The 72,089-nt window shown below is 35.7% G+C and overlaps 2 protein-coding genes and 1 long non-coding RNA gene across 4 annotated transcripts in view; 1 reads left to right on the top strand and 2 right to left on the bottom strand.

Annotated features, from left to right (window-relative positions):
- Window positions 1-19,243: 19,243 nt before the first annotated feature.
- LOC110882896 lies at window positions 19,244-21,986 on the bottom strand. 2 transcript variants are annotated; one of them, XR_002560279.2, is made up of 5 exons: window positions 21,723-21,986; window positions 21,214-21,245; window positions 19,882-19,927; window positions 19,593-19,691; window positions 19,244-19,454 (listed from the first exon to the last, which is right to left on the bottom strand). It is a non-coding gene; the product is annotated as an uncharacterized LOC110882896 (long non-coding RNA). The 2 variants fall into 2 exon arrangements; XR_002560278.2 differs by lacking the exon at window positions 21,214-21,245.
- A 13,575-nt stretch (window positions 21,987-35,561) lies between these two features.
- Window positions 35,562-36,917, bottom strand: LOC110882853 (zinc finger MYM-type protein 1-like). Its single transcript, XM_022130764.1, has one exon. It carries the CDS (start codon window positions 36,915-36,917, stop codon window positions 35,562-35,564), a length of 1,356 nt encoding a protein of 451 aa, XP_021986456.1.
- A 31,154-nt stretch (window positions 36,918-68,071) lies between these two features.
- LOC110882850 overlaps window positions 68,072-72,089 on the top strand; it is a 10,410-nt gene continuing 6,392 nt past the window's right edge. The window contains exon 1 of the mRNA XM_022130762.2: window positions 68,072-68,640. Coding sequence (XP_021986454.2) covers window positions 68,072-68,640 — 569 coding nt within the window. The remainder of the gene's footprint in view (window positions 68,641-72,089) is intronic.

Raw genomic sequence — 72,089 nt, 5'->3', positions numbered from 1 at the left:
ATGACCACTTTTCTAGTAGTGTGTTTGGCCTTAAACAAATGTTTGACCTTAAACAGATGATTGCCCATAAACAGATGTTTAGTCTTAAACCAAACACCTGCTTAAGGTTAACATCTGTTTGACTATTGGTGAACATTAGTTTGACTTTTGATGAACATCTGTTTCAGTTTTGGTCAACATCTCATTTACTATTCAACATAAATTTAAATAACACAATCAGTGGTTTGAACATCTGTTTGACATTTGGTCAACAGTTGGATGGAAACCAATGTTAGATTAATGAATGAATAAACACTGAAGTATCATAAAACTGTGAATGAATATCGTGAAAAGTTAGATGTGATACAACAGTTGAGAGGAGACCTTTGCATTTTAGGCTTGTTTCTTATTTTGATTAACTGTTGATAATGTTGAGAGTTTTTATTGACACTGACATTTTAGAATATGTTAAGATGCATGTTGAGATTATTAAAATAAACTATTACATATGAAATATTTATAAACTATTACACGCTAGAGTTGACACTTGTTAGGATTTCGTAGACTCTGGCCTTTCTCCATGTGATTTCATGCTCTCTTTTGTTTTTCAGGTCAGTTAGCATGTTGCAGATTTTCTGATCCTATTTTAGAAGTTGTGTGAGAAACTCTTCTGCATTTTTTCTGGAAATCTGATGGAGGAGAGTGGAGGACTTCATCAAGCAATGCTATGCTTTTCCAGGTTTTCTTGTAATTAGTGTCATTGATTATGTCGACTTTACTGTTTAGTTCTTCTTCTGTTCTTTTTTATTTGAGTGACCACATCGAGAATTGGGTTTTAAGATCGCTGGTGTTTGACCAGTGGTAGAAGCTGAAGTTTGCCATGTAGATATTTGTTGGATTTTCTGATGTGGAACAATCTTTCACAGACAGTGATTTGCAGGACAATTTATTGATGTTTTGAATCAAAAGTAATTATCGGTCTTTTATAGAGTTTAAAAACGCGTCTACATGGTAAATGAAGAGGTTAATTGTAATTATGATAATCTGCTTTTGTTCTTTGAACTTCGAAAATTTGTCCCTTGGGTTTCTTTGTATTTAATTTTAATGTTTTCCCATAAAAGTTGGGGTTTGAAAAGGTTTTTGCATTAAAAGATTGTTGTTTTGAAATGTTTATATAAACTTATGGCCACTTCACATGTTTTTCATCACGATTTCCTACGAAGATATCATACATTCAAGAAAATCGAGTAATATAGTTTATTGAAATGGCGTCATTCACTTCTGTAAAATCAGATGATTTAAAGCAGCGTTTTGTGAAGCATATAGAGGAACAGTTGTATGAAGATAGGGCTACTCTTCAAGAGCTGAAGAAATGTTTTGATGGATTGCAAGTTGGCCTGTTCACGAGAGAGCAGGTTTCCCGAAATCTTATGCGGATGCCTTCAACTTCAGTTCGTGAGCTTTGTGTTGTTCGCGTATATAGAGTGCGGTGATAGAGACGTGGAGTTCATGGTGATGCTGAAGGACATACATCGAGAGGTTCAGCAATCCATGGAGTTGAAGCTGACATTTCTTAATTCTTACGGTTATTGTTAGATTTAAAAGTTTAGTTGTTCAGTATGTTTTGTAATAATTGGACTTTTAATGTCATGAATAAATGAATAAATTTTAATCTTATGATTCTATGTTGCGTTTGTAGGGAAAAAAAGAGAGAGAGAGAGAGAACGTCAATTTTAAATTACCATTTTGCATATTTTGAATTTCAAAAGTTATTGATATAATAAGTAATTATTGATTTGATTTGAAAGCAATTGTCATCATGACATTTCTAATTTTTATTTTAACTTTAATTAAGAGAAAATAACCGTCAATTTGAAATTCCCGTTTTGCATATTTTCAATGTCCAAAGCTCAAGAAAATAAAATAGCATTAATTACTGATTTGATATGCAACGAAATGTCATCAACAGTTTTTTTTTTATTTTTTATTTTAACTTTAATTTATATCACCAAAACAATATTCGAGGAACTCTTATCTCATTGGAATGTAACGATTAGATAAAATTGTAATTTCATTCTAATTCTAGTTTTCATTTGATAATTGATACGTGGTTGTAAACCGGTGCTTGTTATTGTTGTTGTGAAACCCATCATTCCGGTTCCTTTGGTTATTGTTTTGTGGTTGACGGTTGTTCCCATAACCATCGTTTCTTCCATTTCCGTAACCGTATTCATCTTCCCCAACATAATTGGCGTTTTGGTAACCAAATTCCTCATCGTCATACCTTCTAGCATTGTAGACGTTTCCCTTATTCACATAACCCCAATCTTCATCATCATTAGCCCGATCATCGTAATACCCCCCATCATCCGAATTTTCCGTATGAATGCTTACGTGTTCCGGCGATTGATAACCGGGAACACTATACGGTTCACCATCGGGGATTGCATTCCTTAAATCGTCGATGTTGAAAAACGGGTCTTCATTTGCGGGATTGTCGCGATCACGGTTACCTCTACGATCGGAGTTGACACTCCGATCATCAAGGTTGATAGGTAACGATGCTTGTCGGTGAAGGGGTTGTTGTTGAGGTGTTCGTTGGGTGTTGTTGGTATTTTGGTTTCGGAAAGGTGGAGTAGGTGGTCTTGCATTGGTGTTACCACCCGGTTGTTCTTGAGCGGGATAAAAGGTTCCTCGAGATTGGAATTGATTTGGGTTGAGGTTCTGGTTGGGGTTAAAGTCTTGGTTGGAGTTGTGGTTTGCCATTGAATCGGTTTCAATGGTCGGTGTGAGTGGTGGTGTTTGGTTGGTTTGATTAGAAGCAAGAGTTGCTTCTAACCGGCTTGCTAGGTTCCTTCATGCAAGTCTTTCAATCTCCGGTTCGTAGACTAAAGGTGAAGTCCTCCCGGAATTTCGTGTACGCATGCACTACCTGTAACCTGCACAAGTAACACACCCCGCGTAACAAGGAAAAAGACAAGTACAAAAAGAAAGCTAAGCAAATTAAACAGTTAATCACAACAATTCAAACAATATCCAAACACAAAGCGCACGCACTCCCCGGCAACGGCGCCAAAATTTGATCGGAGTGTCGCGCTCCGATCAAAGATAATATTTATAAGCCCAAATTACCCTTAACAATGTGTTAGTGGTAGTAAGGGGTCGATCCATGAAGAGTATGTGGTTTGTGTATGGATTCGAATGAATTATAAACAATTGTCACAATTTATGAAGCTTGCTAAAGTATTTTTGGGTTTTCGTTTAATTGAAAGATGTGAAATTGGATTACTGAAATTGAATTACTTAGTTAACAACTACTACTTAACGATTGCAAGAATTTTGGATACTAGAACAATAATAATAAAAAGGAATCACACCCGGTTTCGGTAATTATTAACCTAGGATTTCTACAAGTTCTAGTTTCAACTCAATTGCATTTGATTAACGGATTTAGTGTACCGTGACTTAGGTGCTACTAACTATCAACGCCCCGAAGAACGGACAAAAAGACACTTTGTAATCAACACAAGTAAATCCTAACAATGACAATGTACAATTACATATCACCGTTTCGCGAAGTCATAACTTTTAACATCGCTCGACAATTCACGAATTCGTAACAAATGTAATACTATTGTCAAGAGTTTCAAAAACCAAATACAAATTGTCACTAAGTTAAAACAAGAACAATTCAAAACCCTAGAATTAACAACTACCTACACCGGGGTGAAACCGAGATGATTAGCCGCTCATGGTTGAAGAAGCTTGATCACCGGATATTTGGAAAGCGGAAGGGTTCATCTTGAAGCTTGATTGGATGGCGAAAAAATGGATGTTGAAGGTTTGGTGAAGAATAATAGTGAGATGGATGATGGATGGAGAATTAGAGTTTAATGGAGGAAATTGGGGATGATTGATGGTGATTCTTGATTATGATTCCGTTGTTTGAAAGATCAAGAGAGTTGAATGGTAGGTGGTAGATGAAAATTAGGCTCCAAGATCAAGTTCAAAACTCAAAATAGAGTGTAACCCCCGAATTCAATGAGTGAGAGCCAATAACATTCGAGCTTGACCCTTAATCCATCAAAATTCGCGTTTTGAAAAACCATCACCCGTCGCCGACGGGCATGACCCCGTCACCGACGGGTCCCCAAAAGTTGATGTGTGTCCGATGGCCTAAATGACTGGTTACGGAGATTTTTGGTCTACGGGGTTTTCTGGGGCCCGTCCGGGACGGGTATACCCCCGTCGCCGACGGCCTCTAGAAACTCCGTTCTTCATTTTTCGCTCCTTGCACTCTCGATTGATCCGTAACGCATCCCAGTGCTCCGGTTTTCGACCCAGTGACCCGTAAAGCTCCCGAAAAGCTCCTTAAACTTCATCAAACCTGCAAAACACATTCTTGATTAAAAGTAGGCTATTCGAAACTAAAACTTACGTAAAAACATTAAGTTAAACAATAACAAGCACCGGTTTACAACCACGTATCAATAATTTCATTCTATAATTAATTAACCACATCAACAATAAAAATGTGAGCAGTGGATGTTTTTTAGGAAAACCAATGATGGTCAATATCAGTGGATGTCAACAATAAAAATGTGAGTAGTGACTATTTTTTAACTAACAGTGGATAGCCAACAGTGATTGAAACACTGATGTTTAGTAAGTCAGTGGTCAACATGAAGATTGAAGAAACATAGGTTGTCTTTCAGCAGTGGATAACATTTAACAATCAGATGTTTGAACCAAAACAGTGGTTGTAACAGACTCAAACAGATATTTGAGGATGTTTGACCTTAAACAGATATTTGACCTTCTATATCAGTTGTTTGGAGTTAAACAAATATTTGACCTTAAACATATGTTTGGACATAAACAGATGTTTGCGCTTAAACAAATGTTTGACCTTAAAAAGAAGTTGGCCCATAAACATCTGTTTGCAAAAAAGACCAATTTCAAGAATACTATACCCAAACAATCAAAATGAGGAGCTTAATAATCATCTAAGTGTACTTCATTTTTATTTAGTAGTATAAAGATCAAACCACTGTTCATACGGATCGGTTAGCATGCTGGGGTGATGTGATAAATACTGTTACATATAAACATCTCAGTGATATGACATCTAACAATCTAACAGAGTATAAAATATTGATGTGATAAATACTGTTACATATAAACACTGTTAACATAAACAAAGGTAGAATATCTGCTGTTGATGCTAAACCACTGTTGTTGTTGGGCAGTGGTTCGTCTTTAAGTTTGTATAAGGGTTTGTCTCGAGTGATAAACTATAGGGAACCACTGCTACACTAAACACTGTTACATAAGAAACACTGATACATAAATACTAAAGTTGAATCCGCTGTAGATGCTGAACCACTGTTGCTACTGAGCAGTGGTTTTCCTTTCGTTGATCAGGCTTTAGGTACATAAGTGCTTGTCTTTAACAGGGCTTTGTCTTCAACAGTGGATAGGCCTCATCAGTCTTTAAGTCCATCAGTCTTTATAAGGAGCAGTGGTTAATTATAACAGTCCTTAGCATGATCAGCTGTTATAACAACACCATAACCCTTTGAGAGGAAGCAAGTGTCCGTCTATTCAATTGAGAGGACTCATTGCATTACATCCCTATTGAAAAACAGAATCTATAAATTTAGGGGAAATGGATTTGAAAGATGATAACCCAACAGTGGAGGATCTCATTCTACAGCTCCGATAAATTCAGGGGTATTCTCAAATAATGGTTCCTAGATGTTTGAAGAACGACAAAGATAGACAAATGTCCACAGTGCTGCTTCTTTGAACATTTGTCGGTCTTCAAACATCTAGGAAGCATTATTTGAAAATAACCCTGAATTTATCAAAGCTGTAGAATGAGATCCTCAACTATTGGGTTATCATCTTTCAACCCCATTTTCCCTAAATCTATCAATTCTTTTTTTCAGACCTCCCAAAGCCACCTATCCAGCTCCAAAGAGATCGAGACAGCTTGAAGCATAACCTGGACTTGCTACAATTCCACCAGTTCAGTATTTAATCCCAATATACCAACTCAATACAAATAATAAATATTTGGTGTGCTACAACTGTATATAACTCAAGAAACAGATTTGAAACCATAAATATGGATTATAGAGATCTATGAATGAAACAAGGGTGAATAAAACAACAAAACAGATTGTGAAAAACAAAAACTACAAACATATCAAAATCAATCTACTGGTAATCACATGGTACACCAATGCAAACATCTGAATAAACAATAACAAATCAAAGACAATTTACCGATACTTACCGAAACCATAACCGGTCAGATTTATGTGTGGCTCTTAACTACATTCTGTAGAATCTGTACATCTAACAAATAATAAAAGAACAAAGAAACAAATAATCAGAGATGAGATACATAAGTGCTTGTCTTTAACAGGGATTTGTCTTCAACAATGGATAGGTCTCATCAATCTTTAAGTCCATTAGTCTTTATAAGGAGCAGTGGTTAGTTATAACAATCCTTAGCATGATCAGCTGTTATAACCACTCCATAACCCTTTGAGAGGAAGCAAGGGTCGGTCTATTTAATTGAGAGGAATAACTGCATTACATCCCTGTTGAAAAATAGAATTGATAAATTTAGGGAAAGTGAGGTTGAAAGATGATAACCCAACAGTGGAGGATCTCATTCTACAGCTTCGATAAATTCAAGGGTATTCTCAAATAATGGTTCCTGAATGCTTCCAAAGAATCAGCACTTTGGACATCTATTGTTCTTCAAACATCTATTATCTATTATCTATTCTATCTATTATATATAATAAATGAAAGTTATTTGGTCCACGTGGCCCAAATAACTATCATTTATTGTATATAATAGATAGAATAGATAATAGATAATACATAACAGATGTTTGAAGACAACAGATGTCCAAAGTGCCGCTTCATTGGAAACATCTAGGAAGAATTATATGAGAATACCGCTCAATTTATCGAAGCTGTAGAATGAGATCTCCACTGTTGGGTTATCATCTTTCAACCTCACTTTCCCTAAATTTATCAATTCTATTTTTCAACAGGGATGTAATGCAATTATTACCTTATTTAAGATACCTTCAACTGCATCTTTTGATAAATCAACATTCATTTCACTCAAATGATAACTTCAACTGCATCTGCAATCATGAACTATCTAAAGAAATGGATGAAATCATCCAAAAATACCCAAAATAAAACTAATTAAACCATCCAATATTCTTGAGTACTCACCATTAATGTGATGACCAATAGAAAATCAAACCCTAAAAGCATACAAATCATAATGAAATATGAAATCAGGTAGTTGTATAACAAATCATACCCACTGTAGATGCTGAACCACTGCTGTTACAAACAGATCATACCTTAGGAACTGGAAATTTAAAAGGATCGGCTTCAAAGGCTTCAACAATTGGAAGATTCAAATCTCAAACAAATGAAACCCTAATTTCAAAAAGAATAATCGGTGAACATATTCACAGATCAATAATCAACAGATGTTGTACTCATATCATGACCATTAAGAAAAAAACCCTTAGTTTCTGAACATATTCAAACATACCAGTTCATGGCGGAAATCTAGCCGCAGGTAAGCGGATCTCAACTTTGATGACCATCGACGACAACAACCTTGGAACCATATGATGAGATTAGCAGTAGAAATTAGGGTTTAATTAGAAACTTTGTATGAAAATAAGAAGAAATCAACACAGATCTATAAACATACAAATTAAACCTCAAATGGAAGAACCTTGCCGACGAAGAAGATGAATCATAGATCTGAAGAAGAGGAATCGCAGATATAAAGAGGAATCGCATCTGGTCTTCTTGAATCGCCAGAGAAGGGAGAAGAGAAAAGTATGGAAGAAGAATTAGAAAATCTAGGTTTTCAGGAGTGAGATAAAGGCATGGAACACTGTTGGGCAGGAAAAAGGGATTGAGGATGCCCTAATCAAGTGACACGTGGCCCAAATCACTTTCATTTATTATACGTAATAGATGAGTAAGTAAAGAGGAGCGGTATAAAAATATTTGTGAATAAGGTTTTCTATTTTAATTGTTAGGGTAATAAATTAAATAATATAAATGCACAAAAATCATTTGTGAACAACATAAACAAATGAAAATGAATGATCGTAAATGAACGAACGTTCACGAAAACAATTGAAAAAACAAGAAATTTGTTCATTTTCGTTCGTATAAATAATCGAATTGAAACAAAATTTCTTGCTCATATCCGTTCATTTATTAAACGAACGAATTTAAACGAACTTCCCGTCAAATAGTTCACGAATTGTTCGCTAAATGTTTGATTCATTTACAACCTAAGGCCATGTGTAGTGGGGAGTTATACAGGGGTTATATTGGGCTAAAGAGGCCCATAGCGCCCGGAACACTGCGCCACGACGTTATGGAGGGTTATGGAACATGGTCGTGATATGCATAGCGATGCCAACATTGGTTTCTCTCTCTCACATATATATATACATACGTATAGATGTACAATTGAAGGGGTATAACGCCACTACACACTCAAGTTATTTAATCCCCCATAACTATCCTTTCTTACACATTTGACACGTGTCGTATAACTCCACATCTATGGAGTTTATGGAGCTTGACCACTACACATGATCTAATTATGGTTTTATACTTAACAAATTCAACTAAAATAAAACGATTAAGAAAGATGTTGGTCTATGTACTAAAAAATTATTTGAAGAAATTAAATCATATAGATTACCAAGCCATGAGTAAAATTTATATCTGATAACTATATCAAAGAGTATACTTACAAAGTTACATGAGTTTCCAGAACAATTACAAAAAATCCTAACCCAACCATACAAAATAATATTCTTGTTGCAACCCTTTTTTTAAATGGCAATGCTTACTCACTCATACATTACACCAAATTATTCCTAATCTACACCTTGCATAGGATTGAACTGTCGGATTTTTAATGCTTCTCTTATGTGGCTCCACGTATATAAGTTATGAGCCTATGACTATGAGTGTTGGATTTAAATAACTCTAAATTTTACTATTTGGTCGATAGCACTCCTAACTTAAGAATTGTATCACATCACTTCTAACTTTCAACTTAGAATTTCTCTTTAGCACTCCCAAACTAGCTTAGCCGTGCGACGGTAGATGCCGCGTCGTTAAACAAAGCCACGTCACTAAACAAGTGCCACGTCAGCAAAAAAAAAAAAAAACTAACTGAGTTACCGTTCAGTTAGTTGGAAGTGTCAGAAGAAAATAAGTTAAAAATTTGGAGTGGCGTGGAACAAATCGTAGTTGATACAAATCGTAGTTGAGAATGCTATCGGATAAATGATGAAAATTCGGATTATTTAAGTCCAATAACCCTATTTCTTTCGCATACTTGATTTCCTTTGAGATGAATATGCAAAATCATAACCCATATCAATGTGACAACTCTAATAAGGAAAATACAATTTTTAACGCGAACAGGGGCGGACCCACCCTATACCGTGGATGGGTGGGCGCATCTTTTGAAAAAAAAAACAGTGTTAGATTTCACCGAAAATTCTGACCGCACCCCTTGAAAATTTTTAACCGCACCCCTTAAAGAAGTATTATAAATTTATAAAAAAAAATTCTGAACACTGATTATAAACTTAATTTATACGTGTATTCTTTATTTCTTTAACACTTTAACCTCTTAACCAATTACCCTAATTACCCATACACTTATAACTTAGAAGCCCAATAAAAAAAATCCATGGTAATTAACCCAACTACCCAAGTCCAAACCCAATCAAATTTGAACTTAATAAAATAACCCAACCCAACCATCCTTTACAATTCCAATCCCACCCCCTAATCCCAGTGACGCAACATACTGGTTGTAACGCCTGCGTCCCTAGACTTTTAGCTATTGTCAATTTTGGTCCCTAAACTATGTGATACTTGACACTTTTAATACTTGTGATGCTTAAATCTAGATTCTTGATTCTTAATACTATGATGCTTGATTCTAGAAACTTGATTCTTGATGTTTAACACTATGTGACTTGATTCTTGAGACTTGATTCTTGATACTTGATTCTTGGAAACTAGACTCTTGATTCTTTGATTCTTGATACTTTGGTGCTTGACTCTTGAGACTCATGCAACTTGAGACTTGGTTGAACGAGAGACTGGAGACCTGTCACTGGCGGAAACTATGAAACTTGGAAACTTTTATGTTAATAATGTAATCTAGTTATGTAACACTATTACACAATAATACACAACGCAACGCTGAACCAACTCGCAAAACGAATCAAAGACGGTGAAACGGAAAGGATGGGATTGACCGAATGGCAATCCGATCGGATGACCATCCGATCGGAGGGTCATTCGATCGAACTGCCATCCGATCCACTACACACCGCCTTTATCTCCTCCTTGCACTATAAATAGGAGCTGTCACATCATTTCGCACGGATGTGACAGCCTCCTTCAAACCAGACGCACGCGCTCCTCTTTTCTTCCATTTCTCGGTGATTTCGGTACGTTTTAAACTAGATTCTTGTACAACTTTGATCACTACACTATTCTCTACGAGATTCTCCTTTGAAATCTCAATTTTCACCGAGAAATCTCTGAGATTTGAGCTCTTGAGGGTGACGTCATCATGGCGGTTTGTACAAACTATTGAGTGATGTCATTCCATTCAAGATCTAGCTCAGATCTAAGGAATTTCATGTGCTTTTACAGCGTATCTTGACAAATCTAGACTTTTTCATGCTAAAACTTATGTTTTTCTTCATCTTGTTCTTAAACTTTTACTTGAAACGGTGGAATCCGGACCCAAACGGAATGTAGACTTGATGATTAGTATAAAGTTGGTTTGGAAATGGATTTTTGCCGGAGAAGATGACCGGAGTACGGATTCCGACATAAGCACCGTCACGAACAAACAACTGATCGGACCGGGGTGATTCTCATTCGAGCAAGACCGGCTGAACATTGATGTGTTTACCGTTGTCTCAAGACGTACCGTGTCGTCACCGTCAAACCTGAAACTTAGAAACTTTATAAGAGTGTGAACGGGACAAGGCCTCCCAATCGAATGGCAATCCGATCGAGCTGTCGTCCGAACGAACGGCCATCCGATCGGGGTGGTATATGTATCTTGACCCTTAAACACTTAGAATCTTTTTGGAATCTGAAACTTCAAGACTTTGAAACTTTGGAAACTTCCATGATCGAATGGCAATCCGATCGAACTGTCGTCCGATCGGATGACCATCCAATCGAACTGACCTAATACGAACACTGGGTAATCTTTTGAAAGCTAATGCTTGGATCGAATGACCATTCGATGCCATCCGTACGGATGACCATCCAATCAGATGGCAATCCATCCTTCACTCACAACAGCCACCTCAATCGAATGGCAATCCGATCGGACTGTCTTCCGATCGAACTACCATCCGATCCAATGACTGATCCGACACTTATCTGTTGTAATCTAATCAGGCTAACCTTAAAGAGCTCCCTTTGATCCAATAGCAGTTAATCTGTTAAGCAATCACTGTGAGTATACTCATCCCTTTTTTGTTTTAAACTTTGGGATGCAACATGTATTCTATTAAACTATGGAACTTGATACTTTTGAATCTAAACTCTATCCTATGTGTATGTGAAACTTGTGATTCTTAATTCTTGATTCGTTGTGTTATGTGGACATTTAATCCAGGGTGTGTAGTTCTGCCTTAACAATAGTTGCGCTATAGGAAGATGCACCTCCCCATTATTCTCGGGGGTATTATTAGGAGGATTCTAGTTTTCCTTGAGTCTTGGGAAAACACCAAAGCATCGGGACACTTGGGCTATCACTTGGACTACGAACACTAGCATGGCTGAAACTATTTTGTTATCATTTACATCATGGATATGAGTCTTTTGAATCTATTATGCTATATACTCAAACTTATATACTCGCCAGTGCATTTTGTACTGACTCTATTTTAATACATGTTGCACGCTGATAGGATGCTGAATCATGGAAATCAAGCTAGGGCTGATGCTTAGAAACCCACCTAGTCTAATCTAGAATTTGAACAATTACTTATGGTTGTATTTGATACTTTTGTTGGTGATGTTTTTTTAGACAAATTTTGCATGAAACTTAATTAATCTATACTGAAACTTTTGTTGTTATGGAATCTCATGAGCAATCTGAACGCTTAGTGCCGCACCCCGATGTTTCCGCCATCGGTTGGGGTGTGACAGATTGGTATCAGAGCCATAACTATAGGGAATTAGGATAAGTAGGAATATTTGCCCTAGTCTATAGTTCTAGGAATCTTGATTCTTATCTGTTGTTTAAGACTTATGCGCTCTACCGTATCTGCTTCCTAGCAGCACACTTTCTTGTTAGACTTACATGCCTTTCCTAAGGCTGCTACAATATACACTTGATACTTTGAAAACACTGTTAATCGGTGTTTGTATTTTGCACGAGATTTGCCATCAAGTCATGAGTGACATCCGAACCTTGATGGGAAATTTCCCTATTATATTCTAGTAGGTCTTATCTGTTGATAAGTACCGACGCTATTAGGGTACGATGTTGTCAAGATAGAGGTGAAAGTCAGACCTTGATAACTAGTCCCACTCTTTGATTTTATGTCTCGCCAAAGTCTCGAAACTTCCAATCAATTAGGAACGTGAAATGACCAAAAGGACGAATATCGTAGGCCTAACATCGATGACGTATTTGTCTGAGTAAGTCAAGACGCGTTGCCTCAATTTGAAAGGGGTTCGAATCACTTTGGTTAGTCACAGTTCCTCTACCCGGAACAATCCTATCTTTTACGTTATCTCAATTTTTATGTTTGATTTTAAACTCAATTCTTCGTTTATTTTGAGACTTTTTATGTTGTTCGCACGTATGTCTGCAATCTAAAACACTAATTCTAATCTCAGAATCAAACTAAATTTATGAAGCTTTGTTCATGATGTTAATCTATGTGGGAATCTTGATCAACTACGATACTATGTGAAACTATTTGATGAACCTATGCATTATTGCAATTGTGAAACACTAAACGGAACATGGCATAGAAATACGAGACAGAAGTGACGTGTCTGAAGCATGGCGGATACGCCGCTGGTACTTCCTATATATAAGTGTTTCTGGCATGTTACCAAACTTTCGTACTACGCGCTAAGTGAAGTTCGTAGTTTTGTGGACTCGGGTTGAAGTTGTTGAATCTACTGGGATAATCCATGTTTTTGAATCTACTTGGTTAATCTATGTGAGATGTGATGGAATCTATTGTTGTGGTTAACAAAGCATTACACCGATGACGAGACGGACGTGGCATGATTGAAGTATGGTGGATACGCCGCTGGTACTTCCTATATATAAGTGCTTCCTTCATGTTGCCGAACTTTCGTAGCACGTGCCATGCGGGATTTCGTTGTTTTGTGATGAGGTTGTTAACTCTAATCTACATGAATTTATTGGGTAATATATTGGAATCTATTGGAATCTATGTGAGTCTATTGGGTTAATCCATTTGAATCTACTGGGTTAATCTACGTGTGTATGATGATGATGATGATGAGTGTGTTGCTATGCTTGGCAATTGCGATACGTAACATGACACCGAGTACGAGGCGGAAGCGATGTGCCCGAAGTGTGGTGGATACGCCGCTAGTACTTCCTATATATAAGCGTTTCTGACATGTTGCCAAACTTCGTACAACGTGCCATGTAAAGGTTGTGGGTTTGCAGTGTTGAATCTATTCGAACCTATGTGAGACTTATGGAAACTTGAATCTCTAATCTATGTGAATCTTGGTTGAATCTTGAGTCTTTAATCTATCGTGTGTGAATATACTGTGAGACTTTGTGAATCTAGACTTATACGATCCTCTTGTTGGATCTTTAGATGTCTTCTCATAAGCTATCCGACACTCTCAAGAGATCCAGGGAGAAGTCTCAGAAGACTTTGTGAATCTAGACTTATACGATCCTCTTGTTGGATCTTTAGATGTCTTCTCATAAGCTATCCGACACTCTCAAGAGATCCAGGGAGAAGTCTCAGAACAAGATGATGCCCTTCATGGCCGACAAGATCGCTCGAGTCGTGCCAAAGATCGTCTCTGAGATCCAAGGATCAAACACTCGTCCATCCTCTGTGGACTCGAAAGCCGAGAAGCTAAAGCCCACTAAGTTCAACTACAAACATTTCATCTCTTGTAACCCTAAGCCTTTCACGGGCAGTGATGGGGTGACCACAATGCTCGAGTGGTTTGACAGCATCAAGGTTACCTTCAATAACAGCGAGTGCCTAGATCATCTAAAGACTAGGAGTGCAACGGGAATGTTTCAAGGCAGAGCGTTGGAGTGGTGGTCAAATGAGAGAAACATCCGTTCAAATGAAGAAGCCTATGCTCTTCCATGGGCCGAGGTGCGTGAACTAATGATGCTTGAGTTCTGCCCTCCCCATGAACAACTGAAGCTTGAAGAAGAATTCTGGCACTTGAAGCAGATTGGTGATGATAATCTGGGTTATACTACTCGTTTCAAGCAGCTCAGCTTAATCGTTCCTCACTTGGTTTCTACTCATAAGCGCATGATAACCAAGTACATCAATGGCCTACCTCCTGCTATGCGTGATTCTATTGAAGCAGCTCAGCTCGATACTATTGAGGAAGTCTACTGTCTTGCAGCTAGTCTCAACAATGACTGATCTTTGCGCAATCTCGTTAGTTTGTCCGACACTTATCTGTTGTAATCTAATCAGGCTAAACCTAAAGAGCTCCCTTTGATCCAATAGCAGTTAATCTGTTAAGCAATAACTGTGAGTATACTCGATCCCTTTTTGTTTTAAACTTTAGGATGCAACATGTATTCTATTAAACTATGGAACTTGATACTTTTGAATCTAAACTCTATCCTATGTGTATGTGAAACTTGTGATTCTTGATTCTTGATTCTTTGTGCTATGTGGACGTTTAATCCAGAGTGTGTAGTTCCGCCTTAACAATAGTAGCGCTATAGAAAGATGCACCTCCCCATTATTCTCGGGGTTGTTGTTAGGAGGATTCTAGTTTTCCTTGAGTCTTGGGAAAACACCAAAGCATCGGGACACTTGGGCTATCACTTGGACTGTGAACACTAGCATGGCTGAAACTATTTTGTTATCATTTACATCATGGATATGAGTCTTTTGAATCTATTATGCTATATACTCAAACTTGTATACTCGCCAGTGCATTTTGTACTGACTCTATTTTAATACATGTTGCAGGCTGATAGGATGCTGAATCATGGAAATCAAGCTAGGGCTGATGCTTAGAAACCCACCTAGTCTAATCTAGAATTTGAACAATGACTTATGGTTGTATTTGATACTTTTGTTGGTGATGTTGTTTTAGACAAATTTTGCATGAAACTTAATTAATCTATACTGAAACTTTTGTTGTTATGGAATCTCATGAGCAATCTGAACGCTTAGTGCCGCACCCCGATGTTTCCGCCATCGGTTGGGGTGTGACACTGGTAGTCGTCGAGCAGGCTTTTTGTTTTCGGAAAACCAAAATTCCAGCCACCTTCAAGCATCTTATCGCCAGAATCTGTTAAAAATCAGGTATGCTTTGTTTATCTATAGTTTTTTATGTGTTGATTAGGAGAAAAGAGATGTAAAAGGGTTTGATTTTTTTTTTTTTGTATTTTAAAGTGTTTTTTTTGTTGTTTCTAGACTTCTAGTGGTATGATTTTGATGTTTTATTTAAAGTTTTGTTATCTTAAATGATTAGTTACAAGTAATCAACATTTAAAATTAGGGCTTCAATCTTGCTGCTTGATTGTTTGAAAATTATGGTCCATGGTTGATGATTGTTTAAGCATTTAAGTGTTTAGTGTTGTTTTATATGTGATAGGAACCATGAATAGGGATGTTATTACGCGATTTCTGAAGAGGAAAAGGGTTGAATCATCTTTCAAAACTACTGAATTCGTTGATGTGGATACTCTTCCTTCGAACCCTCATGATCGCAAGCCAATTGTGTCACATAACGTGAATCAACGAGACAAGATCAGAAGCGTATACCTACTAAGAGAACCATGTCAACCTAAGGGTATCGAATCCCCACAATTTGACATGTTTTTATTATTATTATTATTATTATTATTATTATTATTATTATTATTTTATTATTATTATATGAATATAAACTGTTCATCAACAGTAAATCTAAATTAATTTAATTATATTTATTATAACTAATTATATAACTGTTCATCAACAGTAAATCTAAATTAATTTAATTATATTTATTATAACTAATTATATATTATGTTATATTATATTATATTTTGATTTATATTAAAAATAAATAGTGATTTATTTTTATTATTGTAAATTATACGTGTACCGATAAAAATATAAAAAAACATATATTTTTGTATTTGAGTATTGATACGTGACTAACGAACCGATTTTAGTCGAACAACCTTTGTACCAACATCGATAGTATCGGAATCGGTATTCTTTTTATGGTTTTGGATTGATATTAATATATATCATTTTGTGCATATCACAACTTTATTTTTTTTTTTTTAGTTTTCTCTTTTAGCTACTATAGGGATTTCCGATACCAAAACGAACCGAACCCCTACCAACTGATTATATATAGAAAGTTATCATGAACAGTGATATAGGGTTTTTAAGTAGTTATTTATTTTTTATTCTAAATTTGAGCGTATATTTATTTTTTATTTTATTTTTTTATATTTTTAGTAATCCCTTTTAATGAAATTTTATTCATTATTTAATTTGACTTTTTTAAATAAGTTGTGTTTGTTAACTTATTTTAAAAATCTAACTCCGCGACTATGTTTATTTGAGAAATATTTTTTTATTTCTAATTTTACACATATTTTGTTTTATTATTACATTTAAGATACAATATTTTATAAATTAATGTCATTAACCTTCTTTCATTATTCTAATATCCATTAATATACTGTTGCGACATGCTTTTGATAAAGCTTTGTTCAAAATTGATCGAGTCAATTATAATTGATTCTTTTGATTATCATCGTGACAAATTGAATCAAAACTATCTCAACACCTTTGGTGGCCGTATAGAGTACCTTTTATATCTTAAGCTATAATGAGTATTGGTGACGAACAAAATTGATTCCGTCCGAACAATATTGGTACCACGTTAATTTTAAATGAACATCAATACCAATAATTATACTTTTAAAACCTTTATCGATATTTATTTTTACATTTTTTGATCGATGTAAAACATGTGTCTATATGTTTTTGGGCATATCATGACTTTATTGTTTGAGGTTTATCTTTCGGTTGCTATACAAAGTTTCGATTATGATACCGGTACTTTATTGAATCGAACCGCTACCAACTAACTTCCTGCCGCAACGCGCGGGGGGAAGTTCACTATTATCTATATTAATTAGAATTAGAAGTATTTATGAAAAGTAGGCAGAGAACATTTTAATCTATTTTATTAGTATTTTTTTTGAAAGGTTCTATTTTATTAGTATTAGTTTGTTGTTATTATATTTATTATTAGTGTATATTCTTATAACTAATTATTATAATAATTATTTTTTATCCTATACTATATATTGTATGCTTTTAACCATTTAACTTTTTAATAATTTGATTTTTCTCGAATACTTGTATTCTTTTGCTTAAAAAAAACTAAGGGGCCGTTTGTTTACTTCTTAATGAGGTTCTTAATGGTTCAGACCTCTTACTGATTTAGCACTTAATGGTTCAGACTGTGTGTTTCACGAGCAGATATCTGAATGGTTCAGACATTTGCCTCTGAATGGTTAAGATTTATACAGAGTTTGAATGGTTAAGACCTCTAATCTGAATTAGTCAGACATTTGCCTCTGAATGGTTAAGCATTATACATGCTCTTAATGGTTCAGACCTCTTACTGGTTCAGCACTTAATGGCGGACCTCTTACTGGTTCAGCACTTAACCATTTAGATGTTCCCAAACAGCCCCTAAACGAAGTCGTGCTTGATTTTTTTCTTGACATTTCTATATAAATTTTATCTATATTAATTAAAAGTTCTCATGAACAGTAGGCAAAGAACATTTTAATCTATTTTATTAGTATTTTTTTTCAAAGGTTCTATTTTATTACTATTAGTTTATCGTTATTATATTTATTATTAGTATATTCTTATAACTAATTATTATAATAATTATTTTTTATCCTATACTATATATATTGTATGCTTTTAACCATTTAACTTTTTAATAATTTGATTTTTCTCAGATACTTGCATTCTTTTGCTTACAAAAAACTAAACGAAGTTGTGCTTGATTTTTTTCTTGACATTTCTATATAAATTTTAGAGTAAATTACGTTTTTGGCTCCCGTGGTTATATCACTTTTACTATATTAGCCCAAAATAAGAATTTTTAACATATGTGCCCCCATGGTCTCTATAACTAACCATTTTGGCCCCTAAGTCTAGAGATCATGGGGGCCAAAATGGTTAGTTATAGAGACCATGGGGGCCAAAATGGTTAGACTTAGGGGCCAAAATGGTTAGTTATAGAGACTATGAGGGCAGGTATGTTAAAAATACTTATTTTGGGCTAATATAGTAAAAGTGATATAACCACAGGGGCTAAAAACGTAATTTACTCTAAATTTTATTAAAAATGCGACTGTGATTGAAATATAATCTTTTTGGTATTGTGGGCTATATCAAGTGCCGATGTCATATCAGTTCCATGACGAACAAAACTGACACCGACCTAACCACGTCAATACCATTATCAGTATTATCGGAACCGGCACTACTAGAAAAAACACCTTTCTTGACATGCATTGCGTGTCATAAAAGGGTCTTTATGACACGCAAATGCGAGTCGTTGATTGAGAAGTCATAAAATTAATATGACATGCATTTGGGTGTCATGTTTTTATGACACACATTTAATGACACGCATTCATGACACACATTTAATGACACGCATTCATGACACTTTTTAATGACACACATTCATGACACTCATTTTATGACAGTTTTTAACGACACGCGTTCATGACAAGCATTTATGACATTCATTTACGCGTGTCATGCTTTTAACTGTTTAAATTTTTTTATAAAATTACTAATTTGTCCCGGATACATGCATAATAACAAAACAATAAATCTTTTTCATAAAACAAACACACACACACACATATATATATATAACAAAACTATCCATTACTTAATCATTTGTCAAGTACACTACAAATATTTTAACGTTAACAGAGAAAAAAGAATTGTTTGTCAACATATCTTGAACACCTAAAATACGATTTGTCACTTAAAAATAGAAGTAACCGCATAAGTCGACCAATCTTCACGTATGCCATACATATCCGCAGCCGAGTATTCCTCTACTCCTTTCCCAACCTGAGACAACAATTAAATAAAATAAATCTTAAAAATCAGAATTTAATCCTAATACATGAATCTAAGCATTCGTTTGGATATATAACTATATAAGTACATATTTCTCTAATATACAGACTAAAATATGTATAAACTTACATTATCATTATCAAGTAATTCAACTCCTTGGTAAGTTATCTCTTTCATGAACTTCATCACATAGTAGCCGCATTCAGTACCTCATGGCTAACGTGGACACTACACAATTAAAATATCAAGAAATTAAATTTCACATCTAAACTTAGAACAACAAAACCTAAAATTGTAGATGAATTGCTTATAACAAGGTTCTTTATCCCACTAAAAGAAAACAAACTACAACAAGAGTTTTTATTTAACCATCATAACTTTAATAGCAAACGATTAAGAGAGTAATAAAAAAAATTACCTAATGAAACATTGGAGGCAGAAGAAACATTGACGATACTAGAGACCTAAAACATATAAATGAAAACAAATGTTAATACATAGACTAGTAATAGTAAAAGAAAAAATAGTAGCTCAAAAAAGATACTTTGATACAGTAATATACAAAATGATTACAATTAAGAATGTGCTAGAAGTAGAAGGTCCATCCCCATAGTTTACAAGCACAACTGATAGTCCTTATATATCTAAAATATCACAACGGTATCCTCATCTGCTACAATATGTTAATGTACATTAAAGATTTTTTTTCTAAAAGTGATGTTCACATTACAAAATGTTCTAGTATTAGTAACCAAAAAAATTAATAGCAAGATATTAGTTGTTTTAGATCTGCTTTGTAGGGCCCATTCATCCATAGCTAGGGGTGTTAAACGGGCCATGTTCGTGGGTTGGCGGGTTCAACCCGACCGAAAACCGAAAATTTACACGAACCCGAACCCGACCCGAACCCGAAAATCGTATCATACATATGAACCCAAACACGACCCGAAGTTTTGTGGGTTGACCCGAACACGACCCGTTCAACCCGATTTTTTTTTTTAAATTGATATATTAAAATTAAAATTTACTTAAAAAACACTAATGTATATAACACAATTTTATTAAATTATAAAATCTTACGCTAATTTCTCTTTTTAAGTTATTATGGCATAAAATACACACCCCATTTAATTTATCACATAAAATACGTTGTAAAAAATTAAAATATAATATAAATGTGTTAAAGGGGTCAACCCGCCAACCTGATCGGGTTGACCCGAACATGACCCGTTAACCTAAGCGGGTTCACGTGTTCAACCTGCAACTGACCCAAACCCATCTAGACTTAAACCTAAACCCGCGAATTTCGTTTTAGCTTCGTGTCGTGTTTTCGGGTCGTGGCCGAAATTCACACCCCTATCCATAGCATGTTTATAGCATACCGACATGACAGTGTCAGTAAACTATATGTCCATGTCAGAACACGGATGGCTTAAAATCCTATTTGAACACAATTAAAAAAAAAAAATTCGATAAAGTGGATCCGGTGAACTCATCATTTGTAGACATAAAAATTAATAAAAAACATAACCTAAAACTCTAGTCAGAAGAATGTGTATCAGGCATAAATTTTTTGGCCATGTAGCCACCACAATGTGTTTGGCCAACAGGTGAAGTTGGTGTAATCTTGAAGCAGTAAACACTTTTCAATGGTAAAAAAGATAACTAATTCAGTAGCTTTTAGTAAACCACTTGGTTTTAGCAATGAAATTGTCCCAATCCCTAAGACCACTTGTATTATAAAGTTTACCTTAGACCCATATATATCACTTGTGTTTGGTTCTGCAGTTAGAAAAAAAAAACACAAAAACAAACAGTTAATTAAGAAGTTGAAAACAGCCTCAACTTTCAATTCAGTTTGTTAATAATACCTCCGAGAAGACTTTGGATAGAAATAGATGACCATTTGTCCTAAAAGTTCTTTCAATTAAAATATCTACGGATAACAAAGCCCTAAAACACCAGATTTTAGGCGATGTTTAGTCATCTTTTTTTTTTATTTTTTGAAAGTCAGAAATTACCTTTCACCACCATTAACCAAATTAAAAAGCCATAAGATCATTTGAACAGAAAAATCTAAAAAAAATTCCCAAATAATTGGCATGAAGAAACTCTAAACTGACACCCAATTTAGAACCCCAAAATCAATCATTAATAATCGATTCATAGAATGTAACTAATATCAATCAAAGTATATAGTAAATAACTGCAATCTTAAAGCAAATGACAAGTCAACACATAAATTAGAAAGACATAAACCTTTTGACGACCTTCAGAGTATTGACGGTCTTAGGGATTGGGACAATTTGTTTTGATGCAATAGTGGGTGGAACAACCGCGGCATTTTTGTTGTTGCTGCTACGATTGTTCATCATCGCCGTATCAAAAACTGCAACCAAAAGAAGTACAGGATCGATTGGAATAGACTTGAATCAAAATTGGGAAGCGCGAGAATAAAGTTCGTTTATGGCGGGTCACTTTGGTGAAGCGGGGAACTGAAAATTTTGGGTTAAGTCAATTTGGGGAACGACCGAATTGAAAATTTTGGGTGTATTTGATTTCATGGTAGATAAAAACCAATAAAAATAAATGTTACTGATTTCCTATTAAATTTTAAAAAGTAAATATAATATAATTTAATATAACAAATAGGGTTGTAAACTAGTCGAGTTAGGGTGGGCTTGGGTTTGACTCATTTAAAAGCCAAGTTGAGCCGAGCCGTCTTGTTTATCTTAACGAGCCGAAATGTTATCACCGGGCTCGACTCGTCAAAAGCTAAGCTAGCTTGTGCCTCGTCGAGTTTTTTGAATAACCCTAATAACAAGTATGTGAATATAACATGAGTAAAATGCACAAAACGTCCTTTATGTTTCCTTAAACATGCAGGTTTCAGCCGTTATGTTTAAAACTTACTAAAAATAACATTTACTTTTATTTTTGTTACGGGTTCAATCATTTACAACTAACCAAGTTATTATCTCAGTTAGATTCCCTCACGTGCCTAACATGTTAGGGTATGTTTGTCATTTTAATTCCTCGGTTTAATTCCTTCCACCTCTTTCTTCTTCGCCATTTAGAACGCACTGCTTGTATTCTCAATCAAATAATCAACAGCGAAGGGGAATACAATTACAAAAAATGACCTGGACTTTTCAATTTGAATTCACATACAGAACTGACGTGGGGCTATTAACCTGCAAATCTGGCTTGTATGGTGTTTAGTCGGCGACACGTGGGTTGGATCTTTCGTCCATGTGAATGTTGATGGTTCAGAAAGAACAGGGATTTGCTCCATGTGAATGCCCCAGAAATTTAGGAGATCCAATTATATTTTGACCAAATCTCCGGCTAGAACAGAGGTGGTTTTACGTGGGTTTTAGGCGATTTTGCGTTTACACCATATCTCCATTCAATTTTTTGAGCCCACCTTATATTAGACTCGTTCACCACCGTTCAATTTGCGTGGGTTTTAGGCACAATTAATGACGGTCATCAAACGATAGTGGGGAGATAATTATGGATGTGGGTTTCAGATCTGGGTACAATGGTGTTGGATGTGTAGGTAAATCGATGGTGGTGGTTGTAATCGGAAAATCGATAGTGGTTGATCAGAAGGGTTTTGAACGGAGGTTTTTATTTCGAATGAAGTTTGGTTTTTTGTGGGTTTTATAAGGGGAGAGAAAATGACGAATATACCCTCACATGTTAGGCATTTGAGGGAATTAAACTAATAAAATTAACTTGGTTAGTCGTAAAGGATTGAACCCATAACAAAAATACATGTAAAGGTTGGTTTTAGCAAGTTTTAAACATGAAGAATGGGACCTGCAAGTTTGAGAGAATACAAAGGATGTTTTGTGCAATTTACTCATATAACATTAAGAAAATAAACAAATGCTCGCACTTTTCAATGGTAAACACAAAGTGCCATTAAAAATCTAAATTAGTGGCACAAAACCTAAATGTCACCAAATGTGTGTTTTAAGCAAATATGGCATACGCAAAGTGCCATTAAAAGCCCAAATCAGTGGCACAAAAGCTAAATGTCATTAAAAGTGTGTGTCACTAAATGGCTTTCTGTTTGTAGTGAAATGAATGGATTGTTTTTGGACAGTCCACACTAAAATCGCCCAAAATCTAAGACCATGAGTAATGGGCATTACATGGGCGTGAAGTGGCTTGATAATGCCCCCAACACCACCCCCGTGGGCTTTATATGAGCATGAAGAGAAAGGGGCGTTTTCTAGTATAATGCCCAATGAGGATAACAAAATTGCAAAGTAATGATGGATATGGGCATTAGGGGGGGGGGGGGGTTAACCATTACACATTTTTAAAGGGCATTTTAATGTTGATATGGCGGAAAATGCCCCTTATGGGGGCCATTAACCATTACGTATGACCTAATGGGTCTCTCAAAACATGTATATTTTAGGCGGTGGGCAATTGTTTTAGGCAGGTTATGATCTAGAAAAATTGTGAAACATTATTTTGGGCGGCATAATGGTATAGACCACCCAAATTTATTTTATTAGCCGCTCAGAATTTTTATTTTGTAGTAGTGATAGGGTACCTTCCAAAATCAACACCAAATGGCATGGCCATCCCAAAACCACTATGACGAGCCTAACTGTAATGAGCTTGAACCTATAAAAAACAAGCTCGTTAAGTAAACTAGTCCGAGCTCAACCCAACTCATGAGCCTAAACGAGACATTGTTAATATAATTTTTAATTAATATATTAGATATATATCACTTTTCATAAGTTCGTACAATTTTTTCTCTTTAACAATTTTCAAGGTTTTCACATGATTTGCTACTGGAAATTAACCATGATGTCTATATTACATAAACAATAACTGCTATAGGAAATTAACCCTTATGTTTATATAATGTTTTTTTATGACGCTAAAAAGACGACACGCAAAAACAGTTTCATAAATTTATTAAATTTTGTACAACCATGACATTTTTTTCTTGACACGCATTTAAATGTCATAAAATAAGCGTGTGTCATATTCGCGTGTCAAGATAGGTCTTGTTTTTTTATGACGCTAAAAGGATGACACACGAAAAAGTGTGTCATAAATATATTGAATTTTGTAAAACCATGACATTTTTTTTCTTGACAGACACTTTCGAATGTCATAAAATGAGTGTGTGTCATTGTTTGCGTGTCAAGATGAATCTTGTTTTTTTTATGACGCTAAAAACATGACACACAAAAAAAATGTCATAGATTTATTAAATTTTGTAAACCATGACATTTTTTTCTTGACATACGCTTTTGAATGTCATAAAATATGCGCGTGTCATTGTTCGCGTGTCAAGAGAAGTGTATTTTCTAGTAGTGCGGTATCGGTATATACTTACAATAATATACGCTTTCAACCCATAACGATACCGTAATGAATCAAACCAAACTGACCGAATTCCCGCCGTATTGCGCGGGCAAATTCAGCTAGTTATTATTATTAATTATAAACTGATGATCAACTTCAACATTTTTTTAATATTATAGTTTTTTAAGTTTTCTTTATTTTATTATTAGACTCCTTTAATTTATTATTTTATTGTTTTCTTATCTTATTATTTTAAGTTTTTTCATATAATGTTATAGTTTTTTTAAGTTTTCATTATTTTATTATTTTAAGTTTTCTCATATAACATTTAAGATAATGTCTTAGTACATTGATGCCCTGGCGATCTCGACGGTATAAATGATTTTTGATCAATGTAAAACACATATCGATATTATTTTGGTCGTATGGTGACTTTATTTTTTGGGTTTTATCTTTCGCTTGATATACCGAGTGACGATACTGTACCGATGTCGTAATGAATTGAACCCATACCGAATGAATACCCGCCGCAACGTGCGGGGGAATTTAATTTAACTATTATACATATTATACATATTAAAACAAAGAGGACATGAACAGTGATTTTTATTTTTTTAATATTGTTTTTTTTCTAGGTTTTTATTATTACATTGATTTATTTGTTTAATTGATTTAAGTATATATTTTTATATAACTTTTAGATACGATAAAAGTACCCGTTATCAAACAAGAAATCATAAAAATGAATTTATACTGGTACTGATGTTGTTCAGTTCGGTATGGTAGCGATACAATATTAATTCATCGAAAGCAAAACCACACGATATTAATTCATCGAAAGCAAAACCACTAAAAATAAATATTGATACAGATACACATGTTATTCAATCGGTTTTAATTGAATTTGGTACGATAGCGACACAATATCCGTTTAAAAAATATATATCGTAATGTTGAAATATAAAGAGGGGAACAATTGTTTTTGATTTCTTTCAATATTGTTTTTTATAAGGTTTTATTATTTTATTAGTTTGTTATTTTTATTGATTTAAGTATATTTTGTTATCTCATATAACTTTTAAGATACTTTTAAGATACGATCAAAGTACCCTTTATCAAACAGGAAACAATAAAACGGAATGTATACCAATACCGATGATGTTCGGTACAATATAGTAGCGATATAGTATCAATTTATTGAAAACAAAAAAACTAAAAAAATATTGGTATCGATACAAATGTTTTCAATTGGTTTCGATTGGGCTTGGTACGATAGTGGCATAATATCCGTTTTCAAAAAAATATCGTAATGTTGAAATAAAATAAATATAAAATGCAAGCGAACTGAACCGATATCAACTGAACAACATATATAGGTACCATATCAATATGTATTTTTTTTTCGATCAATGTAGTGCTTTCGCTTTCAATTACTATATCGAGTGCAGATACTGTAACCAACCGAAATGATACCGACTTAATCCCCGCCGCGAAGCGCGGGAGACCATCACTGTTATTATTAATAGAAGGTGACCATGAACAGTACCTTAAGTTAATATTATTTTTTCTAAGTTTTTATTATTTTATTGTTTTCTTATTACTTTAATTGATTGTAAATATATATTTTTTCTCATAAAAATGAATACATACCGGTACGATGTTGTTCGAATCAGTTTGATACGGTTTATAGCGATATGTTATGAGTTTATCGAAAGTAGAAAATTTTATTGTTTTCTTATTACATTAATTGATTGTAAACGTATATTTTTTTTCTCATAAAAATGATACATACCGGTACGAGGTTGTTCGGTTCACTTCGATACGGTATGGTAGCGATATGTTATCAGTTTATAGAAAGCAGAAACAATAAAGATCAATACGGGTACCGATACAGATGTTGTTCACTTGGTTTGGAACGATAGCGGCACGATATCTGTTTTCGAAAAAAATATATAACATAATGTTGAAATAAAATAAACAAAGAATGCAAACGAACTGAACCGATATCAACCGAACAAACTCGGTACCGGTATCAATATTTGTTTATGATCGATGTAATTTTTTTTCTTAATGTTTTCTCTTTCGATTACTATAACGAGCGTTGGTACCACAACGAACCGAGCTGATACCGACTGAATTCCCGTCGCGAAGCGCGAAGGAAACTCACTAGTTGTATATATTAAACCAAACTCACCATGAACAGTAGTTGTTTTGTTGGTGAATTTAGTAAGTTTAGAAAATGACTTTTTTAATAGATCAATATGTATTAGTATTTATAAAACTGACTTTCTTTTTATTTGAAAACAAAGTTATATTTAGAATCAAATATTTTGTGTTGTGTAAGTTTGAAAACGAAGTTATTTTTTTGTATTTTAAGTTATAGCCAATGACATTATCGTTGTGGTGTCATAACGAACCCAATCCTTCTCCAAACCGGTAACGACGAAGCTTATGTCATGTAACTTAGGGGAAACGACCAAACTTCCGCCGCGAAGCGCGAAGAATAAAAAACTAGTTATTATTATTGCTCAGTTATATAAATTTTTTTTCTGGCAATATAAAAAGTCTTGTAACAGCTACCATTACTTAAAACGTACGTTCGAACTAAAAAAGTCCAATAATTTCTTTGAGAAAGCATTTCTTCATCTTTTGTTATATGAACTTTCCAATTTACCTTAAATTCATCCATCCGAAAATCACAAACATTAAAAATACAAAGGATGTAAAATATAAGAGGCAAATTTGTCACTCGTTAAAATATAAGTGGATTAACGAATTTAGTAAACTTGTATATATACACATATCGGACCACTAAGTTAACCATGCTCAAAACTCGAAACCAGCCGCCAAAGCATATGTGGGTGCCCAAAATTTATTCGTCAGTTTAATAGCTAATGGGGGTCCAATAAACGAGGTGGTGAGGCCCAAGACAATGGTGAATAGGTCCAAGTTTTGGTTGCTGTTCAGTATACTGTGGATCTGATCTGTGATCCATCACCATTCAGCCTAGAGGCATAAGCTGGACTATAAAACAGTTTTCATGATTAGAGGTGTACAAAACCCGGTTAGGGCCCAAACCGGTTCGGTTTATAAACTGGCCTGATTTTTTTTTAAGTTTGGTCTTAAACCAGTTTGGCACAAACCGGTTCAGGTAAGAACTGGCTTTGGGTTGAAAACCCCAACCCACCCAAATCAATTTGGACGGCTTAAAAACCGGTTTAGCGTTTAAAACGGTTTTTTGGCGGCCTCAAACCAATTCGGGTTGAAACCGATTCTCAACACAAAAATCTCAAACATGTACTACACCTCCTGGTCAGGTGGATCCAAACAGTTTTTTACCAGGTCGTTTTTGGTGTCGTCGGGCCCAAACCTGTTTTTTTGTTTTTTTTTTTCCGAACGGCTTATTTTTTTTCGAACGGCACCTGTTTTTTTGTACACCTTTAATCATGACCCAAAATTATTTTAGCCGAGACCATCGTCTTCACTATCATCGGTGTCAATTGTCAAATCACCGGGAGCGCTTTGTGGCATGATGGTTGGTGCCTGTTATTATCAACCAATTTAACTCTTCCTCAAATAGAATGTTATTGTAATTAGAAGTCAAAAAAATGTAGCGTCGGGATTCACTACAAATAGAAAGAGAACAAAATGGGAATTCTTATAGTATTTGCATTCATGCAACCACATTCTCAACACCACTTCCTCCTCATGTGGTTTGGCTTTTTTGGGGTGAACTCGTGGTTTTGGTCGAGTGTGAGAGAGATAGGGATTGGTGATTTTAATGTGAAAGAGAGGGTGAGTGTGTATAGAAAGTGGGTTTTGTTGGTATATTAATTAATGAAGGGGATGAACAGTACCATTTCACCATATGAAATGGCTTAGGTGATGTGGCTGACACGTGGCGAAAAATAGCATGTAGTTTGCCATATCACTACACATGGTCTTAGAAGTCGAAAAATGTAGTGGCGACATTCAATACGGATAGAAAGTTTATAGAATTTTCATTTTTGCAAAAAAGTTGCTGATTATCATATCTAAGAAGCTTTATCTATGATAGGCTATCAATCAACAACTTTAGAGCAAAAGCAATGAACACACAATCCACTAGATATCACATGTGAGAACAATTATGACTAGATACAAACCAATTATAAAGCAATATAAAACGTCTACGGGGTTACAATATAACAAAAGCCAAAAGGGTCATACGTCATAGATTGCATACAAAGAGCAATCATATATTTTTTTTTCATTTATCTAAGTGAGAAGTTTCCAAAGGGACATAGATCATAGATTCATAGATTCCCACACTTGACTATGTAGTTCACTCTCATTTACAACCATGCTGATAATAATTCAGACATCACATTCATTATGGTTAATAATGATATGTGATTTGGCTAAGGTGTCATCAAACACCCCTTTGTGAGACTCATCATTCTTTATGAGGTTTACCCCACCATTATAAACAAAATATAACATTAGTGACTTTGATACCATTTGTAATATATGACCTCTCATATAACCAATTTTGTCAACCCTTCTAGGAGATCACTCATTATAGATTGCGCCCACGTTTAACTATGGAATTCTCCTATATCTGATGTAGCTGTCGTTGGCTAATAAAAAACAAGTATTTTTTAGACTTAAATACCTATACTGGTATGGGTAAGTAAGGTCGTCTCCACAGGGAATATGTGGTTAGTGCTTAGCTGGATTATCTAATTAATTAACTAAGAAAAGCGCTATCAGATTAAGAAGAAATAACCTCCACCCAAAAACCCGATTGCAAGTTTAACACAAAAATCTGTTTACTGTTTCAAAACACCACAAAGACATGGCCTTGTAATTAATGACTTTGATTAATTATTAGGGACAATTTTTAAATAAATTATAACAACCTAACAATCCGTTTGATTATATCAATTACCCACCAATTTATCAACCCGCTAACGATGCAAGGAAATCGCCCATACACTTGATAAACGACAAACGATTCAAATATAATAACGTTTCACAAAATCAACATAAGGGATTAAAGTTACAAATTAATAAGAATCAGAAACAAAGTTTAATCATGTAAAACGTAGCAATCGATCATCCAAGGGAAGTCACAAAAGGTTTAGAAAAAAGTAACCTCCTCCAAGTTTTAGATTCTAGGTTTACACCAACTCAGTTTACTCAGTTGATTGGCCACCACATAGACATGGTGTTGAAAAGTCGGTTAATTTAAGTGGTAATAAAAAATATGTCTTTGTCATTAGATTTTTTACAGTTCAATTACCATATTTACTAGTGTGGGTCAACCTACTCTATGTCACCCAACAAGCTACTAGGTTTTCCCATCAACCGAAAAAGTTGTAAAGCAAGAACTCAAAACACATGCAAATAGTTTGAATAAACCCATAGATCAATTGTTTATAAAACGTTGTCAATGTCAAAAATAAATCCAAAAGTGAATAAAACTGAGAAAATTACTAAACCCTACGAATCGTTCGCGTGAAGAAAGCCACAACCATAAGGAGCCTAGCTGATCATGCTTGTGCGATAATTCCTACTCCTTTCGACCCAACCCTCTTTTATTCTAAAATTTGAACCGACGTCTCTTTTCATTGTGTTGGGTTGTTAGCTGCTACTTATTTTCCTCTTGGGCTTTGTGACCCACTATGTTGTTTTAATTTTCTTGGTGGCTCGTGGGTGCCTTTTCAGTTGAAGTCCAAGCCCCTGTTTACAAGTAAAAAGAATATTTTCTATGAATACATAATGCACATTAATACATTTAGTGAATTTAAGATTAAATGGTCATTCTTTCATTTTATACACTTCAATGTCCAACATGTATATGTTAGCTTTAATCTCTTTTTGACCATTAATATATTTTTTATCTCGTATTGTATTGTTTAAGCACATTTTTCTTTATAGTCTATAGAATACAAATACTAGTAAAAATAGTATATTTAATATTAATACCAATGCATTTTACTAAATAATTAATATTTAGTGCAGTGTACCTAAAATGCATCGATCAATATCCACAACCAATGCGACTAAAAAGGGTCAGTTACGTTTGAGTCGGAGCATTCGTGGCATGGTGTCTTTCATTTGGACATAATTAAACAATATGAGATGGTGCCAATTAAATTTAAAGGTGTTCTGTTTGACATCATTTTATACTTGTAGCGATTTAGGACATTAACCTTTTTATAAGCATTTTTCTTAGCATCACTTTCTCCTCTAGCAATAACGTGGGGCGGGGCATCTTCTATAAACATTTATTTGTCACCATTTTTCATCAATGTAGCATAATATGTTTTTTTTTTTAAATTGCTTACCTAGTATAAGCTGATTATAAAAAATTTATTCAACCATGTGTACCATAAAGCTATAATAATAATAGGAATAGGAGTAGTAGCAGTAGCAGCAGTAGCAGCAGTAGCAGTAGTAGTATTTTATTAATTTCGTGAAAATAACGTTAAAAGCTGAGGATGGTTAATCATGCATCATGTGGTGGCGTTGATAGCTGAAAAACAAAAGGGTACATGCACTAATCGGTCTTTGTCCTGATTGCTGAGTGTTATGTGCCTTATGTCCAAGACTTGATGCAAAACTACTACTGAGCCGGGGTTTCACTGGAAGCAGCTTCTCTATTCCTACAGGGTAGAGGTAAGGTTGTCTACATCTTACCCTTCTCTGATCTTACCTTTGTTTTGCTATTGGTGGGATTTACTAAGTATGATGATGATAAATTAACTATTCAAGTCAAAGTGAAAGCTAAAATGGCTCGATGAGTACGTGGAATTTTATTAAAAGGTGGTCACACTATCTTTTTTTTTTTTTTGTTTTTGTTTTTTTGAATGGCCCGGTGGTCACACTATCATTAGTCACTCTCAAATGCACAAGCTCTCGACTCATTCAAGGATGAAAGTGTAAACGGTCTTACTAGTAAACTGAATCAGTCAAACGTTTGAAAATTGACACAAGGGAAAGAGTACATAAAATTGCATATAGGACTTGAACCAAGAACGTATACCTTACTACTATTTCCCATCATATACTTTTGTCTCATTAAAAATCATTCTCTTTTGTTTGTTTTATCTTAACATAATACTAGTTTTTTACCCGTTCCGCGTTGCGGCGGCACCGCCGTACGTGACGTGATAAATTTATAGATTATAATCAACGCGACTCGTTTTCGAACTAAATTTATGTTGAAGCGTAGAGTAATCCAAATTCATACCATTGAATAAAAATGTATTATATCTGACACGACTTGTTTCCAAACAAAATTTACGTTGAAACGTAGACCAACTCAAAATGCACAAAAAATATACACGTGTGTTGGCACCGTACGCGACGTGATAACTCTAGGCTATAATCGACCCTACTCGTTTCCGAACTAAACTTACGTCGAAACGTATAGTAACTCATTTATATCGTCGAATGAAAACGTATTATATTTCGACCGATTTGTTTCCAAACAAAATTTACGACAAAACAAAGTGCAACTCAAAACGTATATAAAAGTAAAACTTTATATTGTTGACTCGCCTTATTTCCAAACAAAATTACATTAAAGTGCATTCAACAAAAACCTTTTTCGAGTACATCAGGTTATGAAATAGTGTTGAATAAGGATGAAAAAAAAGATAAATAAACAAAAACTTATCATCATCACCAGAAACACACATGTCTCTAGAAAAAAAACAAAAAAATAGTTGAAAACCCAATTTAGCTTCAACAGCAAGACAAAAGAATATGAGATTAGACTATCCACTATCACAACCCAACCCAACCCAACCCAATCTTTTATTAAAATATTAATTTCTCTCTCTTCCACCTACACAACCCAACCCAATCCAATTTTTCACTCACTATCACAATCCAACCTAAACTAGTATTTTATTATATAAAGAAATAGAAGTTAAATAATAAAAAAGGAAAAAGAATTAAATATTATAAAGAAATAGAAGTTAAATAATATAAAAAAGAATAAAGAATTAATATTATGTTGGTTGTTGGTTGCAACCATTGGTTACCATACCAACCTGGTTGTCAATAAATTTCAATTATTTAATTAAACAAATTTCTTACAATTTTGTCTTATTTGCCAAATGGTAATCGTTTGTGCAATTTGGTCACCATAGTGGGTAGTCTTAGGGTTGGTGGCACTATAGCCAACAACCTTTATCTTTAATATATATTTAATTAATTTCATATACGAATAGTCGGTAAACTTTTACTCGGTAAATAGAAAACATAACCAAGCTAAGAGTATCTATCGGTTTTTCAGATTTTTAATGCTAAATTCGTCATCTAGTTTGTTTCAATGTTTTAAAATCCGGTTTTTATACCGTACCGGATTTGGCTCATAAACAGTTTAACCGGGTGTATTGGGCGGTTCAATCGGGTGTACCGGACGATTTAACCAATTCTATCGAACAATTCAACTGATACAACCGATCGATTTGAACTGGTTTTTAAAACATTGGTTTGTTTTGTTTACAGACTCAGTTTCAACTTAACCTTTTAGATGGACTAAAGTGAATTAGAGGATCCAGGTCCTTTTTCTAAAAAAAGAAAGTATTTGTTTGCTTAAAATTTTAATGTGTGAAATATGATGTCAATTTTTTTTTTTTTTTTTGTATGCGATTTCTAAAGACACACAATCATATAGAGTGGGTAATTTTAGAGAGAGTTAAATGTCATTTTACTCCTTGTCCTTGTGATTTGGGTCATTTTTCTAATTGAGTTAAAAGGCTTTGTTTTTCTCCTGTGAGTCTAAAAATGTTTCAATGGCTTACCATTTTAGTCCACTAGGTTAAATTCATTCATTTTTTCTGTTAACAAGAAGGGCAATTCGGTCATTTTATATAGCCGAATTGGCCTTATAGTAAACAATATTACATATAAAATGACCGAATTGCCCTTCTCGTTAATAGAAAAAATAGATGAAGTTAACTCAGTGGACTAAAATGGCAACGGTGAAACCTTTTTGGACTCACATGCAAAAAAATAAAACCTTAAACTAAACTGGCAAATGACCCAAACCACAAACACTAAAATAGTATTTAACTCTTTTAGAAAAAAAGAAAAGAAAAGTTTTTCAAGTATGTTGATTGTTTATTCGTTTTATCAAACTTGACAATTAAATGAAGTTAAACCCTAAATCACCTATTATAACATCCAATTTATGAAAGTGAAAACAAAAACTAAAATATATATCAATTCCAACCAAAAAAAAAAAAAATCGGGAGATTAAATAGAGAGCTGTAATCAGAAAAGAAAAATAAATAGATGTGAATCAAATGTAACCAAGCTTTACATAATTTTGGGTGCCCTAAACTTGTATATTTTTTACACTCAAAGCCACAATTGCTATTTATTATCAGAATTGATACAAGCTAAATATAATACATAAACTAATTTAAATAATCATATCACTTAGTAAAAAATTAATATAAAGTTAAACATTTGAGCTGTCTTAGAGCATTCACATCCAATCCATCAAATTATACATACATTCCACTAAAAAACAATTCCTATATCAATATATTTCCACTAAAAACAAATACTTTTTCTCTCTCCTTTCAATTAAATAATATTATCATTACATTTTTCCCTAACTTCCACTCACAACCACTTTCAAAATATATTAAAAAATTATAACGGGTGAACAGTGTCCCCCCAAATATACAGATAAACAGTAACATTTTCTCTCTCCTCTACTCACAACCACTTTTTATACCCTTTATAATATAAAAACCCCTCCTCACATAATTTGATGATTAGGATGTGAATGCTCTTAGATATTCTCTCTATTTTCAACCGTATTGAAAAAGAAGGTCGGGGTTTGGATTTTATTATTTGGATCTTATTAAAATTATTGCATTAAAATATTGTTTATGGTAGCATCCGCAGTTTATGTAAAGCATCTGCTAGACAAAATTTCCTCAAATACATCAAAAGGTGGGCATGCTTTTCCATGAAATTAAACTTGGTTAACTAAGTGCTTAAAGATATTTTATTTGGTGTTTATATTTAAAAAACTAAACGTAATGTCTTTTTAGACCTATTCCAACTAAGTTTTAACTTTACTTGTTTCTTTTCGTAATAAAACACTACTTAAAGTGATTGTTAACGAGGATACTAAAAGTTATTTTGATAAATAAATAATGTTATAATAAATACTTAAACACAAGTGTATAAGCTTATCAAAGAACAAAATATATTTTATTTGAAAGACTACAGTAGTAATCAGAGCCGTTTCTATGTTTTTCAAGGCCCTAATCGAACTATGAAGTGGTGGCCCTTTTGCAAAATTATCATTTTCAACATATTTAGTAACAAAAACCCTCCTCCTTTATCCGGGCTTGGGACCGGCAATTATAAACTAAAAAGTTTATAACTGGCGTAGTTAAATTATTTTTTTTTTTTGAAAGTCATATGTTTTCTATAATTATAGTACATGTTTAAATAAAATCTATTTTTCTAGCTTTAATCGAGGCAAATTGTTTGATGAAATTATCGTAATCAAGTTCTTTTAAAAAATCTTTTTCGATTGACATAATAGCTAAACCGTTTAATCTTTCTTGTGACATTCTAGATCTTAAGTAATTTTTTATTAGTTTTAATTTGGAAAAGCTACGTTGTGCGGTAGCAACGGTTATAGGAATGGTTAACACAATTCTATAGGCGATATATGCATTTGGAAAAGAAAAAAAGTTTTTGATATAAGTTAATATATTAGTAAGTGTGTCAGATTCTATGTATAATTTCTCTTAGCATTTTTAGTTCGTCAAAAAAATCTAAACCATCAATATCAATATGATTATCATAGTTCCAAAACTTTTTCAAATAAATGCACTTCTCTTTTAAAACTTTTTGATTTAAAGATTTTAACTTTTTTATACTAAACAAAAAACCAAAAATTTGTTCGAACTCTTTAAACTGAGCAAATCTACTTTCGAGTGAAACACTAGCTTGATCTACTATGTATAAAAAGTAAGCCGTTCTAAAACAATCAATAGGAGTTTTCAAAGTCTCATTATCAACATTTTCATCAAATCTTCTATTTCTACGAATAACACGTTTTTCACGAAAACTAGGTTCAATGTCCATCTTTAAAGCAAGTTCTTTAGCCTCAATCATAGCATTTTCAAATCCTTCATCCCTAAACTTTTTAAAATAAATAATAAGTCCATCTAATTGTTTTATAGCAATATCAATACACATATCTTTTGATTGTAAGTTTTTACTAACTACATTAATAGCATGTAAAACCTCATACCAAATAACCATCGCTAATAAAAATTCAAATTTTTCCAACTCATTTTCAACTAAAGATTTAGCCTCACTTTTAACATTAGCCTCGGTACTATCACGATACAAATCCATTAATGCATCTCTTAGTTTTGGAGTTTGAAACCTAATTGCTTTAACACTTTCTAATCGACTTTCCCAACGTGTTTGTGATAATGATTTAAGAGTTAAATAAGGTATATTATCTTGTAAAATTTTCCATCTTTTAGTGGATGATGCAAAAATAGAATAAATACGTTGTATGGTTCCAAAAAAATCTTGAATTTTGTCACAAGCGCTAGCCATATCAGAAATAACTAAATTTAAACTATGACAACCACATGGAGCATAAAAGGCTCTAGGATTAACTTCTAACAATCGTTTTTGTACTCCCTTATGTTTTCCTTTCATATTCGAACCATTATCATAACCTTGACCTCTAATGTCATCCACATAAAATCCTATTCTATTAAGTTCCTCAATAATAGAATTAAAAAGACCTTTACCGGTTGTATCATTCACTATTAAAAATTCTAAAAAGTATTCTTTAACTTCTATTGAAGTTGGCGAAATATCTAAACATCGTAAGATAATGGACATTTGTTCTTTGTGGCTTATATCGGGTGTGCAATCAAGAATAATTGAAAAATATTTAGCTTCTTTAACCTTTTTAATAATTTTTGTTTTGACCTCATTTGATAATAAATGTATTAGTTCATTTTGCATTCTGGGTCCAAGATAATGATTATGAATTTCCTTATTTTGTATGCGTCTAACATGTTCTTGCATTATCGGGTCAAATCCTGCAATCATCTCAATACCGGCTAAAAATAAACCATTGTTTTCTTCATATAATTGTTCCACGAAATGCTAAATTATGTGTACCAAGACTCTTTACAAGGGCAATAATTCTTTTTAGCACATTTCTCCAATGTTCTTTTTCTTTATTTATTTGATTTTGATTTTGTTTATCGATTGTCTTATTTTTCACCAATCTTATCTCTAATTCCATCCATGTTCTCATATTGTTAATATGTACGTTACATTTTTCATGTTCTTTTAATTTACTACTAATATTTTTCCAATCGTTATTACCTTCTTTAGCTAAGCTACTAGTACATTAATTTACGTTAAACAATTTACAACAAAAACAAAACGCTCTATCTAAATCTATAGAATAAATCAACCATTTTCTTTCTAGCGTTTCACCATTTGGTAATGTTCGCATATAGTGAGATGTATTAAAACTTCTTGAGTTTTCATCTTGTGGAAAATCGTAATCATGAATTTTAATCGGACCTTTTTCTACGAGTATATCTCTTAGATCAATACTAATATTATTCCATTGACTTGGATCAACAAAAATTTTAGGTATTTCATCGGTTGTAAATTCATCATTCGTAGGTTTTTCGTCGTTTGTAGGTCCATTATTTGTAGGTGTATCACTATCGTTTGTAGGTTCATTATTTGTAGGTGTATCAATATTGTTTGTAGGTTCATTATTTGTAAGTGTATCACTATCGTTTGTAGGTTCATTATTTGTAGGTGTATCAGTATCGTTTGTAGGATTACTTGTTGTAGGTGTACAAAATTTTAGAAGTGCTCCCTTTTGGTGATTCGATTAAAGCTTCTTGTTTACGTCTTTTTAGCCTTTTTGAATGACCGGATTCAAAAGATCGAATTCGATTTGACATTGCTAAAATATAAATCTATTTAAGAGATGGATAATAAGCCCTAATTCCCTAAACAACAACTTTATTCAGAAAAATAGCAAACTATGAAAAATAGCAAACTATGAAAAAAATCAGATATCTAACATGTGCGGCTGTGCCACTGACTTCCGAGTTCCGAGAATCTGAGTGTTGAGACTCGATGCCACTGCCCACTGAGTTCCGAGAACAGATAAACCACGGGACCACGTCTGCCACAAATCAAGAAGACAAGAACTATCGACGATTCAAATCAAGAAGACAAGGAACTTATCTCAATACAAATCGAAAACTGATCGAGATTGAACGGTTCAAATCAAGAAGACAAGGAAGTTATATCAATGATTCAATTCAAATCGAGAAGTGAGAAGGTATATCAAATTAAATCAAGAACTGATATTAATACCTGTAACCAATGGCAATCGAGGGGATTGAGGCGACGATTGAGGGGAAGACAGCGGGATTTCCATTTTCCAACCTGCAAAGCGGCCGTTCATTATTTCTTCTCTGAGAGACCGAGATACGCGACGATTCTGTTTGTTAAATTTGTGGGAGATCGAGACAAGGATTTTTTTTTTTAGGCCTTTTATTCACTAGCCTTTATTTCTTTGGGCTTCTAATTATTGTTTAGTATAAATAACGAAAATGGGCCTAGTATACAAAGAACCATCCAAAAATTTGGAGGCCTTTCATTTTGGGTGGCCCTAGGCCTAAGCCTAGGGTTGGAAGCCCATTGGGCCGGCTCTGACAGTAATTTCTTTAGAAAATCTAGTCAGGAGACAGAAAGCTAATACACAACCAGAATATAATTAGGGTTCTTGAAAAAGCTCGTGGCTCGGAGCTTGTTCAGATTTAATTGGAAAAATCTCGCTGGATATGGCTTGGTTTGAAACTGAGCCGAGCCGGCTCGACTTGGTTAAAAAATGAGCCTAACTCGGCTTGGCTCGTAACAAGCTGGATTGGCTCGGTTTAGCTCGCTTGCTAGCTCGGTTCGGCTTAGCTCAAATTATTTTAGTTTTAATATATTTTATTTTTATATACATCTATACTATATCACAAAAAACTGATTATTATTTACATGTATTTAAAAGTGTAATTTGATATCTATAACATATTTGAAGGTTGATTATCATGCTAACAAACTTATATTGTATTTTGTTGAAATTTAGAATATGTTTATGTTATTGAACTTGATTTTGACTTCTAATGTATTAGGTTAAGCTTATTTTGGATATGTACTTTTAAACTATTAAATAATATTTTAGACTACTAAATTTTGAAATCTATGCATTAATCTTTCTTGTTTATGTTATTGAACTTGATTTTGTCTTCTAATGTATTAGGTTAAGCTTATTTTGGATACGTTCTTTTAAACTATTAATTATTAAATAATATTTTAGACTACTAAATTTTAAAATCTATGTGTTAATCTTTCTTTTCAAAATTGAGCCAAACTAGGCCGAGTACGAGCTTAGATTTCAAGCTCGGTTTTGAATCCGAGCCAAGCCATCTCGATTTATAATCAAGCTAAGCCGAGATAGCCCTGACTCGGCTCGGTTCGGCTTGTGAAAAACCCTAAATACAACATTACATACTTGTAATATAAAGGGTGTACACCAGCTAAACCATTCTAGCGACAGTCGTTTTAATCACTTCAGTAAATCAGTTAGCTTTACAATAGGGTGTCACACCCCAACCGATGGCGGAATCATCGGGGCATGGCACTGAGCGAAACAGATTGTCCAGGAGTTTCCATAACAACTATCATTACCATTCAATTTATGTAACACGTCCCATACCGTGCCTCAAATGGCAAAAAAAAATTATTACAAATAACATCTAGCCAAATATTCTGTTCCGACAACTCAGATTTAAAATAAAAATATAAATATTGTTTAATTGCTTCTAGAGACTCGATCTGCAAGATCTACAGACAACTATGCTCTAGACGCTTATTCCTAGCTTGCCTTCCTAGTAGATAAGCATCCTAATTTCCTGTCACATACGTTAAAATAAAGTCAATACATAAAATGTAAAGGTGAGCATACAAGTTTGATATAGCATATAGAGTTCGAAATAGTTTACGCATAACCAGCACGTACACAGAGGAAAACGATGCATGTTAATTATCGACATGGATCTATCGATACCAATGACTGCGGGTTGACTGTCTGAGACAGTTCACAATACATGATTACCACCGTAATCCATGCAAGTAATTGTCCTTAACAACCCCCGTGTGAACGGGTGCTGAGTCCAAACTATAGTACTACGTCGTTAAGGCAGGTAGACAGCATTCCACGTGTAAACATAACAACAAGCATTAATTTAGTCACGTAATACATGCGAATCGGTTAGCGTTCAAATAATTGAGTAGTGTGATCGATTGTGATTTAGATAAGTAACGTATGTAACACCCAAAAGTGCTAAAGCCAAAAGGGTTTGAGTATACTCACAGCGGTTGATTGATGGATTGAAGGGAGCGCTTGAGAGTAGGGTTAGCCTGAATAGTTCGATAGCATAACGATGAGTAACATGTAAAATGGAAACAAGTGATGATGGGTCGAACAGCCTGGTCGATCGAACGGTAGGTTCGATCGAACAGGTTGTTCGTTCGGTTGGACAGTCCGTTCGGACAGCCTGTTCGATCGGCCAGTAGGCTCGATCGGTTGGACTGTTCGAGTGGATTGTTTCTTCCTTTGAGTAGGATGTGTTTGTGTATGATGGCGTTGTAGTATTTGAGAACATTGAAGTGTTCTTACCTTTCAGGTCGATCGATCGAACGGTCTGTTCGATCGGCTAGCTTAACCGATCGGTTAGACACTTTAGTAGTAGTTCTCAGCAGGATGTCACCTGATCGAACAGTATGTCGATTGGGTGGCACTCCAATACGTCGAACGAGTTGCAAAATCGATTAAGGGTTGAAGCATAGTATCTCATGATCCGATGAGTAATGTTATCGAACCGCTCGTTCGATCGAACATCACCTCGTTCAATGCTATACATCATGAATTTGTCAAAGTGTGGGGCCATGTGCTAGCCGATCGGCTGGCCTGGTCGATCAGCTGACATGTCCGATCGGTTGGGCTGTTCGTTCGAACAGCCTGTTCGATCGGTCAACATCCTGACCTGGTCGGCCTGTTCGTATAACACTTGGCTGTTTTGATTGTTTGACGTTATATCGAGGTATTTTGACAACGGGATGAACCATGGGACCTTCGTTCTTACTTGTTTCCCCTGCTCGGACAGGAATAACCCTAGTCCAGCCGGTGAACGGTTCGGAACGGCAGTTTAACGTTTAACCCGGAATCGGTGAACCTCGTAGATAGAATCCGAATCTTGAACCACTTGACCATTAGAATGATTGGTGAGTTGGCTCAAGCTCCGTTTCTACCGGTTTGAAGGCATTGAGTGTAAAAGAGTTGAAAGAAAGTTGGAAAATCCATCTTCCAATCCTTCACACTATGTAAATATATTCAGATCTGTGGTAGATCTTAGTGTTTTTATGTGGAAATCGGCTAGATCCCAGTGATTCTTGGTGGATTGAGGCCAAAACATGAGGTTCTTGAAGAACACCATGATGACATCATCCTAGAATGCTTAGATCTTGATGATTTCACGGATAGAAATCAAGATTTGAAAGATAGAAAGGTGTAGGAGTGTGTAGTGATCAAGAAAGTACAAGATTTAGGATGAAAACTTACTGAAATCGGAAGAAATCTAAGAAAAGAAGGGGAGCATGAGCTGGTCGGTCAGAGGGTTTCCAAAAGTGGAAAGAATGACAATGACAGGCCTATTTATAGGCTTCCCAAAGAGGAAAGGGCTGGCCGATCGGCCAGGCATCCCGATCGGACAGCCTGCTCGATCGGACAGTCTGTCCGATCGGCTGGGCTGTTCGATCAGCTAGGAGCCTGATCGATCCACAGCCTGTTTCGAGTGTTCGGCGCAACGATTTCTGATATTTCGATTTCGATCGAAGACAATACGAGCACGATAGAGTTTCCTATTCAATTTACTTTTAGTCCCAACCACTATATATACATACAAGCATCTACATTCCATATTCGATTTCGATTTCGATTGAGTTCGATTGAGTTTCGAGTTTCGATTCGATTGATCACCACACATAACATAAAGTAAGCACGCACAGGTAAGACATAAGGCACACACACACACGTAATGTAACGCCAAATTCGCATAATTCAAGTTTCGAGTTCGATTGATGATTCGATTAGCTTGAGTATTGATTGATTAACTTTATCGCATTGTTACTTCCTACTATTCACAGTCGTAAATCGTTTTGCGTCGATTAAACACTCGATTACTTCGATTTTCTCTGATTGACAACACTTACTCCACATAATACAAAACATAAAATGGACTATTTACAGTCAAAGAAGTCAAACTTGACTTGGACTTTGACTTTGACTTTGACTTTGACATTCGAAAACAAGGGGTGTTACAGCCTCCCCTTGTTTAGGGAATTTCGTCCCGAAATTAGGATCGAAGCTGCACAGCACCGTGAACGTTTTACCAATTTCTCGCTTCAGATCTTCATTTAAACAACTGCGGGTACTTAGCCTTCATGTCGCTTTCGAGTTCCCAAGTGAACTCTGCGCCTCGTTTGCCTTCCCATCGGACTTTCACGATAGGGATGCGCGAGCGTCTGAGTAGCTTGGTTTGGCGATCCATGATTTCGACAGGCTTTTCCACGAAATGCAGCGTTTCATTGACTTGAAGGTTGTCGAGAGGTACAATCAGATCATGATCAGCTAGGCATTTTCGGAGGTTTGACACATTGTAACACCCCGAAAACGGGTTTGGTAATCAAACTTCGTTAATAGTAAAAACGGGTAAAATACCGTTAGTGGTGAAATTAACCCGGTGAATATTAGGATTTAAATAAACAAACCTAATATAAAAAAAAGATAAATACTTTGAGAAAACAAAGTATTTAAAAAAATGCCCGAGTTAACGGGACTTAAAATATAACGGGTTATAGCTTCCCGAACCCATTAAGTTAACTAGGAATAATTAACCTAGTTAATGAGGTGTAAATAAGTTATAAAACATGGAGTTCTAGTCCCTAATAAATAAAATTAAACATGAGGGACCAAAACCTTTAAAAAGGAAACAAGTTTTATATAATTAAAAAAACACACCACACACACAAGATGTGTGTGTGGATCGATCATCAGAGGCGACCAAAAAGGAGTAAACCCTAGTTCATCTCAATTTCACCAAATTGGAGGGCAAAAGTAGCTCAAATCGAATGCATGATCACGTATAAACGATCATCAAGTCAAGGGGATCGTAAGGTATGTTAAATTTTGTAATTTGGTGATGTCTTAGAATTTCTTATGAACACTCATGATCAAAATTCGTGAATGAAAATGGAGTGTGTGAGTGATATGTGTTGAATTTATGCTTGGAAACAAACCCTAGATGAAAAAACTTGATGAATTAGTGTTGAAAACTAGGGATTTGATTTTTCCCTTGTATGTGCTAAGTGGGTTTTATGACTATGGGATGAACACTAGAATTATAGTGTTAAAATAGATGAACATTAGGTAAGTAGTGCAAGTTCTAGTTGTAACTTATAAACACTAGACATAAAGGCTTGAAATTGATGCTTGAAACTTGGTTGGAAGTTAATCAAGAACTAGACAAGTATATGATGAAATTAGGCCTAATCCTTGTAAATTCATGATCACCATTGAAGGTGATAAGTGGGTTTTGCATGAACATGTTAAACACTAGAAATTGATAGTAGTTCTAGTGTAATTTGAATTTTCGTAACTGAATTCTGATGTTGTAGATGCGAACAATTGATGTGAACATGTTAATTGATGTTAAAGCAATAACCATGAACTTGATAAAAGAAGAATACAAATTATGCACATTAGGTGTTTGTTAAAATGCCTAAATGAGAACTAAAGTGTTGAAATTAGAGTGAAAACGCGTATCTGAATGATATGGCAATTACGCGTAATATGAAGTGATAAAGGTTCTAAATATTATGTTGATTTAGACTTAATGTTGTAAACCTTGTGATTTAAAGTAGTTAACTTTGATAAACTAAGTTAACTAAGCATGAAGTCGAACAATAGCTTCGACATAGAAAATAAGTGAGGTGGAATAGTCGTGATTGTTAATGACTAATTTAACTGCCTTGTAAATGATTGACAATAGTTTGACGCGTAACAAGCTAGGTGAAAGCTTGAAGGAGGGAACGGGTCAAACGGAGCAAGTACGGAAAGAAAAGCGTGGCGTGGATGCGAGGTAAGTGTAATTTACACACTTATGTAGAATACTCGTTTATTCTATACGTTATAAACGTGATAACGATAATATTGGAAATATGGATTTTTGTTAAGATTACCTTGTAGTGTAATCTAATAATGAGGGAAAAAGGGCAAAAATGGAATTTGGTCAAGTGTCGACTAGTGTAAATCAAGGTTAAAAGGATACCCATGGCATAAGCCGAAATGGGTTGAATTTGTAAGAAAAGAGTTTAAAAGAAAAAAGGGTATGGTAATAAAATCCGGGATGGGATGGATGTATGAATTGGAAATCAAAAACGATGTTTTTGATTAAATAGATAACGTTGGGCATATAGTCCAAACGGGTCGAATGGTGGTGATAACACCATTTGACAATATCGACTAATGTGGTTATCAAGTCTTATGTTAATAGGACCGATTAGCAAATCGGATAATTGCGTCACCATTGATTGTGTGATAATGAAAACGAGGTATAAATCGGGTCTACTTGTTGATCCGAGCCAGGTACGCATAAATAAACTTTTAGTTAAGCATATAATTTATGGTCAAATATTTAACGAAAGTCCTTCGTCGTAAAGTGAGGGACTAAAGTGGACCAAAACACACTTGAAGGGTACATTGGGTAAACGACCCATAGGGGTTGTTTAGGAACTTGCATCAAGATTATGGAATCATTAGATATGAATAAAAGTTACAGGAATACATATTCAAGGGTCAAATGCATAAAATGGTCATTTGCGTAAAATGACCAACCGATGGGTAAATTTTGGGATAATAGGTTAGTTATGCTAAATCCACCGTAAAAATAGTTGTGGTGGAAGATCCTTTGATAAATATTGCGAAAATAAGATGCTAGAGATAAACGAGTATGAATTATGTGGAAAAGTGCTCAAATACCGTTAACGGGTCAAAATAAGCTTTTAAGTACAAACGGGTTTAAGAATATACATAAACTCGTGAATTGAACCTAATATGATAGACAACATTGAAATTATAAGATTCATGTGAATTTGGGATCAAACAAACATGTTTGTTTGATAAACGCATGAACGGGTCAATACTTTGTAAAAAGGTATTAAGTCGAAGACTTAAAGGTCTGAATTTTTGTTATGCCGGATGTTGGATTTCAACTTCATAAGATGGAGAATTGAATTACGGACGCGTAGGAAAAAGAATCAGGTAAAACGGATTAAAAACGAGAGAGTTATGTTCGTTTCCGTGAAATCGGGTTATGTTGCGAATATGCAGCAACATAATAAGAACTTGCTGTCAAAAAGGGGGCTAGGTGGGGCGTCTAGCCCCTAGGTAGGGCGTCTAGCCCCCCCTGAATCCAAAAAATGTTAAATTTTGTTTGTTGACCCATGTAACTTGTTTGAACTTATTATTTAACTATCAAAACTAACTTTTAAATTGGTTTTGATCATAGGTGATCGCCAAGAGTGCCCGGATGAAGATCAAGCTCGATGAAGAACCGAACACACGAGATTAAAGCTTCCGCACGGTGTAACGTCGTAACTTTTAAACGACGAACTTATTTATATTATGTTGAATACTTTTAAGTTGTAAAAGTTTTAAATTACTCGTATTTTCTAAGGATACTAAATCGTAATCACATGTTTATTTTCGTTATTTATACGAAAACCTTTAATATAATAATAAGGGTGTTACAAGTTGGTAATCAGAGCCCAAGGTTGAAGGGTAAAGTGTTCGGTTCGAGGCTTGATCGCAAATCCGGTAAGTACATGTATATTAATGGTTTAGCGTATTAAGGTGTTGTAAACAACACATAGGGTTATCGTGTAATACACGTTACCCCAATCAAATGATTGAAGTAGTTGACGAAATTTCGCGCGTTGACGCGTATAGTAGAAAAAGCCTGGTATTATAATACGGGCAATTATTGAAGGTGACACTACTAACTTTTGTTAATGTTTTAATTTAAGGACACTCGCGTCTGAAGATGACGAGAGTTGAACGAATTGCGGATATGATAGAGGAACGGTCCGAAGTATGACAAGAGGAGCATGCTCACCAAGGACTAAATCGCGTAACGACCGCGAACAAGGTTAATGGTAAGAGAATCCCGTTAGGGCAAGCATTACGAGGTGCACATTTTAAATTTAATTGCACAAATAGTAATATGCAACAAAAACGTAGAGATTGAAAGTTGCACACGTAGATTAAAAAACTTGGAAAAACCCGAATAAAAAATCTATTCGGGATATTGTTTCCAAGAGAAACATATAGAGGCATTACTTACATGGGTGTAATGTGAAAATTATAAAAGGGTCATGTATACCAGGTATTGATCGCTTACTCTGGCCAAGTAAGTGGTGAGCACGTGGTACCATGAACTTTTTATGATGGACATGCTTATATCCGATGTAGTAAGGAAGGGGTGAATGGGACAAATTAAAAAGTACCCAAATGAAACAAATGAACAAAATAGTTGACAATAATGTAAACGCACAGCTGGGTGACGGAAAGGTATTACATTAGAATAATGAAACCGAGAGAAGGGACAAAGATTAATGTAAATAGAAATATAAATGAACGACCTAAGGAAATTTCGTGAAAATAAGTCATCATGGATGAAAGAGCCATGGTGGACCAAAAAGGGGCAAGTAAAACCGTAGTATAGGTGACCCGCCGGGTCATAAAAACGAAGGTATTGCCCACATGAAAGGATAATCAAGGTTGTTAATTTGGGTTGTAGCAAGGAAAGGATGATGATGATAATCGTCACTCATAATCTATAAGGGCGTCAAGGACGGTCATATAAAGAATAAAAGACACGGTTGAATAAAAGCGATGGATTTCGCTAAGACAACCAAATAAATCGAAGCGAAGTCTTAATGCACAACGGGAGGGTTGCAATAATAACGACTTTGGTAAAACACCCGGTTGATGGGTAAGAATTTAACACATGCGTAGACCGAGAAACGGGAACTCGGATGGAAGGTTAAAAGACTCGGGTTTTGAGTCATAAATAAAAGACGATAAGATAATGTAATTAGAACTTTTGAATAAATTATGTTCAACTATTTTTAAGTTGAATGGGTCGAATATAATATCATGCCTGACGGCATGAGTAAACGCAAGCGGGATAATGGTAACATTAAAAGCAAAAGAGTAATGAGCCCGGTAATGGGACATAACCAAATAAGAATATATGCAAATCAAATAACAGTAAGCATAAGAAGAACTGACGCATAAATGACGTGAGAAGTCATAAAATCGGGAAAAAAAATTGTCCGAAAGAAAACAATTGTAGCCACGAAACTACAATTAAGGTTAACGGAACCTAAGCTTGAAACCAAATGATTCTTCAAACAAAAACAGGGTGCCTTGACACCAAACATGTATTTTAAGAATGACATGAGTAAGAAATGATCTACGGGATCAACCTAACCTTTGGGGATTATAAATAATGGAAAGGTCTTCGAGACTAAAACGACTCACGAGTCATGACTAGAAAGAGATAGATTATAAGGACCTCGCCTTAAAGAGGTGAAGGTCTAATAAAATAGCCCATAGACTAAGTGATAAAACCTACGGGTTAATTAGACAAAGCGAGGGAATAAATGGAGGATCCTCGCATAAAACAAAGACTGAAAAAGAATAAATTTTGGACTGTCAATATCCCGGTATGGATAATTGACAAAGGTTAAAGAGAAGACGCTAAACTAAAACTTCAGTTTTGGTAAGAAATAACATTTTTACAAATATGAATACTGATAGACATATACATAGTAAGCATGAAAGATATAAGTCTTGACACTGATAGGTGCAAGACGATATATTTGAAAAGTGATATTTTTGAAAATAAAAGTTGATATAAAATTTGGCATGATGTGACATGATCACGGTCAAGAAATGCAATATGAAGTAGAATCACACTATAACCAAGCGAGCGGTAAAAAGTAACCGGACTAATAAGTCTAGTTAGTGAGACCGGTTAAGGTCATTTAAATAAATTTGGTTTGCTTGTAAGTGGTGGATTCGGTATAACTAAACCGAATAAATAAATTTGAAAACAAAAAGAAATCGTTGCTAAAAGTGAAAGATTTCACTAAAGACCTTTAAACGGTCAAAGTAACGGATTCATAAAGAATTCGATAGTATATAAAAGCGATGGATATCGCTAAGTTAACTAAACTAGAGGAAATAACGAGATTACGTTATTTCAAGTTGCACTATGTCGTATGAGATACGTAGATAATTAGTAACCAAAAAGATGTTACCATACTTTTCTGGTAATACTAACAATTGGTTAAAAGTATAAGTAATGTTTAAAAGATTTCTCGGATCAAATACATTGAGTTTAAACTCAATGAATTATGTAAGAAAAGGTTTCGGGGACGAAACCTCTTTAAGGGGGATAGACTTGTAACACCCCGAAAACGGGTTTGGTAATCAAACCTCGTTAATAGTAAAAACGGGTAAAATACCGTTAGTGGTAAAATTAACCCGATGAATATTAGGATTTAATAAACAAACCTAATATAAAAAAAAGATAAATACTTTGAGAAAACAAAGTATTTAAAAAAATGCCCGAGTTAACGGGACTTAAAATATAACGGGTTATAGCTTCCCGAACCCATTAAGTTAACTAGGAATAATTAACCTAGTTAATGAGGTGTAAATAAGTTATAAAACATGGAGTTCTAGTCCCTAATAATTAAAATTAAACTTGAGGGACCAAAAAAGTTAAAAAGGAAACAAGTTTTATATAATTAAAAAAAACACACCAGACACACAAGATGTGTGTGTGGATCGATCATCAGGGGCGACCAAAAAGGAGTAAACCCTAGTTCATCTCAATTTCACCAAATTGGAGGGCAAAAGTAGCTCAAATCGAATGCATGATCACGTATAAACGATCACCAAGTCAAGGGGATCGTAAGGTATGTTAAATTTTGTAATTTGGTGATGTCTTAGAATTTCTTATGAACACTCATGATCAAAATTCGTGAATGAAAATGGAGTGTGTGAGTGATATGTGTTGAATTTAGGCTTGGAAACAAACCCTAGATGAAAAAACTTGATGAATTAGTGTTGAAAACTAGGGATTTGATGATTTCCCTTGTATGTGCTAAGTGGGTTTTATGACTATGGGATGAACACTAGAATTATAGTGTTAAAATAGATGAACATTAGGTAAGTAGTGCAAGTTCTAGTTGTAACTTATAAACACTAGACATAAAGGCTTGAAATTGATGCTTGAAACTTGGTTGGAAGTTAATCAAGAACTAGACAAGTATATGATGAAATTAGGCCTAATCCTTGTAAATTCATGATCACCATTGAAGGTGATAAGTGGGTTTTGCATGAACATGTTAAACACTAGAAATTGATAGTAGTTCTAGTGTAATTTGAATTTTCGTAACTGAATTATGATGTTGTAGATGCGAACAATTGATGTGAACATGTTAATTGATGTTAAAGCAATAACCATGAACTTGATAAAAGAAGAATACAAATTATGCACATTAGGTGTTTGTTAAAATGCCTAAATGAGAACTAAAGTGTTGAAATTAGAGTGAAAACGCGTATCTGAATGATATGGCAATTACGCGTAATATGAAGTGATAAAGGTTCTAAATATTATGTTGATTTAGACTTAATGTTGTAAACCTTGTGATTTAAAGTAGTTAACTTTGATAAACTAAGTTAACTAAGCATGAAGTCGAACAATAGCTTCGACATAGAAAATAAGTGAGGTGGAATAGTCGTGATTGTTAATGACTAATTTAACCGCCTTGTAAATGATTGACAATAGTTTGACGCGTAACAAGCTAGGTGAAAGCTTGAAGGAGGGAACGGGTCAAACGGAGCAAGTACGGAAAGAAAAGCGTGGCGTGGATGCGAGGTAAGTGTAATTTACACACTTATATAGAATACTCGTTTATTCTATACGTTATAAATGTGATAACGATAATATTGGAAATATGGATTTTCGTTAAGATTACCTTGTAGTGTAATCTAATAATGAGGGAAAAAGGGCAAAAATGGAATTTGGTCAAGTGTCGACTAATGTAAATCAAGGTTAAAAGGATACCCATGGCATAAGCCGAAATGGGTTGAATTTGTAAGAAAAGAGTTTAAAAGAAAAAGGGTATGGTAATAAAATCTGGGATGGGATGGATGTATGAATTGGAAATCAAAAACAATGTTTTTGATTAAATAGATAACGTTGGGCATATAGTCCAAACGGGTCGAATGGTGGTGATAACACCATTTGACAATATCGACTAATGTGGTTATCAAGTCTTATGTTAACAGGACCGATTAGCAAATCGGATAATTGCGTCACCATTGATTGTGTGATAATGAAAACGAGGTATAAATCGGGTCTACTTGTTGATCCGAGCCAGGTACGCATAAATAAGCTTTTAGTTAAACATATAATTTATGGTCAAATATTTAACGAAAGTCCTTCGCGTAAAGTGAGGGACTAAAGTGGACCAAAACACCCTTGAAGGGTATATTGGGTAAACGACCCATAGGGGTTGTTTAGGAACTTGCATCAAGATTATGGAATCATTAGATATGAATAAAAGTTACAGGAATACACAATCAAGGGTCAAATGCATAAAATGGTCATTTGCGTAAAATGACCAACCGATGGGTAAATTTTGGGATAATAGGTTAGTTATGCTTAATCCACCGTAAAAATAGTTGTGGTGGAAGATCCTTTGATAAATATTGTGAAAATAAGATGCTAGAGATAAACGAGTATGAATTATGCGGAAAAGTGCTCAAATACACTTAACGGGTCAAAATAAGCTTTTAAGTACAAACGGGTTTAAGAATATACATAAACTCGTGAATTGAACCTAATATGATAGACAACATTGAAATTATAAGATTCATGTGAATTTGGGATCAAACAAACATGTTTATTTGATAAACGCATGAACGGGTCAAAACTTTGTAAAAAGGTATTAAGTCCAAGACTTAAAGGTCTGGAATTTTGTTATGCTGGATGTTGGATTTCAACTTCATAAGATGGAGAATTGAATTACGGACGCGTAGGAAAAAGAATCAGGTAAAACGGATTAAAAACGAGAGAGTTATGTTCGTTTCCGTGAAATCGGGTTATGCTGGGAATATGCAGCAACATAATAATAACTTGTTGTAAAAAAGGGGGCTAGGTGGGGCGTCTAGCCCCTAGGTGGGGCGTCTAGCCCCCCCTGAATCCAAAAAATGTTAAATTTTGTTTGTTGACCCATGTAACTTGTGTGAACTTATTATTTAACTATCAAAACTAACTTTTAAGTTGGTTTTGATCATAGGTGATCGCCAAGAGTGCCCGGATGGAGATCAAGCTCGATGAAGAACCGAACACACGAGATTAAAGCTTCCGCACGGCGTAACGTCGTAACTTTTAAACGACAAACTTATTTATATTATGTTGAAAACTTTTAAGTTGTAAAAGTTTTAAATTACTCGTATTTTCTAAGGATACTAAATCGTAATCACATGTTTATTTTCGTTATTTATACGAAAACCTTTAATATAATAATAAGGGTGTTACACACATGGAAAGTCGGGTGGACGTTACTAAGTTCCTCCGGTAGTTCGAGTCTGTAGGCGACTTTTCCGATCCTTTCCAGAATCTTAAAAGGTCCAACATATCGAGGCGCTAGTTTCCCTTTCTTGCCGAATCTGACCACACCCTTCCAAGGTGATACCTTTAGGAGTACGTAGTCGCCAACGTCAAATTCAAGGGGCTTGCGTCTTCTATCGGCGTAGCTTTTCTGTCTATCCCTGGCTTTCGACAAGTTGTCTCGAATCTGGAGGATTTTGTCAGTCGTTTCTTGTAGTAGCTCAGGACCGGTTAGTTGCGAGTGACCGATCTCGTGCCATACAATAGGCGATCGACATATTCTTCCATATAAAGCCTCGAATGGTGCCATTTGTATGCTGGCATGATAGCTGTTGTTGTACGAGAATTCGACTAACGGTAGGTATTTGTTCCAGCTACCACCGAAGTCTATGACACACGCACGGAGCATGTCTTCTAGAGTACGGATCGTTCTTTCAGTCTGTCCGTCGGTTTGAGGATGGAATGCGGTACTTAGGTTAAGCGACGTACCAAGAGCTGCTTGAAACGTTTCCCACAATCGCGAAGTAAACCGAGCATCACTGTCTGAAATGATGTCACGAGGCGTACCATGATTACAAATGATCTCGTCGGTGTAGATTCGGGCTAGTCGTTCTACCTTGTAGTCTTCCCGTATTGGCAAAAAGTGGGCTGATTTGGTCAGACGATCAACTAGAACCCAAATGCTGCCGTGACCTGATGGCGTGGGTGGACGTTTGGTTATGAAGTCCATAGCTATACTCTCCCACTTCCATGTTGGGATCGGAGGTTGTTCGAGTAAGCCAGAAGGTCGTTGATGTTCAGCCTTAACTCTCGCACAAGTCAGGCAACTTCCAAGATAAAGGGCGATATCTCTTTTCATTCCCGGCCACCAGTACTTGTATCGAAGGTCCTGGTACATTTTGTCGGCACCGGGATGAATTGAATATCGGGATTTGTGGGCTTCGTCCATTATAATCTTTCGCAAATCGGTCCGCTTAGGGATCCAAATTCGATCCAGATAATAGAAAATCCCATTTGCCTTGCTTACAAACTGAGCTCCATCGTGATAGATCCTCTCTTTCTTCAAAGTGCGTTCATTAAAACAAGCATGCTGGGCTTCGCGGATGAGGGTTTCGAGATTATGATGGGCTTGGGTATTGCGAATACTGAGCAAATAACTCCGTCTGCTGAGCGCGTCGGCAACAACATTTGCCTTGCCTGGGTGATAACGAATCGCACAGTCGTAATCGTTAAGGGGTTCTACCCATCGGCGTTGACGCATGTTAAGTTCTTTCTGATTGAAGATGTGTTGTAAACTCCTGTGATCGGTGAAGATCATACAATTGGTACCACACAGGTAGTGTCGCCAAATATTCAATGCAAAAACAACTGCGCCTAGCTCGAGATCATGGGTTGTATAGTTCTTCTCGTGGATTTTGAGCTGACGAGATGCGTAAGCTATAACCTTCATAAATCGTCGGTAATAGCCCGCTAGTCCGAGAAAAGAACGAACTTCAGACGGGTTCTTAGGCGTAATCCAACTCTTAACTCCTTCAATCTTCGCGGGATCGACATGAATACCTTGACTATTAATGATGTGACCCAGAAACTGAACCTCCTCCAGCCAAAATTCACACTTGGAGAACTTGGCATAGAATTGATTCCCGTGGAGTAGCTCGAGAACCAAACGTAGATGTTGCACGTGTTCGGCTTTCGATTTGGAATAGATCAAGATATCGTCGATGAACACGATGACGAAACGGTCTAGAAATGGCTTACACACGCGATTCATCAGATCCATGAAAACCGCGGGTGCGTTAGTTAAACCAAAAGGCATAACAACGAATTCATGATGGCCGTATCGATCTTCGAGAAACACTTGGCACCTTGCAGCTAATCAAATAAGTCATCGATTCGAGGCAAAGGGTAACGGTTCTTGATGGTTAACTTATTCAACTCCCGATAGTCGATACACATCCTGAACGACCCATCCTTCTTTTTAACGAAAAGGACTGGTGCGCCCCAAGGAGAGGTGCTCGGGCGAATAAAGCCTTTTTCAAGCAATTCCTGGAGTTGGTTCGAGAGTTCCCGCATTTCGGATGGCGCGAGTCGATAAGGGGCTTTGGCTACAGGGTTAGCTCCAGGAATAAGGTCGATACGAAAGTCGATATCACGACTTGGCGGTAGTCCAGGATGATCATCAGGGAACACCTGAGGAAATTCACGGACCACTGGAACGTCCTTGACTTCGGCCTTCATTTTCTTTTCCTTCTCCGCTACTACAATGTTAGCCAAGAAAGCTCTGTATTCCTTGCGGAGATACTTGCTAGCTTGAATGCATGACATGAGTTTGAGACCTTTCGAAGCTGTTTCACCGTACACACATAATAGATCACCATTCGCGAGCGAGAATCGAATCATCTTATCAAAACACACAACTTCGGCATGGTTTTCGCGAAGAAAGTCCATGCCTACTATGACATTGAAACTTCCGAGTTGCATCGGAATAAGGTCGATTAGGAAGATGTGATTGTTGAGCTCGAGAGTATAATCACGGAGAACAGAATTAACGGTGACCGTTCTTCCAGTAGCGACTTCCACTTCGAATGACGAGGGGAGATAAGAACGCTTACGACTAAGGAGCTTCTCGAATTCAAACGACACAAAGCAGTTATCGGCTCCAGTATCAAACAAACATGATGCATAAATACCATTCACAAGGAACGTACCATTAACCACGTTGTTGTCAGCCTGGGCTTGACGAGCATTGATGTTGAAGGTTCTGGCACGGGCTGCTTGTTGCTGCTGCTGAGGCTGCTGCTGCTGCGGTTGGGGCTCTTGTTTCACAACCCTGTTCGGGCACATGTTGGCAAAGTGGTTAGGATCACCACATGCAAAGCAGACTCGAGCATTGATCGTGGGTGCTTGAGCTACGGGTTGGCCTTGAGGGGCTGGGAGTAGAGCTTGATGAGCGGCGACTTGAACTGGGGCTTGACGAGGACCATAGCGACAGTTCGCAGTGAAATGACCGTAGAGGTTGCAGTGAGCGCAGAAACGACAGGCGATTCCCACCGGATGATGATATGAGCATGTCGGGCAAAGCGGGTGGGGACCTGTGTAAGCACGCTTTGCTGGCGGTGCATTGGTCACTGGAGCTGGTCGATGATAAGACTGCTGCTGAGCCTGTACGGCTTGCAGAGGGGCAGCAGTTGTTGTGACAGCACAGTTCTTGTTGTTGGAGCTGCTGTTGGTGCAGTTGTAGCTTGATGCAGAGACTTGGATGGCTTATCCCAGAAACCAGACTTTACCCCGCTTGTCATTGATTTCGGCGACAAGCAAGTAAGTCTCCTCGATTGAGGATGTCTTGGCGGCGTGAACAAAGTCGGCAACACAATCAGGTAGAGTTCGAATATACTTCTTGATGGCCATGTCTAGCGTCTTGACTTGATCGGGACAGATAATGCTAAGCTGCTTGAAGCGAGCAGTTAAAGCAGCGTTGTCTCCGTCCTTCTGCTTGATGTTCCAACACTCGTCCTCCAGCTTTTGGCGTTCATGGGGAGGGCAGAATTCGTCCATCATGATAGCCTTTAGCTCTTCCCAAGTCAGCTCATAAGCTGCATCATTTCCGCGTTTGTTTCGTTCGGCCGTCCACCAGTCTAGAGCTCGGGACTGGAAGACACCGGTCGCATTGAGGGTACGGATATTTTCAGGACAGCCGCTTTGGCGCAGAGTGACTTCAACCGAATCAAACCATTGAAACATGGCGGTAGGGCCATCTTCTCCAGTAAACTCTTTTGGTCCGCATGCCTTGAACTGTTTGAAACAGAAAACGGTCTTGTTAACATCTTTAGGAGCATCGATTCGTGACTCCTCAGACGATTTGCTGACGTTTTCATACACCTCGCTTACAGCTTTTGCCACTTGCTTGGCGATGATAGAAGTGAGATGCTTGTCTCTCTTTTCTTGGCGAGTAAGTGGGGTTCGGTGTCCAGATGACGACATGGTCTGCAGCAGACATCGTCGTAGGTCTCAGACACAACAAATCGGATCTCACCTCACACGTCTACTACTACTACTACTTACTAAAGCTCAGGAACACGATAAAGCGTAAATCACATAAACACGTAGGCACATAACCACAGATTCACGTAGTCACAGAAGCACATAAGCACGTAGAGCACAGAATCACAGAAGCACATAAACACCTACGCATTTAATCACAGATGCAGTCAGAATACAGAAACCTATCCTTCCAAGTTCGCGTGTCATTCGTATAGTATATTGAGCAGTATCATATAATCGTATAGCGTGTCGGGTAGTATAGTATGATCGTATAGCATAATATTGCCTAAAATTGCAGCGACTTGTTAGCGTACTGAGATAGAAGGGCAATGCGAGTCGTGTGTGTTGATCGAAGTGATAGCAAAAATCGAATAAATACCAAAATTAAACACATAAACAGATAATCACACATAAAGCACATAAAATCGACGAATTATCAGAGTCAGCAATTGCGGGCTCAGAATCGAAGCACATAAAATCGAGAAATAGATTGTCTGTGGCTACTAGACATCGACTACCCAAAGCGATTCGACTATTCACAATGGACTTGTCGTCACATTTTGACTTTCAGGTTCGTGTTGTTGCCTCGATTCTTGGGCATTCAGCATGTGTTCCCTAGGTCGTATTTGTGAGTTCAGGTCGTTGGAGTCCGTCGAGGCTTTGGTGAGATAAATAAAATTCCGGAACAAGTTGTCAAGGTTAGGGTTTCACCCCTAGCTTAGCAACTTCTTCCTTGTTTTAGTAAAATTGAGAAGATTATTCATCAAAATATGGATTTCACTCCTGATTTGGTATAATTCTCCTCGTTTGTTGTCGAAAATGATGAGGAAATCATTGATAAATGGATAAAATCAGCATTGACCAAACGATCTAGTCGAGAGTTTGCGGCTTTCACACCTAATCTTGACTAAATCGCTTGACTCCATTTGAAAATTCGAGTTTAGTGATAGCGAAGAATATTAGAATATTGCACATAAGCTTGGTCTGTTGGTTCCTAACTATAGTCTAGGTTTCTAAGACAGTGACCCAGACTAGGTCGTGTCTAGCCTAATTCCCTATAGTTATGGCTCTGATACCAATCTGTCACACCCCAACCGATGGCGGAATCATCGGGGCATGGCACTGAGCGAAACAGATTGTCCAGGAGTTTCCATAACAACTATCATTACCATTCAATTTATGTAACACGTCCCATACCGTGCCTCAAATGGCAAAACAAATTATTACAAATAACATCTAGCCAAATATTCTGTTCCGACAACTCAGATTTAAAATAAAAATATAAATATTGTTTAATTGCTTCTAGAGACTCGATCTGCAAGATCTACAGACAACTATGCTCTAGACGCTTATTCCTAGCTTGCCTTCCTAGTAGATAAGCATCCTAATTTCCTGTCACATACGTTAAAATAAAGTCAATACATAAAATGTAAAGGTGAGCATACAAGTTTGATATAGCATATAGAGTTCGAAATAGTTTACGCATAACCAGCACGTACACAGAGGAAAACGATGCATGTTAATTATCGACATGGATCTATCGATACCAATGACTGCGGGTTGACTGTCTGAGACAGTTCACAATACATGATTACCACCGTAATCCATGCAAGTAATTGTCCTTAACAACCCCCGTGTGAACGGGTGCTGAGTCCAAACTATAGTACTACGTCGTTAAGGCAGGTAGACAGCATTCCACGTATAAACATAACAACAAGCATTCATTTAGTCACGTAATACATGCGAATCGGTTAGCGTTCAAATAATTGAGTAGTGTGATCGATTGTGATTTAGATAAGTAACGTATGTAACACCCAAAAGTGCTAAAGCCAAAAAGGGTTCGAGTATACTCACAGCGGTTGATTGATGGATTTAAGGGAGCGCTTGAGAGTAGGGTTAGCTTGAATAGTTCGATAGCATAACGATGAGTAACATGTAAAATGGAAACAAGTGATGATGGGTCGAACAGCCTGGTCGATCGAACGGTAGGTTCGATCGAACGGGTTGTTCGTTCGGTTGGACAGTCCGTTCGGACAGCCTGTTCGATCGGCCGGTAGGCTCGATCGGTTGGACTGTTCGAGTGGATTGTTTCTTCCTTTGAGTAGGATGTGTTTGTGTATGATGACTTGTTCTTTTGAAGTTTTCGTTGTAGTATTTGAGAACATTGAAGTGTTCTTACCTTTCAGGTCGATCGATCGAACGGTCTGTTCGATCGGCCGGCTTAAGCGATCGGTTAGACACTTCAGTAGTAGTTCTCAGCAGGATGTCACCTGATCGAATAGTATGTCGATCGGGTGGCACTCCAATACATCGAACGATTTGCAAAATCGATTAAGGGTTGAAGCATAGTATCTCATGATCCGACGAGTAATGTTATCGAACCGCTCATTCGATCGAACATCACCTCGTTCAATACTATACATCATGAATTTGTCAAAGTGTGGGGCCATGTGCTAGCTAGGGGTGTTCAAAAAAATCCGAATCTGAAACCGAATCCGAAGTATCCGAAAACCCGTATCCGAAATATCAGAATTTTCGGATATCCGAATTTTCGGATATCCGAAAATCGGATAATCCGAAAATTCAGATTCGGATTCGGATAGTGATTTTGAGAATTTTCGGATAATCGGATTATCCGAAAATATCCGAAAATTTAATTTTTATTTTTTTCGGATATCCGAATATCCGAAAATATCTGAAGTATCCGAAAAATATCCGAAGTATCCGAAAAATATCCGAAATATCCGAAAAAACATCCGAAAAATATCCGAAATTTATATTCGGATATCCGAAACTATCCGAAAAATCTGGTTCCAAATATTAAAGAATAATAAAAAAATAAAAATTAAATAAAAAATTGGATATTCGGATATCCGATTAGATATCCGAACCCGAATCCGAAATTTCGGATATCCGAAATTTCGGATTCGGGTTCGGATGTCAATATTTCACTATCCGAAATTTCGAATATCCGATTTTCGGATATCCGAAAACCGGATTATCCGATCTTGAACACCCCTAGTGCTAGCCGATCGGCTGGTCTGGTCGATCGACTGACATGTCCGATCGGTTGGGCTGTTCGTTCGAACAGCCTGTTCGATCGGTCAGCATCCTGACCTGGTCGACCTGTTCGTCTAACACTTGGCTGTTTTGATTGTTTGACGTTATATCGAGGTATTTTAACAACGGGATGAACCATGGGACCTTCGTTCTTACTTGTTTCCCCTGCTCGGACAGGAATCACCTTAGTCCGGCCGGTGAACGGTTCGGAACGGCAGTTTAACGTTTAACCCGGAATCGGTGAACCTCGTAGATAGAATCCGAATCTTGAACCACTTGACCATTAGAATGATTGGTGAGTTGGCTCAAGCTCCGTTTCTCCCGGTTTGAAGGCATTGAGTGTAAAAGAGTTGAAAGAAAGTTGGAAAATCCATCTTCCAATCCTTCACACTATGTAAATATATTCAGATCTGTGGTAGATCTTAGTGTTTTTATGTGGAAATCGGCTAGATCCAAGTGATTCTTGGTGGATTGAGGCCAAAACATGAGGTTCTTGAAGAACACCATGATGACATCATCCTAGAATGCTTAGATCTTGATGATTTCACGGTTAGAAATCAAGATTTGAAAGATAGAAAGGTGTAGGAGTGTGTATTGATCAAGAAAGTACAAGATTTAGGATGAAAACTTACCGAAATCGGAAGAAATCTGAGAAAATAAGGGGAGCACGGGCTGGTCGGTCAGAGGGTTTCCAAAAGTGGAAAGAATGACAATGACAGGCCTATTTATAGGCTTCCCAAAGAGGAAAGGGCTGGCCGATCGGCCAGGCATCCTGATCGGACAGCCTGCTCGATCGGACAGTCTGTCCGATCGGCTAGGAGCCTGATCGATCCACAGCCTGTTTCGAGTGTTCGGCGCAACGATTTCTGATATTTCGATTTCGATTGCAGACAATACGAGCACGATAGAGTTTCCTATTCAATTTACTTTTAGTCCCAACCACTATATCTACATAAAAGCATCTACATTCCATATTCGATTTCGATTTCGATTGAATTCGATTGAATTTCGAGTTTCGATTCGATTGATCACCACACATAACATAAAGTAAGCACGCACAGGTAACACATAAGGCAAAAACACACGTAATGTAACACCAAATTCGCATAATTCGAGTTTCGAGTTCGATTGATGATTCGATTAATTTGAGTATTGATTGATTAACTTTATCGCATTGTTACTTCCTACTATTCACAGTCGTAAATCGTTTTGCGTCGATTAAACACTCGATTACTTCGATTTTCTCTGATTGACAACACTTACTCCACATAATACAAAACATAAAATAGACTATTTACAGTCAAAGAAGTCAAACTTGACTTGGACTTTGACTTTGACTTTGACATTCGAAAACACGGGGTGTTACATAGGGACCCTCATTTCTCTTAGAAAAAGAACAGGGCCGGTCCTAGAATTTTGGGGGCCCAAAGCAAATTAAAAATTTGAGGCCTTTTTTTAATTTTTTTAGGCTCGTAATTTCAGTTTGTATCTGACATGAAATATTATTAGTAAGAAACTTATAAAGCACTTAACTATTATATAAATTAGATTATTTCCATAATCAAACAATGTTGGGATCTAATACATAAATCAAATCTAAGTTCATCAAAAGAGTTTAACCTAACAAATAACAACTTACATTATTTGTGAAAAAAATTAAAACATGCTACTTATTTTAAGTATACTATTGTTTTTAGTTAGGAACGATTTTTTTTTTTTTAAAAAATAAAAGTTTACATGGACGTATCATGTTAAAAATTGTGTCAACAAAATATTTTAGCTTATTAAATTAAGAGAGGTGATTAAAAGATCCATTTATAACCTTTTATTAAAAGAGTAGTAAGGTGATTAATAATTTTGAAAGTGGGTATTAGACTATTAGGTGGAATTCGAACCCAGCCCTCTACAAAAATCAAATCTTGTTCTTACCATCAGACTACACCAAGGGCGGACCTAAGCCCAACCGAAGGTGGGCGGGCGCACCCCCGGGGAAAAAAATTAGTGCTAAATTCCGTCAAAAATCTCGTCCGCACCCCTTGGAATTTTTCGTCCGCACCCCTTGAATTTTTCGACCGCACCCTTAAAATTTTTCGTCCGCACCCCTTAGGTAAAAAGTGTTATCAATTTATATTTTAAATTTTTTTAGCAAACTCTTATGTTTAAAAAAAAATACTACCTAAATTATTTAACTTTTAATACCTAACTAACTAAACCCAAATACCCATACGGCCATACCTTTACCCGCTTATAATTCCTAACTAGCTAGCCCACTAAATCTTAGCCCATTAACCAAACCCAACAATATTTCAAACTATAATAAAATAACTAAAGCCCAAATCCTTTAGATGATATTTTGGATAGATTTCAAAAAATGAAAACCCGTAGGGCGTCGACGTTTTAATTATGTTTGTAACAAGGTTTGACATGATTTTGATGATTATATAAATTTAGTTTGATGTTCGTTTATTTTACATGATCCGACCCGACCCGATACGAACCGATTTTTTTACTTATATACCTAGGGGCCTAAAATTTTTAAAAATGTTTCGCACCCCCATAGAAAAATTTCTGGGTCCGCCACTGGACTACACTTATATTAATGTTAACAATTATCAGTTTAAATATAACATTCTTTTTTATACATATAGATTATTATTTTTTTTAATTTTGGAGGCCCTAAACCGTTGCCTAACCTAATTTCACTAAGGGACCGGCCCTAAAAACGAATACGTTACGGGTTTTCAAAATACTCATAACAAAAGATAAAAATGATTTAAAGAACCGAACTATATGATTTTAGTTCATAACTAAAAAAAGTTTACAAACCCTAGGAATAGAAACCTTGGAAATTTCAAAAAAGAGTTACGGTGAGACATATGAAAGAAGACGGTGGCTCTGTTAACTTATGTTGTGTCCCGCCGAAAGGCATCCATTTACTTTGGTCGTTCCTCAAAAATGTTTGATTCCCTCCTCTCACTCACACTCCACTCACACGCACCACCACTTAACGTTGCGTTTCACGCGCCAAAACTTTATATTACACAAATTAAATAATAACATTTAGGGCTATTTGGTAGCCTCTTAATACCCATTCAGATGCTACCTCTTAATGGTTTAAACCTTTGAATGAATAAGAGGTAACCTCAAGTCTGAATGGTTAAGAGGTAACCTCTGAATGGTAAATCATTACATGTCACATTCTTCTACCTTCTCATTGGTAAAATTCTTAATGGTTCCATTAAGAGGTAGCATCTTAATGACCATTCAGAGGCTACCAAACAGCCCCTTAATCAGTTTTCTAATAAAAAAAGCTGGTTTGTAAGACTGGTTATGCAGAAGAATTTTTTTATATATAATTTTTTTACCGAATATGTTTTAAACTGTATCATAATTTCTGACGCTAGATGAAAATATTTAACCTGTTTAGAAAGTGGATTGTGTTTCGGTTGACATGTTTAAACCGTTTAGTTTAACCAGGTACGCTCGTCAATCTATTTAACTAAAGAGGTTAACCCACTAATCCGTTTATGACATGTTTAACCCATTTTTTTAAACTCATGAACCCAATTTACACGTTTATCGCTTGATTATTACCCGTTAATTTGCTTGACAAGTTTAGATAAATTGGTTAAATGAGTTATGTTCGAGTTATATAATTTTAAGCATGTGTAGGTTAGAGTTACTACTTTTTGATGAAATAAAAATATGGATCATGTTGAAATCGTCTACTCACAACCCGACATAATTAACTCCCCAATAATCACTAAATGAAAAAAAAAAAAAAAAAAAAAAACAAACAAACAAACAGAAAACTTGTCTTAATCACAATCCAAATGCATCAAACACTCCTAAACCATACGTTGTTACCAATATAAAAAGCTAAATTTTATCTTATACAGAGGATAAATACCAAGTGGACTTAGCTATTTTTTTTAATGGTCAAAGAAACTTTTATTAACGTGGGGCTAGCAACAATCTAAAACTCTAAAACATACAAAACGATTACAGAGCTAAAGAAACCGGAACATCTAATCCCCAAATAAAATTACATACTTATTAGCCAATACCAACCGGACACCAAAACAACGAATTCAAAGTGATTAACTGTCACATAACACTCACCACAAAGCTTGCAAGCGGTGGAGATCTCCATGATGTTCCTACTTGCTAGCGCTACGAGTGTCGGATAAGTAAATCAACTACTAATATGTCTACATACTAATATATGTATTATGTGTAAACTACTTTATATCAAATTGTTAAAATTTTTATTTAACAGAGCTTAAACGAGTTCAAACCAAACTAGAACATAAACTAGAGAATGGAGCCTGAATTCCAACTTCACACATAAATTGTTCGTGGTTTAAATACGCTTATTGTTAATATAAATATAACAATATCTAAATAATATCATATACACATAGCAAATATTTTTTTTGGATGAACACACCACCATATAATATCTACTTCTAAAATTACCTAGCGCCCACTTCGTAGGATTTGAAAACGAGTTCAAACCAAACTAGAACATAAACTATAGAATGGAGCCTGAATTCCAACTTCATACATAAAATGTTCGTGGTTCAAATACCCTTATTTTTTATATAAATATAACAATATCTGATGATGGGGGTAGCCCAAGACTAAATAAAATGACTAAATATGTAAACGCCCAAAAGGTTAAAAGGTTCAATGGTTGGAAAAGCTGAGAAGATAAAGTAAAGCAATACGAGAACAGTAAATAAGTCACATCCCCAGACAGACAGCCGTAAAAGCAACGCAGGTCCACAGAGCACATGCTATTATCCAGGGGTCAAAATGCTTCAACCCCCGAAAGGGTAAGCCACTCGCTGCAAGCTAGGTCACTAGTCAAATGAATGCCTCTTTGGGAGATGTCTTCTCCTGTATAATTGACACTTCATTCACCGAGTTGGGACATTCCGATCAGACTTGTTTCCTTAAACTCTGGTCCTTCACATCGTGTACTTGCTTCATGCAAGTTGCTCTCATTCACATCCAACTCACATTTATTCTCTTTGTTTCTTCATCCTTTTCTGAACACGCTTCAGAGTAGGATCTTCAAACAACAAAAACAAACTAGTGAACCTCCTTCCACGTCTTGCAAACGTGGGGGGACCCCACGGCCTGCGTTAGGCAAGGTTAAACCCTTTAACCCTTCTACCTAACCATCCTTGCTACTACGTTTGGTCTATTATTTGTTGCTTCAACAAGTTGGCAGCCTCTCCATCTGTTCAACTGAGCCCCTAAAAACATCAGAAGCTTCGGGACGAAACAAGGGGGACTTTTCCAGAGGATGCCCAGCTTCATGCAACTTATAACCAGCAATGAGGCCTTGGTGTTTTCCCAAATTGAGCAACTTTGTATAAACCTCACCAAGAGCAGAGTTAAATTCAGCAGAATGAAGTAGATAAGTGACAACTTGTTGAAAGCCCTGCTCAATCAACCACTGGTTATCACTAGTTGCCCGGGAAACCAAAGCCTTCAAGCTCTCCTTCTCCTCATCAAAGGCTTTCTTAGCAACAGACAAAGCCTCCTTGCCTGCCTTTAGCTTCAACCGATCGGCCTCAAAACTCTTCTTAAAATCACTCATCTCAATCTCATGCTGCTTCGATAAGTCTTCAACCTTTTTCGACCAAGCTTCCTCCTTCTCAGCAAAACCACTTATCTCCTTCTTCATTGCGGCCATCGAAGATTTCATTTTGTCTTTCTTCTTAGAAAACTCTTCATACTCTTGCATCCTCTGACGAAAACGGGCAACGCCCTGAGGAAGCATGGCAGCAAGATTACAAGTAATTAGAATCATACGAGACAGCATCACATCATCATCCATTTCGGAGATAGTATTATGAACCGAAGGAGGAGCAATATGACTCAAGGCATCTTCACAAACAACAACGTCTTTAAAACTGTCGTCAATTTTCACCGACCAACCTGGCACATAAACCGCATCCGGATCCAACCCTTCAACATCCATGCTTGAAGAACCCTGAACAGGAGTAGCAGCAACCTTCTTGGCCGAAGCCTTTTTGCCATGAACAACTAGCTTCTTCTCTTTCTTAGAACCCGCTTCAACACCTCGATCCCCAGACACTTCGATATCATCACTCAACTCCACCGGTTCAGTAAAGGTGGATTGGGGAACACCTTTTAAACGACGAGTAGATCGCCGGGTCGAAGTCTTGGGGACAAGAGGTTTAGAAAAACCTTTCACGTTGGAAACACTAACATATCCAGTACCCTCAAACCTTTGTTCAGTACCCTTAACTTGGGAACATCTCCAAAAACCACATCTGAAGTGTCGTCACTCTTAATGAAATCCAAGGCAGACATAACTGCAAGCAACAAACAGACAGAGCATAAGACATAAATTAAGAAAAATACAAGAAAAGTGGAAAAGAAAATGCATACCCGTGCCATCCCTCATCAGAACCGGATCCCGATTAGCTTTTTCCCATAACTTACTAACCCCTAACAAGACTAGCAAATGCTCAGGAAAGGGACGAACCCTTGAAGGGCATTCCCGGATGGCTTTCAGAAAAGCATCATTCAAATCAGATTCAAGGGGTTCCGGTTCATTGAGAACAGCATCCGGGTGCCTCCACACCATTTTAAATGGAACAATAGTATCGGAAACCCAGAAAAAACGATTCTTCCAAGTCCCAAGTGTTGTAACCATAGACGAAATAAGGCAAGAATCAACCTTGGATGCTTCAAAGGTAAACCAATCGCCATTTTTGGCCAAACGGTAAAAACGGCGAAAAAGCAATAACGAAGGATCATATTCGAGTGCACGGCACAAAACCTCAAAATGTAAAACCCTAGCCATGCCCTTCGGATGAATCTGACCAAAGGAGACTCGATAATACTCCAATAAGTTCAACACAAACAAGGAAAACGGATAACGGAGGTTCGAAAACTCGAAATGACGGCAATAAAGAGCGACAAAACCAACCGGACATTTGTCAATCGAAACATCGCACGCAGGAGCAGTAGGTTTAAATTTAGTCCCAATACCATATTCCATACAAAATAACTCTACTTCTTCCTGGGTTAATCGGGAAAAGGATTTTGCTAAATCCTTAAGAGCACCCATTTTTGCAAAGAAAATATGAAGAATGTAACGAAATAAAGGGAACCGAAACTAACCTTGGAGAAAAAGGAAGGGAATTGCAGAGAGAAACTTGATGGAATTATGAGGAAAGCAAATGAAAAAATGTAAATGTAATAAACTAATATAGGGGTAATAATGGTAAAACAATAACCCCTGCAAAAACCGCCACCCTACGAACTGCCATACATCAATCAAATCAGTTGTCAGACATTCAAAATTCAAACATTAACTGCTGACAACCTTCCAAGCCTTCAAGCACTGAACCCTTAAAACCCTCAGGCAATAAAATAGATGCATAAAAGTCAGAAGTCTTTGAGCTATTCCCAAAAACCTCTGACTTGGGGGCTGATGACGGGGGTAGCCCAAGACTAAATAAAATGACTAAATATGTAAACGCCCAAAAGGTTAAAAGGTTCAATGGTTGGAAAAGCTGAGAAGATAAAGTAAAGCAATACGGGAGCAGTAAATAAGTCACATCCCCAGACAGTCTCACCAACCACAGCCGTAAAAGCAACACAGGTCCACAGAGCACATGCTATTATCCAAGGGTCAAAAGGCTTCAACCCCCGAAAGGGTAAGCCCCTCGCTGCAAGCTAGGTCACTAGTCAAATGAATGCCTCTTTGGGAGATGTCTTCTCCTGTATAATTGACACTTCATTCACCGAGTTGGGACATTCCGATCAGACTTGTTTCCTTAAACTCTGGTCCTTCACATCGTGTACTTGCTTCATGCAAGTTGCTCTCATTCACATCCAACTCACATTTATTCTCTTTGTTTCTTCATCCTTTTCTGAACACGCTTCAGAGTAGGATCTTCAAACAACAAAAACAAACTAGTGAACCTCCTTCCACGTCTTGCAAACGTGGGGGGACCCCACGACCTGCGTTAGGCAAGGTTAAACCCTTTAACCCTTCTGCCTAACCATCCTTGCTACTACGTTTGGTCTATTATTTGTTGCTTCAACAATATCTAAATAATATCATATACACATAGCAAATATTTTTTTTTTGGACGAACACACCACCATATAATATCTACTTCTAAAATTATCTAACGCCGAATTTGAAGCCATAAAATTTTAAGACCATGCGTAGTGGTAAGGGTGAATAATGCCCCCACCCTTGGGCGTTTTCCGTCATGTGGCGGTACAGTCAGCAAGGGGCATTATTGGACTTTTTCTAAGATGGGTGTAGTGGGATGTGAGCATTATGTTAAAGGCTGTTGACGAGGTATGACCCGGATTGGCTAAACCGACCGGGTCATTACCTATTATTTTATTATAAATAATTAATTATAAACATTTATTTTCTGCATGGATAAATCATGTAACTAAATCCACATTCTTCTGGGAAGATCATGCAAATCCCTAACTTATCGGAGCTCATCCCAAGTTAGGAAAAACCCTAATTGTAAACTATAAATAGAGGTAAACATCTAAGGTATGATTCATCTTGCTCTCGTTTACTCTCTCTCTACATTCATACTTTCTTTCTCCCAAACCGAGACTTATTCTCACGCCGGAGGGTGGTTACAGGAACAACCACATTCCTGTAACGAGTCCTAACGGTGTTCTGTTTTGCAGTTAACAGTTCGGATCGTCAAGAGTTGAAGTCCTTAGTTGGATACTACCGTGAAGGTAAGTGTTTCTTCAGCTGTAAAGAATTAAATAAAAATAAAAAAACACAACAAAAAAAGCTATTGGACAAGAAAAAGGAAGATGAAATGCTATTGACCAAGTTTTCTCCTTCAAAGCGTGATTCAAAACACGCCAGGGAGGTTTTTTTCGAAAAAAACGCCGGATCACGCCCATAGGGGTGGGAGTTGGGCGTTTTCAGGCGCGATTGAGAGGAAAAACGTCGAAGATCATGCCCACTACGCATGGTTTAAAAAAAATAAACACCCGATGCCACCAAACAAAGAGTCAGCCGAGTAATAAATAATTATATTTCCCGTAAAATTATTTGACATTGATGCTCACACTCCAAGTAGCGAGTGGGTATGCCCTTACCTACTCATTATTTTAATTCGATATCTAACCCTCCTATAAAGCTCTTTATTTGGTAACCTAAAAGAAAAAGTTAAAGCATTATTATTCCTCCACAAAATCTTCAAACAATCCACCACCACAATGAGAAAGCTCTACAACCACACCAAAGGCAAAATCCACCCTTCACCACCACCCACCACCACCCCTTACCACCACCTCTCCCTCCTCCCTCTCGCCATCGCCACCCTCGCCGCCACTCTCCCACCACAAGACCAACAAGTCCTCGCCTACCTCCTCTCCATCTCCGCCACCACCACCACCGGAAAACCCTCCACCAAGTCCGCCGGAAAACCCACCACCGGCGCAGACCACCCTCCACAGTTCAACTGCAACTGTTTCAGATGTTATACTAGTTTCTGGGTCCGTTGGGATGCTTCACCAAACCGAAAAGTTATCCATGAAATCATAGACGCTTATGAAGATGGGTTAGTTCACAACAAGAAAAATGGTAAGAACAAAAAAGAAAGAAAGAATAACAAGTGTTTATCTTCTTCTTCTTCTTCTTCTTCTTCAAGTTCTTGTTCTAGTTCCTCGAGTGGTTTACACGCGCCGCCGGCTGCGGCGGAGAACATGAGTTGTGAGCCGTTAAGAATGGAGCAAAGTAGGATTGAGGGTGAAGATGAAGTGGTCACTGGGTCGTCGGAAAAAGGGTCTGTAAGAAAGATTGTTAACTTTATTGGGGAAAGGATTTGGGGTGTTTGGGGTGTTTGATTTTTGTACTAGTTTTAGTCAAAATTACGAGAAACTTATTGCCTGTTTTTGTAAATTTCCAGAAAAAGGGCATTTAATTCGTCTGTTTGGATACAATATAGTGTTGTTCGCCATTATTGTTCTTGTTGTACAGAGCCAAACACTGCCCAAGGCAGTTTTTTTTGGTTCATAGTTAGTTATAAATATTAAAATATATAAATAATATACAATAATACTTCTGATTAGAGTTAGAAAATCAACTACAGATAGCAATGTTTTGAATTTTATTTTAGGAAAGTAGTTATTTAAGTGGTTATTACTTATTATATATAGGATTTTAATTTAATTTCCATATTTAAGTATAGCATTGTTTAATTATTTGATTTTGTGCTAAATTAATTCAAAACTTTTTAGTTACAAAACTGTGGTAGGGCTAACGTTTTTGCTAATCCCTTGACTTCTTCATCACTTGGTAGTCAATGTGGGAACGTATGTCACACACTCTATTTTTTATTTTCATGTTATTTGTAGAAAAATAATCATAGAAGTTACCTACCATTGCTTTGTTATCGCCCTTTTTCGTGTGGAATGATATCGGGTTACATTTAAAAAAAAATCATAGAAGTCTTTTGAAATTAATGCTCTTGCTAAGCCTATGTGTTGCGGGCTTAGACTCAACCACGCCCACCTTTACTGCGCTTAGGATGAGAACACAAGGCGTGACTGGGCTTAGGGCGTCCGGCACCTTTTGTATTTTTCTTAAATATACAACCAATCATATGCAGCTATTTCTAATATAGTCTCCCAACACTCCTTTTAGTGTTCATTTTAAAGCTCCTTTAGAGCCCTTCTTCCTAGCCTACAACAATTAGTCTGGGCAATTTGAAAACAACTTCTTCCAAGTCTAGAACACATAGTCTTGGCAATTTGAAAACAATTTCAGAAATCGCGGGTGCCATATGTTTGTTTAGTACTAGCTAATGAACCGGTTAATTTTAAGTAATCCGGATAAACCCGATGGCTAACAAAATTGAGCCAACTGGTTAAGTTGGTGAATCGTTAGAGCTGTTTTCGATCCATTTTTTTAAAACATTGATGATAAGGTATAATGTGGGAAATAATTGTTATATGTAATGAAGCACTAATAACTTAGGGACATTTGTTTAAAATATTAAGTTGTGTAATACTTTTGTGAGGTTGAAGCTATCAAGTTTAATAATATGTTTTGAATCATTTAGTTTCCTGAAGTGTCAAGTCCTAAAGGAATTGAAAATATTGAGTATGGTTGGTGTCTTTGAGACGACTTTCTTAACAACACAATTTTAAAATTGGCAATGATTGATACCTTATTTATGTTTAAGCGGGTAAGCTTGGAGGAGAAAAGGTCAAAGTGAGGGGTGAGCTTGGAGGAGAAAAGGTCAAAGTGAGGTGCCAACCTTGTCGGGAAGTTTTCCTATCTTGACTTTATTTACTTGGCATTTGTTTTTTTTAAGCAAATAAAAATTCTATCTTTTTATCGTATAGAATTTTAGAAAGTTTAGTATGATCTTCATATATTATTATTTTAGATTTAGATTAGATTAAGAAAGTTTAGTATGATCTTCATATATTATTATTTTAGATTAGATTAGATTTAGATATGTAGATATGATAGGTGACAAAAGAATAATATATATGATAATTGTTTAAACGATAACAAGAAAAATATTATTTTAGATTATTATTTTATTGTATAGAATTTTAGAAAGTTTTACTTTTTCTTTCACGCTTTAAATATATATGCTAACTAGGTTAGAACCCCGTGTATTACACGGGTTGAATAAATGTAATTTTATATATTAAATAATAAAAACTTATATCTTTATGAACCTTGTATATTGTACGGGTTAAATAAATGTAATTTTATATATCAAATAATAAAAAAGTTATATCTTTAAAACCATGTGTATTATACAGATTAAATAAATGTAATTTTGTATACTAAATACTAAACACGTCGTATCTTAAAAAAAACCGTGTATAATCGGGTTGAATAAATCTACCAAATAATAAAAAATTACATCATTAAAACCCCCCTATATTACACGTGTTGAATAGATATAAAAAAAGAGTTATATCTATAAAACACCATGTATATTACACAGATTAAATAAATGTATTTTTTTTATATTAAATACTAAAAACGTCGTATCTTTAAAAAACCCGTGTATAGCTGGGTTGAAAAATCTACCAAATATAAAAAAATTATATCCTAAATAAATGTAATTTTGTGTATTAAATATTAAAAGCGTCATATCTTTAAAAAAACTCGTGTATAGTCGGGTTGAAAAATCTACCAAATAAAAAAAATTATATCCTTAAAAACCTCGCGTTTTACTCGAGTTCATTAAACATAATTTTGTATACCATATAATAAAAAGTTATGTTTTTAATAATTTAGGATAACATTTAATATTAATTTATTATTTATATATTTAATATAAGGTAAGTAGACAAGAGAGGTATTTGTTTTAAAAATATATTAAACTAACAATTTAGATTTGAGGATGATATTTTATTAAAGTATGATAAGATTTAATATCAATTTATTATTTTTTATTTAGATAAATATAAATTTGAGAATACCTTCAATGAGTGACACGTGTCCTAAACTTAGTTTCTTTTATTATAGTAGATAGATTGTTTAAACGATAAACATGTATAAAGAAAAAATGACTGGAATTTTATTATAATTGAAAAACATCGAACAAAACAAATAAAGACTATATAATCTATATCTATACTATATAATAAAAGAAACCTGTTTTGGGGCACTTGTCATTCTCTCATTTAATTGATTAAAATTATTAATAATACTAATAATAATAATATTTAATCTAAATTAATACAAATTTTTATTATTAATAATATTTAATCAAATCTAAAATCTAATCTAATACAATAAAAGATAACAAAATATTTTTTACTAAAAATTATAAAAGATTTACAAATTAAATTAAAAAAAATTAATGTCAAGAAAAAGGGTCTATTAACGAACAAATTAGTATATTATATGGTTATTGCTTTTAGCAAAAAATCGAATAAGCATATTTTTATCTTTATGTATCTAATCTTTACTACTTTAAAAGAAACCAACTTTTGGACACGTGTCATTTATTGAAGGTATCATCAAATCTATATTTATCTAAATAAATAAATAATAAATTAATATTAAATCTTATCATACTTTAATAAAATATTATCCTCAAATCTAAATTGTTAATTTAATATATTTTTAAAACAAATATCTCTCTTATCTACTTATATTATATTAAATATATAAATAATAAATTAATATTGAATGTTATTCTAATTTACTAAAAATATAACTTTTTTTATTATTTGGTATACAAAATTATGTTTATTCAAC

This window comes from Helianthus annuus, chromosome 10 (genome assembly GCF_002127325.2).
Source record: "Helianthus annuus cultivar XRQ/B chromosome 10, HanXRQr2.0-SUNRISE, whole genome shotgun sequence".
Lineage (NCBI taxonomy): Eukaryota > Viridiplantae > Streptophyta > Magnoliopsida > Asterales > Asteraceae > Helianthus > Helianthus annuus.
The sequence above is the reverse complement of the archived record's forward strand: the minus strand, read 5'-3'. Positions and strand labels throughout refer to the sequence as shown.

Excerpts from the sequence above, each read along its gene's own strand:
- LOC110882853 (XM_022130764.1), bottom strand. The coding sequence starts at position 36,917 with ATGATTGCAGGATTTGACCCGATAATGCAAGAACATGTTAGACGCATA.